The sequence below is a fragment of the Triticum urartu genome, chromosome 7A (assembly GCF_056163025.1).
Source record: "Triticum urartu cultivar PI428250 chromosome 7A, HENAU_Tu73, whole genome shotgun sequence".
Classification (NCBI taxonomy): domain Eukaryota; kingdom Viridiplantae; phylum Streptophyta; class Magnoliopsida; order Poales; family Poaceae; genus Triticum; species Triticum urartu.
The window spans coordinates 301,181,318-301,253,406 of NC_141879.1; positions in this window are offsets into that span (position 1 = coordinate 301,181,318).

Below are 72,089 nucleotides of genomic sequence, written 5' to 3' on the forward strand. Positions count from 1 at the left end.
CCCTTTTCCTGCATAAAGAAGGACAGCAGTGTGGTGCCCCGCGGGGGCGTGTATGGGTTATTACTGTTAATTATCGTTTTGCTTTCTTCATCATACCTTCCACTATGTGCCCACGCGTGGATGGTTCCCGGCCCCAGCCGTGGGGGCGACCGACCCAGGCCCTGTGTTTGTGTCACGGTGCCCGAGGGGCACGGACTGGAGGGGGTGCTCCTGCAAGGGGCCCAGGTCGCGAACCCTTTGAGTGACTAGGATAGGAACACTCGCGAGGGCGCTCGGCTCTCCCCTCGCGAGGCCTTGCACAAGAGAAATCGAGGCAGGAGCTGAAAAGCCGAAGAACCGTGAGCCAAAGACGGCAATAACTTCAATAAAACTTCAAATGGAGAAGAACCAGCCAACTGCAGAAAGCAAATGAAAAGCCGCGTCCGGCACCTAGTCTAGTCTTCGACGTCTTTTCACCAGCGCGGAGCTAAGTGCTGCCACTGGGCGTGGGAGGGAGCCCCAGGGCCTGAGGCCGGCGCTCCTGAGACTCTGGGGCGTGTACAGCCCCAACTCATTATTACGTGAGAGTGTCACGGGCGGCGAGCTTCACAGGCATTCGCCTTGCTTCACAGGCTCCGGGCCTTTTCCGAAACGCGATAGCTTCACAGGCATTCGCCTTGCTTCACAGGCTCCGGGCCTTTTCCAAAACGCGATAGCTTCACAGGCATTCGCCTTGCTTCACAGGCTCCGGGCCTTTTCCAAAGCGCGATAGCTTCACAGGCATTCGCCTTGCTTCACAGGCTCCGAGCCTTTTCCAAAGCGCGATAGCTTCACAGGCATTCGCCTTGCTTCACAGGCTCCGGGCCTTTCCAAAACGCGATAGCTTCACAGGCATTCGCCTTGCTTCACAGGCTCAGGGCCTTTCCAAAACGCGATAACTTCACAGGCATTCACCTTGCTTCACAGGCTCCGGGCCTTTTCCAAAGCGTGATAGCTTCACAGGCATTCGCCTTGCTTCACAGGCTCCGGGCCTTTTCCAAAGCGCGATAGCTTCACAGGCATTCGCCTTGCTTCACAGGCTCTGGGCCTTTTTAGGGGTAGAACCTCCGGAGGTGCTGGATGTTCCATGCGTTCTGGACCGGCACTCCCTCCTGAGTCTCCAAGCGCGCTGAGCCGGGCCTGGAAACATGAACAACCTTGAACGGGCCCTCCCACATGGGAGAGAGCTTGTGCAGCCCCTCCCTGGAGAGGACCCGCCTGAGCACGAGGTCTCCTACCTCGAGTGTCCAGGGGCGGATGTTGCGGCCGTGATATCGCCGCAGCGCTTGTTGGTACCTCGCCGCTCGTAGCGCGGCTTCTCGGCGACGTTCCTCCCCCAGCATGAGGTCCATCCCCCGCATGGCGTCCTGTTGCGCCTCGTTGAATGCCAGGACCCGCACGGAGCAACGTCTGACCTCGTGAGGGAGGACCGCTTCGGCTCCGTAGACCAGGAAGAATGGGGTCTCCTCAGTCGGCTTGGTCGCGGTTGTGCGGATGGACCACAACACGGACTGAAGCTCGTCGTACCAACCTCTTCCGCAGGCCTCCAGCTTCTTCTTGAATGTCCTGGTCTTGAGGCCCCTCAGGACCTCCGCATTGGCTCGCTCGGCCTGGCCGTTGCTTCGGGGGTGCGCCACTAAAGCGTAGCATATCTGCGTTCCAAGGTTAGTACAGTATGTTTTGAAGAGGTTACTGGTGAACTGCGAACCGTTGTCCGTGATGATGCGATTCGGCACCCCGAACCGGCTCACGATGCCCTTGATGAACTTGACCGCGGAACCCGCAGGAATGGTGCGGACAGCCTCCACTTCAGCCCACTTGGTGAACTTGTCTACAGCAACGTAAAGGTAGCGGTAGCCCCCTGGCGCCTGAGGAAACGGACCCAAGATGTCGAGCCCCGAGACTGCGAATGGCCACGAAAGGGGGATAGTCTGCAAGCCCCCTGCCGGCTGATGGATCTGCTTGGCGTGTAACTAGCAGGCCTCACAAGCTTTCACTAGTTCAACGGCGTCATTGAGCGCGGTGGGCCAATAAAACCCACTGCGGAATGCCTTGCTGACGAGGGTCCGTGACGATGAATGATGTCCGCAGTCCCATCGTGTATATCTTCCAGTAGTTCCTTCCCTTGCTCCCTGGAGATGCAGCGCAGGGATACATTGTTTGGTCGCTTCCGGTAGAGCTCTCCATCTCTGATGCAGTATGCCGTGGCCTGGCGTGCCACTCGCTCTACTTCCTCCTCCTTCTCCGGCAGGGTCCCTTGCGTCAAGTAGCTCCGGAGCTCCGTGATCCAACATCCCTCCTGAGGTTCCATCGTCAGGAGCAGGCGTGCTCCTGAGGCCGGGCCACAGGCCGGAGCTCCAGAGGCAGGTGGCTGGGGGAGCTCCTCCCGGGGCTGAGCCGTGTTTGATAGTGACGGCAAGGCTGAAGGCTTGAAGAGCCGTTCCTCGAAAACGCCAGGCTCCTGAGGTAACCGCCTGGACGCGCGTTTGGCGATGTCATCGGCCTCTTGATTGGTGCCACGGGGCACATGCTGCAACTCCAACCCCCAGAACTGCTTCTCCATCCTGCGGACCTCTACAAGGTAGGCCTCCATGTGCTCATCCTTCGGCTCGTACACCTTGTTGGAGAAATTGACAAGGAGCTGCGAATCGCCCTTGATGGTGAGGTGTTTCACCCCCAGGGCAGCTGCGGCCTTCAAGCCCGCTATTAAACCTTCATACTCCGCTATGTTGTTGGAGACCTTTTCGCCTTGCCGGAAACAAAGCTGCACGGCGTAATAGTGTTTGTCCTAGGTGGGCGATATAAGCACCGCCCCAGCCCCTGCGCCGTGTCTAGAGAACGCCCCATCGAAGTACATGACCCAGCCTTCTGGCGCCTCGCTTCCCGGGGACAAGGACCGATCCTCGTCGGCCTTGAGGCCTGGCGCCTCCGTCCATTCTGCCACAAAATCCGCTAACACTGCTCCCTTGATGACTCTGGTCGTGCTGAATTCAAGCTGAAACGCTTGTAGCTCTATGTTCCACTCAGCGACTCTCCCAGCTGAATTGGGGCTCCTGAGCACCCTCTCCAGGGGGTATGACGAGACGACCTTGATGGGGTGACCCTGAAAATAGTGCCGCAGCTTGCGCGAGGCCACCAGTAGCGCGAGGAGGAGTTTCTAGGGCATAGGGTACCGCGCCCTTGCATCCCGCAACACTGTGCTGACAAAGTACACTAGGTGCTCAACGAGGTGGAGTGCGTCAGTGCTGGCGGCTCCCTTTGGAGACCATGGCGCCTCTCGAGACAATGAGGCCTCCTGAGACTGGCCATCTGGGAAAGGGGCCTCTCCTGCCTCTGGTGCGCCCCTCTGCGGCGGCTGGTCCTCATCAGCTGCCGTGGCGGCTTCTGTGGGCCTTCCTCGTACCAGCTCCGCCTTGTCCCGGGCTGCTGCCGCGGTTTTGATTCGACGCTCCTCTCTGACTGCCACCAGGGCTGCGCTGGCGGAGTAGGGAGTGGCGGCGAGGTAAAGCACCAGGGGCTCTTGAGGGCGCGGAGCCACCATGACCGGTGGGCTGGTCAGGTATTTCTTGAGATCCTGGAATGCCTTGTCGGCCTCTTCAGTCCACTCGAAGGGCCCCTTTTTCTTCATTAGCTGGAAGAAGGGTAGCGCTCGCTCCCCCAACTTGGAGATGAAGCGCCCTAGCGCGGTCACGCGCCCCGTGAGCTTCTGCATTTCTCTGAGGGTCTTTGGCGGGCTCATGTCTTCCACTGCCTTGACCTTCTCCGGGTTAGCCTCGATGCCTCGGTGAGATACGAGGAAACCCAAGAGCTTGCCCGAGGGGACTCCGAACACACATTTCTCTGGGTTGAGCCGTAGGTTCACTGCGTTGAGGCTCGCGAAGGTTTCCTCCAGGTCTTGTATCAAGGTCCTGGCCTCCCGAGATTTTACCACGATGTCATCGACGTAAGCTTCAACATTCTTCCCGAGCTGCGGGCCCAAGGTGATATGCATAAGCCACTGAAAGGTCGCCCCTGCGTTACGCAGCCCGAATGGCATGCAGGTGTAGCAGTACACCCCACACAGGGTTAGGAAGGCTGTCTTCTCAACATCTTCAACCGCCATCTTGATCTGGTGATACCCAGAGAAGGCATCCAGGAAGCATAGCAGGTCGCATTCCGCAGTGGAGTCGACGATCTGGTCGATGCGGGGGAGCGGGAATGGATCTTGTGGGCACGCTTTGTTGAGGTTGGTGAAGTCGACACACATGCGTTCCTTCCCTCCCTTCTTTGGCACAACGACAGGGTTGGCCAACCAATCTGGGTATCGGACCTCGCGAATGACCCCAGCAGCCTCTAATTTGCGGGTCTCTTGGATGATGAAGGCCTGCTTTTCTGTGGACTGCCGCCTGGCCTTCTGCTTCACAGGGCGCACATTGGGGCATACGTTGAGGTGATGCTCGATTACACTCCTGGGGATCCCTACCAACTAGTCTGGCTCCCAAGCGAATACCTTCTTGTTTGCGCGCAGGAACCCGACCAGGGCCTCCTCCTGCTCGGGTTTGAGGTGGGCGCCTATGGTGAAAGTGGCGTTGGTGGATCTGTCCTCATCGACGGGTATCTGCTTGGTTTCTGCCTTGTCTTGGGTGAACAACTGTTTCTTCTTGGCGGGCGCAGCCCCCTTGGGCTCAGGGGCCTCCAAGGCGGCGGGTTGTGCCAATGCCGCTGTCTTGAAGACTAGCTTGAGCACCCGCAGAGCGTCCCCAGTGTCCCCGTGCACGGTGAGGACACCGCTGCTCCCGGGCATCTTCATGAGGTTGTATGCCGGGTGCGTCGCGGCCATGAACTGGGCCAGCGCCGGGTAGCCAAGGATGGCGTTGTAGGGAAGGCCGATGGGGGCGATGTCGAAGTCGACCAGCTCCGTGCGGAAGTTGTCGTAGGTGCCGAAGGTCACTGGGAGCCGGATCTGTTCCAAGGAGCTGGACGACCTGCCCCCAACGCCTGAGAAGGGCCGGCCGGGCTGCAGCCGTTCCAGGGGTATGCTGAGGAGGTTGAAGGCCTCGACTGAGAGCACGCTGAGGCCTGCCCCGCCATCGATGAGAGTTCTGGTGACGGCCACCTGGCAGATGGTGGGGGTGCACAGCATGGGGAGCGCGCCCAAGCAGGCCGAGTTGGAGGGGTGGTCCTCCGAGCTGAAGCTCAGGCCGGTCTCGGGTGCCGCCCGATCCAGGGGAGCCCCCTGCCGCGTGGAAGCGGCACTGACCCGACGGATGAACGGCTTGACGTGGTAACTTGTAGGTGGCGCCTGCGAGCCACCCAAGAGGGCCGCGACGACTAGGGGTGTCGGTGCAGCGCGATAGGCGGGGGAGAGGTTGCGAGGCCCCATGGGCGCGCGGAGCGCGTGGGACGAAGAACCGGCTGGGGCGAGCGAGGGAGTTGCGGTGCGGCCGTCTTGGCGCACAGATGGATGCTGAGGCGATGCTTGCTGCCCATCCCCCGCTGGGCCGGTGGCGGCGTTGACGGCAGGTGACGGGGAACGGCGAGGACGCCCGCCGACAGGGGCCGTCTGGGCGACGCGGGAAGCAAGGGCGGCCCGGCGCTCCGCGCGGGCCCGACGAGGTTCAGACATGAGCGCGATGGTCGGAGGAGAATGGGGTAACGGAAGACGAATTCCTGCGCACCCCTACCTGGTGCGCCAAATGTCGGATTTCGGGTTCCGGCAGACCCTTGAGGTTCGAACACTGGGGTGCGTGCGGAGATTTCGCCTCCTACCTACCTGCACCCCTCCGCCATGCTAGGATCTAAACTAAGGAAAGAACAACACAAGAGACACAGGGTTTATACTGGTTCGGGCCACCGTTGTGGTGTAATACCCTACTCTAGTGTGTGGTGTCGTGGATTGCCTCTTGGGCTGATGATGATGAACAATACAAGGGAGAACAGCCTCGCGAGGGTCTGTTCTTGGCTGAGGCGATGAACTGCTGGGAGGAGTTCAGCCACCTCTCTCTCTCTCTCTCTCTCTCTCTCTCTCTGCTCCCCTCCGACCGACCCACTTGCTGTGTGGGTGGCTGGTCCTATTTATAGAGGCCCTCGTCCTCTTCCCAAATATTGAGCGGGAAGGGAGCCAACAATGGCGGGCTAATTTGAAGGGGGACAGCAAGTATCAGCTATCCTGACAAAAGTAGTTTTCGCCTGCGCAAAGCTCTGGTGATGATGCCGTCTTGGGCTCCACGGTGACCTCCGTCTCGTTGTCCTCTTGGTCTTGTTCTCGTTGCACCAAAATGGCAACCTTTGCCTGATGCCTCGGTACTCCGCGGCTGCGCTTGCCCCCTTTGCACCAAAGAGGAAAGGAGGACGCTGCGCGGGCTGGCACCCACCTGGCGCCCTGAGTTGTCATGGCTTGTGTCATGGGCACCTCGTGAGGTACCCCGCCTTGATCTCTCCACCTCCTTGTGAGCCAGCCTGACGAGGCCGTGCCCGAGGAAGTTTCACGTCGTCCGCCCCGCGAGGCTTGGCCCCTCGCAAGGGTCTTGGGTTTGTGTTGGTGAAGATGGGCCGTGCTGGGCCCCCCTTTGAGCCACGCCGCAGGCAGGCAAGTCTGGGGACCCCTGTTCCCAAAACGCCGACAACCTCCATATAGGTGCGTCTCCCGATGCTCCACCATGTAGAGGCTGGCTCTTTCTTGAGAGCCCACTCCTGCACTTTTTCCTTGCGTCTTTCCCCCACATATGCAAAAAATGCCATGTAAAGCGGGCTTATAGCCCACTATTGTACTTGATCCTACATGTGCTAAGCCTGCCACATAGGCATAAAGTCTAATGTGGCAAGTTAATTAAGAAGAGAGAGACTAGTTTGGTGACCCCAAGAAGAAACGGTGATAAGCGCGTGTACCTAGATGAAGCAAACTTAGCAACAACAAACTAAGCACCTATGCATTGGGGACTTGAGTTGCTAAGCCATTTAATGCCCATAGCACCTCATCTAAGCACCATTTCATTGGAAGAGGTCACTCCTTGGCAAATGCAATAAATACTACGAAGAAAGAGATAGAGAGAACTAAACAAAAAATACTCTTATAGCCAACCTTATAGCTAACCTTGCTGTATGAGTGACTAAGTGATGACTATGTATGACATGCCAACATCAGATAGCCTAATGCACCGTGTTAAATCTCCAAGGGCGCGACCATGTGAGCAAGGCGACGGTCGTGGTAGGCGCGACCATGATACGGGCTGCTGGCGGCCCTTGGATCTGAGATCGAACGGTCGCATGCTAAGTTGCTGAAAATTTGCAGAATAACCCTCCAGGATAGGATATTCACCCATAGGTCTAGAATCTCGCCATGCAACCGTTCGACATTTTTACAATCGATAAACCACTCCTAGTCTTCTCGTCCTTTCACATTACGGCAGTTCCACTAATCCTAACCCTCCTCCGAAATCCATGGCGTCCCAAATCTCCATGATCGGCGGTGAGTACAAGGTTAGAACCATCACTGGTGATGAGTTCGACGTCATCTACACCCGTTCTTCCGTAAGGGTGAAAGAATGCCTTGCTCGCTTCAAACGCATGTTCGAAAACTCAAATGATGAGTGGGTCGCTGGGCTAGATGTTGAGTACACCATAGTCCTGGGAAGCGAGAAGAATCTAAAGGAGGCAGATAAGAAGAAGCCCACCGTGATCCAGGTTTGCGTGCATGACTTATGCTTGGTCTACCACATATGCCATGCCGACATTGAGTGCGAGGAATTTAAGAAGTTCCTCAAGGGCGGCCGAGTCAAATTCGTTACTATAGACTTTAGGAATGACAAGGAAATCCTGGGTCGGATAGGCCTTGTTGTAGGCGACCCCTTCGACCTCCAGAAGGAAGGGCTGGTGCCCTCCCTTGATCAGCCTTCAATGCTGACCCTGGCAGGAGCCATGGTTCATCCTTTGTACGGTGAACTGAAGAAACCTCCACGCACATTTCATCATGCATGGCAGTGGACTGTACTAGATATAGACCACATCCACTACGCTGCAATGGATGGCTACCTTTGTTTCAATATCTACAAGGGTTGGATGAAGAGCAAGAGCCAAGTGTGTGGTTCAAGCAAAGAAGTATCGCCCAAGAGGAAGAAGGACAAGGACGAAGTCGAGGACGTGGACGAGGACTCCGAGTAAGGTGGCAGTGTCGTTGCTCATGGTGGTTCTAATGCAGTGTCTACCGGATTAGTTGCTTAGTTTAATTTCTGGTGTGCTTAGTTTTATTTGAGGGGTGTGTTGTGCTGAGCCCCCAGCAGAACTATGTTATGTTTCTTCTCATTATATTTCGTACATTTTATCTTTTAGTTGGTATAGTACTACCACTCGTTTCTTCACATTATATACGTACAATATATATGGCCAACATCATATAGCCAGCAGTTTAGTTGTCAAAGAATTTCAGGGTGCTTAGTTTTGTCAAAGAATTCCAGGGTGCTTAGTTTTGTCAAAGAACTCCAGGGTGCTTAGTTTTATTTGAGGGGTGTGTTGTGCTGGACACCATTAACTTATCATTGTGAGAATCGGCTTATTTTTGTCATGTAACATGGTCAATGGGTTTGACGTGAAAATAACAATGTCTAATGGCATTTCTGAGCAAACATCTAACTTAACGATTGCATTTTTTAGATATCTAATTGCATTTTTGAGCAGGCATCTCATGGATTGATGGCATTTTTTGAGTAGTTGTAACTTCTAATGGCAAAACTGAGTAGTGATACACAACTAGTGGCATAAATAATGGGAACCCAAGAATTAAATAGGTATGCTAATTTCTTTATTTCTTTATACCTTTGTGTGCGAAACAATATACGCCACCTCCCCCAGATTTTCTTTACAGAGGCAACATAGAACTATATGAGTGCCATGTTAAATTTTGGAATTATTCCAGGTTCGTTTGGCTTTTTTATACATTAATTGAGTTTCTGGTCATTTAATGTGCATAATTCAAATTTGAACTACAAGCACATGCTCCCATGCACCAAAGTTGATTGAAAATTCACATGTGTGCCCTCGGGTGAATTTCTAGGTCCCATGCAATAAATGGGAATGAAATTCAAACATCTGGGCATCGTGGTTCGACCGAGAACATTGAGAAGCTTGGTTTTAAAATTCTTGTAAATCCAAAACACGCCTGAAAATCATGAAACTTGGCATGGTGTCATGTCATGGTACTACCATGTTGTGGTAAAAAAATTGTAGAATAGGAACAAGTTTTGGTATAAGTTTCTTGTAAACCGGAGCTTCTCTCAAGAAGGCTCATGGTTCTGAGAGGGAACGTGTCACCTTTGTGTGCATAATTCAAATTTTAAATACAAGCACATGCTCCTGTGCACCAAAGCTGGTTGAAAAATCACATGTGTGTCCTCGGGTAAATTTCTAGGTCCCATGCCAGAAATGGAAATGAAATTCAAACATCTGGGCGTCATGGCTCGGCTGGAAACATTGAGAAACTTGGTTTTTTAATTCCTGTAAATCCGAAACACGCATGAAAATTATGAAACTTGGCTTGGTGTCATGACATGGCACCAACATACTTTGGTAATTTTGCTGTCCGATTTGCGAAGGTGCACACATTAACAATCAACAAAGTCATTTTGGAACAAGTGTTGTCACGTTACAATCCGAAACACAAGTATTATTGAAACCGTGGGCGTTCTATTTACCATTTACGTGCCACCACACGTCCCCTTTTCTATTAGCTAGGAGGCGCCGTGCAGGGTAGCTATTTGAGTACGGGAGGCGTGCTAGCCATTTGACCTCCATCTGCCATCCACCTCTCTCCCAAGGTCTCCATTAATGGCGCCCGAGCCTCTGTTTAATGGCATGGCAATGTCTCACTCGACTGAGATTTAAGAGAGAAAAAATAAAATCTGAAAATAAAATTTTGCATGGATCTTGATGTAAGATCCGACGGACCTATATAGCATCTACTGCGACTTATAGCAAGACTGATGAATATATATAAGGACGACGAGAGTGGATAATAATTGTCTTACATAATTAGGAAGATAATTAAAAAAGGCACATGCGGCTATGCCCGAAATACACAAGGGCAAAAGAAGAAGGAAGATGCATACAACGATCTAGCTCGCTGATCTCTACTTTCTTTATGCGATGCAGGTCGCGGATACTAGTTCTCGCGGCGGGCGATGATCTCTTTCATCAGTTTCATGTCCTTAATATGCTGCTTGGCAGCATCCATGGATTCCTCCACCAGCCTATTGCGCTCGATGCGGAGCATGGCATTCTCGTCCATAAATTTCTTGATGATGACGTCCGTCCTCTGCAACAAGGCAGCGGTCTCCTCCTCCTGCTTTGCCCTTCCGGTGATCTTCACCCTCAGCAGGTTGCGCTCGCCCCGGAGCTTCGCATTGCCCTCCCCTAGTTGCCGGATGACGCTGGTAGCCTCGTCCTGCAACCTCGCCCAGCCGGAGATCTGATCCATCTGGCTATGGACCATTGCATGCATGCGCCTGTAAGAGTCCTCGCCTACCCGCGAGAAATTTTCCCAGGCCGCCGCGGCGCGGCGAGACCTCTGTGCTGCTTCTGCGGTGCGGCGACACATCTCTGCTGCTTCCGTGGCGTGGCCGGACCAGTCTGCTACATCGATGGTGCGGCGGGACCTCCGTGCTGCTTCGGCGGTGCGGCGGGACCTCTGTGCTGCTACTGCTACGCGGCTGGACATGTCGGTTGCTTTCGCGGCGAGGTGGGACATCTCTCGTGCTTCCTCTTCCATGCTCACCTCTCCCTAGTGGAAATCTCTCGACCTAGAACTCACGCTGGCTATGGTTTGATTGACTTGATTGTTTTTTGTGGATGAGGAGTTGAGGAGGAATGTGCAGTCATCTTAGCATAGTAGTATTTATAACCGAGTACTACTAATACGCTCCTAAGTGGGAAACCGTTTAGGTTGTGATCGGTGTGAACAATTTGCAATTAAATATAGCATGGTAGTAGTAGTAATTTGGAATGTGACAAGACGTGCTCAAAATTTATTGACGGTTCTAGTTTCGAAGTGCGGCACTATTCCCGGATGGCGTAACGTCAGCATGTTTTCTCGGCCATGGTATAGCACATGCCATGGTACTAGTTCTTTTTCTACTGCTGTGTACGTGCAAAAACTGGCACCGTCGGATACATATCTTACGCTTGGCGTTCGACAAGAATAGCCTCGTGGCGAGCTATAGACTAGTCTTTTTTCAGAAGCATTACACCTATCTATCGGGACTTCTCGCACGCACCATCACTGCTCCCCTAGGTCGATGCCACCCACATACACTTGTACTCTGAGAAGAGGTGCATGCACGCACTCATCCTCTCTCACACACGCATCTGTAGCTACGAATTGTAGTGTTCTCAACCATCCGATTGGCTCTATCATAGGTTTCATGTTGCTCCTTGGCCTTGAGATTGAGAAGTTTAAAACGCGGAGGCTAAGATGGAGGCGCGAGGTTTTGGTTAATGTGCGGGCCGCACACGGCACCAACACGACACGAGCTTCGTCTGCCTGGTGCGCATGTAGTCGGGTGAGTTGTCCAAGTATAGACACAACCAGGCCCTCGTTGGTATCCGCGCCTCGACTTTGGCTGGTCATAGTGGAGAGTAACATAGACTAGTTACTAGTCTATGTTACTAGTACCTTCATAGTGCGTAGTGTCATATAGTATATGCATAATTTGGCGACGAGCGCTCTCTATATGTACCACCTTTTTTATTTAATTTCATCTTGTTAGTTTTGCTCCATGGCGCAATCCATCGATACTACTACTGTACAAATGTATACACTTTTTAAAAGGCTAGAGGGCGGGGCAGTCTAACTTGGTCCTTTTCATGAGGGGCGAGGACCTTTGTGATTTGACGGCTCATTACTGCTTGAAGGCGGGGCCTTGTGATTTGACTACTCGTATAAATGTGCCGATGACCTGAGGAGGAGCAAAGAACCATGCGGTATACTCAAGTTTTCCACTGGAGTAGTACTACGATGGAGGAGCACGAAACACAGCAGCCCAGTGCCATATGGCGATAAAAATGATCTAATTTGATAGTCATCTCATTGTGCATTGTTCTATTCATGCCTCGCAGAGAACGTGACACGTGCGGCGAAACACCCGAAGCAAAAGAAGAAACACAGGAGTAAAAGAAGAAGGAAGATTATCACCCAAAATGATCTAATTCGCCATGGAGTCATAACTGCATCTTCATAGCCTCCACGACCTCCATCTCCTTGCACGTCTCCTCTGCCATCTTCTTCATTCTGTCCATGACGCGGGATTTATCGACGCGAGCCTTCATCATCTGTTCCACGGTCGCATTACGTACCTTGATAGCAGTCGGGTGCTCGATGCGGAGCTTCGCCAACTCCTCGTTCTGTTCCATGACAAGGGCATGCAACATCTTCATCGAGGAACTACTACTCTCATGCAGCTTCTTCCAGCTGGCATTCTTCTCCTTCAGCAGGTCGAGCTCGTGGCAGAGCTTCTCCTTGTCCTCCTGAAGTTGTAGGATTTCGCCGGTCGCCTTCTTCTTCAAGGCAATGCTCTTCTTCAGTAGCATCACCAACCCGGCAGTCAACTCCCCTTGCTTATTGAGCTCAGCGGGCATGTCGTCGAGGCTCTCCTTCAGTAGCTCCACCAAGCCGTGAATGAACTCCTTCTGCTTATTGAGGTGCTTATTGAGCTGATCGGGCATGCCGTCGAGGGATAATGACTCCAGCACCGCCAGCTTGGCATGTTCGCCTCCGCGGCTAGGGCGCTCCTAGGAGCCATCGCCAGCCCGTGAGAGATCTTTCGAGGTCTCTACGTGGCGGTGAGCCCTCTCTTTTTTCTGCAGCCTTGGTTGTCGCTCCCTTGTTACGATTAGTTCTCGACCTAGACCTCTGCGCACCGGACATGGCAAGGACGGACGAGAAGCACTTATGAGGAGGAAAGGTAGAATAATTATCGGTTAGGTAGTTCCCCTTTTTATAACCTAAGTACTAGCACTAGTACTAATACCTGCATAGTGGGAACACGTTCAGGTTTGGTACGTACTAGTAGGTGTGAGTAGGCTTGCACTTAACTGTAGCACTAGTACTTTCGAATGCGATGGGAACAAGGTAAATATAAATCGATGGGTTTTGGTTTCGAGGCCCGAAATGGCTCCCGATGAGTTTAGTGGAACATAAATTTCAAGTAGACTACACTACTCAGATGCGTAAATATTATGTTACTGTAAAAAATTGGCACGAAATATGAAGGAGACCAATGGAAGTACTACTATCAACCCATGATTTAACTACTCGCATGCGCGGCGTGGAGTAGTAATGTCTTTCTTCCGCCCTCACGTCCACTCAATTTGCATGCGCTGTATTAATTGACCATCCATGAAGTGAAGGACTTTACATGCGTCAAATTATCACATGGGGTGGGTCTTGGTACAAAATTGCGTCCACCCGTGTACCCATGTGTGCGTGCGTGGCGTGCGTGCACATCTTCGCTTCGTGCATGTACCGCCAGTGTGGCTCAGGGAGGACGAGTACATTCTTCTGGAAGCAGCAGCATGTCACTATGATCAATCCACACAAGATGTCGCGACAACGCCTCCACATGTGCCACGTGGCTTCATGAACTGTAAGAGAGACACTGTGTAGCGTGCCATTGTGTTTTGCACATACTCGAAGTACTAGTAAGGTACACGTGCATTGCACGTGTCAGATTTTGCAACCAAATTATGAATAAATACCACAGTATAGCATGTAAGCTCTGAGTCATATATGCCTAATGTAGACCTTCGGTTAATTCTTATAGTTCATCTCATTCAAAATCAATTAGTTTTTATAAAAAAACCTAGGGCCTCTTTGATTCGTAGGATTTCCAAAACGCGGGAATAGGAAGAACATGGGATTAGAGTGGAATGTCGTCTTGAATCCTATAGGATTGTACGAGTGTTCGATTGTGCATAGAAAAAACGCAGAATTCTTTCAAAGAGGTTTGAGTGGATGGGATGTTTCCTATGAAATCTAGTGCAAATGAATTGTATGAAAAAAATTCCTATGGTTTACAATCCTACGATTCAAACAACCAAGATAGGAAAAATTCCTAAGGATTAGAATCCTCCAAAATTCCTTTGAGAATCCTTTGAATCAAAGAAGGCCTTAATCTATTTTATGATTCATGGAATTGTGTGTTGTAAAGCATAAAGTAAAAACAAATAATGGCAATTCAACTAGAAAAAAAGTTTGGGCAGTTATGATACGGAAGATTCTAGAACAAATGAGAACCACTGTTGTTTTGAGATTTGTGCATTATGCTTAAGTTCAACCATGGAGTCTGCTAGATTGTACATGTGGCAAAATCCGGTGGGGGGCTAGAAGATGGTGCGAGGGGCCGAGTAGAGGGAGACTATGAAGGTGTGCACAACTGTGAGATCGATATTTAGAGAGAGGGGGCGAGAAGGTGCACTGTTGCGCGCAGTGGCGGAGCCATGAAAAATGTCCCATGAGCTAGGGGGACAAGCATTGCTAATCCTTTACGAGGAGGGCCAATTCATCAACTTAAACCATTTTTACCAGAAATTGTCTAATGATCACATTCATATTATCCTCGATATATAGTGATGTTAGGGGGGCAGGGCCCTTGCTGCCCCATGTCTTCGCCATTGTGCGCGCGCCTGAGAGATGAAGCGGAAGGCATGGATGATGAGAGGGGGCGTTGGATATATAATTAACGTGAGTGTATTAGCTATATATGTAATCCTATATAGAGAGGTATAGATTGATCGATGTGGACGTGGGAAAGAGGGTGAGACCTCACTAGATATATAGATTGATCAGTTTATGTGGAAAACTATGAAAGACCTAGCTATATACACACACACATAGAAGAACATCGATCATTGCACATGCATGTGAGAGATAAAGAATGCCCGATATGATGGAGAGGGGGATGTGTGTGTGCCTTCATGGGAGACCGACCTGAAGAAAAAGATTGCATGTGTGCGATGGATAATGCCGACTGGTAGTGTTTGTGCATGCATGCACGAGAGAAAGTTAGTGGTACAATTATAAAGAGAAGACCAATGTGTGGGTGTAAAAGACTAGGTGAGGTCATAATCAATGTAAAGTTGAATTCAAATATTTGAAGAAGATATCATGATGTTTGAAACCCATGCATGCATGAATATAACGGAGATCTGCGCTGTGTGGTTTGGAAACGAGCATGTTGTAATGTATACAGATTGAACAAGGTCAGGCTGGTTTTAATTTGAGATACCGATGGCATACATCATTTGGCCACATTGCATCCGTGCATGGACACACTATTCTAATTGGAGATGATGGGTGGCTTTCGCATCACATATCTATATCTATACCGCTATATATATTTTATATTTTTTATATAGTGTGCGGATAACTTTAACTTTGAAAGATGGTCGTTGGATGAGGCCAATCCGATGGTGCAGAGCTGGCAAATTTGAGCACTATTGGCTGTTGGATATCATCTAGATTCCACCATATTTTGCCATATCTACAATCTAGAAGACTCTATGGTTGAACTTAAGCATAATGCACAAACCTCAAAACACAAGCACTTCTTCTTTGTTCTAGAATTTTCCGTATCAGAATTGCCCAAATGTTTTTCTGCATGATTTGTTTTTACTTTATGCCTTACAACGCACAATTCCATGAATCTTAAAATAGATTAGCTTTCTTATAAAAACTAGATGGTTTTGAATGAAATGAACTATAAGAATTAAACGAACATCTACATCATGCATATATGACTCAAAGCTTATATGCTATAATGTGGTATTTATTCATAATTTGGTTACCAAATCTCATGCGTGCAATGCGTGTGTACCTTACTAGTCTAAATGGTGTTTGTGTGTGTGTTGTGCGTGTTAAACACATTGTACGTAGTATATCATACTAGTCTAAATTGTCTTTCTTTTGGGTACACGTTAAGCTTGTTCTCTTGAAATTTCAAGCTAGCTCCTCTGTCTATCGTGCTGCGAAACTCCCGCCTCCTCAACCCGCGCCTTGTTACCCTGAAATATTTAAGATAAATGTTTGTCTCGTTGTGCTCCGACAACTCCCTCCATCTCAACCCGCGCCTTGCTATTCCAAAATTACAACGTGCGTGAAAACTCCCACCTCCTGTGAAATCCCGACACGTGAAACGCCCGTGTTACCCCTGAACCGAAAGAACTGCCTCAAATCGGTGGGGGTACTTTCATAACTTACCCCACATTTCGGACAAGCGCGTCCCTAAGCCATGGTTCCCCACTACCATCCCATCCGCCCACCCATTCGTACACCAAGGCCGGGAAAACCCATGAAGCCCCACACCCTCCTCCGTCCGCCACCCAACCGGAGCCTCTTCCCCGATGACGTCGTCCACAGCAACACCTCGACGTCCCTCATCCACCGTACCGGATGAGGATCCGTCGTCGATCTGGTCATCCCGCCGGTTCAACCACCCCGTCCTCCACCTCCAAGGAGTTGCGCCAATGTTCCCGTCGTCTTTCGTGCCACCTCCATTCCCACATCGCCGTCTTCACCTGCACCACCGGAAGAGCATCATCATCACCATTTCCTCGGATGAAGTTGTGGCCTAATCGGCGCCACCAAAGAGGTTGTACACTAATCGCCGCATTTTCTTCTTGATTCGATCTCACGGTGCTGCCGGCGCTCGGTCCCGAGCCGACATGGCGCGGCTCCATCCACGGCGGCGTCGCTGGCCACTTCCTCCACGGCGTCGCTCCCTCGGCGGCGACGTCCACATCAGTAGGAGCTGTTGCTGCTTTAGCTCTTGCTCGCGCTGCTACTCTACTCTTGCTCTTGGTCCCCTGCCTTGTCTGCTCTTGCTCTTGCTCTTGCTTGCGCCGCTGCTCTCGCTCTTGCTCTTGCTTGCAATGCTGCTCCGATTTAGCTACACTTTAGTCGACTGAATCGACTTTTGGGTCAGTCGACTTTCAGGGGGTGGGGGGGCTCGCCGGAGTTAAGGAAGAACCAGCAACAACGGGGAAGGGGGCTCGCCGGAGTTAAGGAAGAACCAGCCACAGCGGGGAAGGGGGATCGCCGGAGAGGTACCCCACTATCTATCTTAGGGTTCAGGGTGGGGGCGGTGGTGGGGCGGTGCCGTGGGGATCACCGGAGAAAAAGCTCAGAATGAGGGGTGGCTAGAGGGATGGCCGGGGTGGCGGCGGACCGGCGACGGGGAGTGTTTTCGGGGCGGGCGGGGCGGCGCACCGCCGGTCGTGGGCGACTGTTTCGCCGGTGGTGGCTGGTGGCTCAGGGGGGTGGAGGTTGAAGATGAACTGCAGGCCCTTGATTTAGTATCCAACGGCTTCAAAATCTACTTACCAGAGATGAAAAAGTCAGTCGACTGACGTGTAGCCTCACCTCTAGTGCGTTTAGTTTCGACAGTAAAATTCAGTTTTGACAGCAAAATTCAGTTTCGACAGTCAAGTTCAGTTTCGACAGTTAAATTCAGTTTCGACAGTTAAGTTCAGAGATGAGCGGTTGATGTATTTTACATCTAGCACTTTTTGGTTATGTATTTTACGTCATCTATTGCAGATGCTATTAGAATTCTACTCAGGTTAACGTTGTCTCTCTTGTCCTACTTCAGCCTCGGCATCGTACAACTCACCGGAGCTGCTTGAACGACGAAACCCCCCATCACAGCAGAGCAGTACCTTGGGCTCCGTCTCCAGACGCCTAAGATCTTCTTCCCCTCCTCCGACAGCCAAGTCAGCAGGAGCATCCTCACCGGCCAACCCAATCACTCTGAGATCGACATGGCTTCTCCAAAGAGGTTGTACACTTGTTGCATATCTTTTTTACTCTACATGTTATATATATTGTCCACTGAGCACACAAAGTACCAGGAAATACGATTATTTTATCCTACTATATGACAAGCAGCGAGGTACCAGGCAACTTAGCTATCCATGATGGACTCTCTTGAATGCCATCATTATTTATCTCTGTGCGTTTGAGCTGTGCATTTGTCGATGGCCCTCGGAATTGAGCTAGTAGGGCAGTGGCCTGGGTCCAAAGTAATAGAAGTAGCACAAAAACATTTTTTAGTGTAGGCTTTTCCTTGCTCAAGCCTGCCTACTAGAATCGCTAGTGCTTGAAAGGAAAAGTGAATGAAAAAAATAGGAATTGGAAAGTTTCCTATGGTACTACTTTTCATGAATTTGGTGCAAAGGAATGGAGCAAAGGAAAACTGTAGGATTTGTTCCTTTAGTGTCTCCTTGAAAGAAAAACCGTAGGAATTTTAATTTCCACTTGTCCTCCTTTTCAAATTCCTATTCATGAAGCACAAGACTAAGATATAGTAGCATAATAGCATTATAATCGTACATTTTCTTGTGGTTTGACTTAATCTCACCATGCTTCTTTGCATCCTGTGATCTTCCAAATCTTGTGAACCAAACACCCAGATTGGCAGAAATCCTGTGTTTTTAAATTCTCTGTTTTGCACGTGCATTCCGATCCTATTCCTGGCTATTTCCTATCCCTGCATTGTTAGAATCCTCAAATTCGAACAAGCCCTTACACAATTACTTCTGTTATAGATATGTGCCAAAGAAAACCTTGTGTGGTTTTTCCTGCTCCTATGGTGATGTATTCCACCCCAGCTCAGCTGCTCCAACGACGGAAGGGTTCACCACAGCAGGAATCCGCTCTCCAGACTGTCTTTCGCCGCCTCAGATCTTCTTCCCCGCCGTTGGCAGCCACGACAATTGCATTACCATCATCAACTGAGCAGATGACCTTGAGGATTACACGGGTCCGCGAGAGAGGTCGCACTCTTCCGTGTCTGCTTACGTTATGCATCGCTTAATATGATGACATGCTACTTTATCGCCGTGTTCACCTATTAGACTCCGAGTCAGGTCCAAACTTATGCTGAAACTTGAGTTTTTAAATGGTTGTGGAGTACATATTGGGGCAGCAATCAGTACTATCTGTCTACTATCTGGTTAATCTCGAGTGTCTACTATGAGTTTCATGTTGGGTGCAAACAAACATTAAAGGAGCAATTATCTATATTTTTAACTAAAGCTATTATCTGCCTACTATCATTGGTTTTGAGTCTATCCACAGTTTGCTACCATCACTCTGGATTTGTGGATGCACTCCTTACATAACCTCACTATGTTTTATTCGTATGCATGTCAGTTATTGTACACAATGGAACTGAACATGTAGAACAAAAGAGATGAGCCTTGCGTGGCAATAAAATTTCATGAAGACGTCGCTCTATGGTGGGTGTAAAGGCAGCCCCGTCCACCCATTTCGGATCGTAATCAAGAGGAAGATAACTGTTCTGAGGGGGATTCAGAAGCAGAAGACCACTCCTATTTACCCCATGAGGTGTTCGCTCTAACTTGGCATGCTGATGTTGGTAATATCATGCATATGGTGCCTTGCATTGCTTACTGTATACATCAAAGATGTCATCTGTTTAGTTTAGACATGCTTTGTGTCAATGCCATCTGTTTAGTTTCTTTATCGTATATGTGAATCATGCAATGCCATCTTGTTTAGACAGGCATCATATATGTGAATTTTGCAATGCCACCCTGGTTAGCCAGTCATCTTATATGTGAATTATATCATGACATCATTTTTTATTACGTGTTAAATTTGTCAACAATTTTAGTACATTCAATTACTCTTCCTGTGCATCAGCCATTCGGCATGGTCATGGAAAAATCTAGAGTGGAAACAAGGTCTTCAGAGCAGACAATGCTATCTGACGAAGCACATGTCTTGCTGGTTACAGATAGCTCCTCGGAGGAGGATTCAGAGACAAATGACCAGTCCTATTCCCCCCCCCCAAGGTGCATGCTCTAACTTGGTAGGGTTATGTTGCTCATATCGTGCGTAAGGTATTTTGCATTGCTATGTCATTTGCTTAGTTTAGACATGCTTTGTGTGAATTCCACCTGTTTAGTGTCTAATTACCATATATGTGAATTATGCAATGCCATCTTGTTGCAAGACATTATATATGTGAATTATGCAATGCTATCTTGTTGCAAGGCATTATATATGTGAATTATGCAATGCCATGTTGTTTAGCCAAGCGCCATATATGTGAACTATATCATGCCGTCCCTTTTTTTGTATTTGTCATTGCTTTTGTCGACAATATTTCTATATTCAACTTCTCTTCATGTGCATTGGCCATTTGAATTGGTGATGGAGAAATCTGGAGTGAAAACAAGGTCTTCAGAGCAGACAATGTTACCTGCTGAAGGAGATATCTTGCTGGTTACAAATAGCTCTTTAGAGGAGGATTCAGAGGCAGATGACCAGTCCTATTATCCCCGTGAGGTGTATGCTCAAACTTGGCAGGGTTATATTACTCATATCATGCATATGTTGTATTGCAATGCTTAGTTTTTACATCATATATACGATATTGAATGCCATCTCCTTAGTTGACACATCATATATGCAATTGCCCTCTGCTCACTTCCTTAGTATATAAATCATATATTTGAATTATATCATGCCATGATGTTTAGACAACATGTATCTGAATTATGGCATGCCAACCCATTTTCTATAGACATAATATAGTTATATCATCTCATCCTGTTCACATAGTCATCATATTTTGAATTATGTCATTCTATCCGTGAATTATATCATGCCATCATGTTTCCATCGACAGCATGTTTGTGATTTATGGATGCCAACCACTTTAATAGACACATCGTATAGTTATATCATGACATCCTGTTTACATAATTATCATATTTTGAAGTATGTCATTCTATCCTGTTTAGTTAGCCATCATACATGTGAAATTGTGTCATGCTATCCTATTTAATTAGCCATCATCTATGTGAAATTATGTCCTGCTATTCTGTTTGGTTACACAACATAAATGTGAATTATTTCATGCCCTGTTTTCTTCCCTACTATCCATTGCACCTGTCTATCTTACAATGTCTGTACATTCAATTACTTTTCTTGTTTATCAGCCATTTCAATTGGAGGGGGTGATGGCAGTATCTATGGGAGTAAAAACACGGTCTTTAGAAAAGATCGTACTACCTGTCGATGGAGATAGAACCACGCTTGTACTTGCCCAATAACCAGTCCCACCACACATAACCTAGACTCACGCAGATTGTACCCCTACCTAGTTGGACAGAGAACCAGCTACACCCCTTCTAACCCCAACCCCAGCAGATAGTAACCCAGTTCCTGTTGACACAACACCGTCTCCACCACATAGCACCCAAACACGAGCAGTTAGTAAGGCATCTGCAGTGCCCAAAGCACGAGGACCACCACTCCGAACCCCAAGTCAACGCTTAAAGTAGAAGAAGAATTGTTCTCAGGTCAGGTTCTGTATCTATGGTTCATACTACTTTGCTCTTGCATCACTGTATTTACTCATAACAACTAATTTCAAATTTGAAGGATGCAATTGAAACTCCAATGGCGCAACAGGTATGTTTTAAACCTGTTTCTTTAACGTGTTTGCTGTTGTAACTTGCTCTATGTTGATTTTAGTTTCAATTGAATACACAGTTATGTTCTCATGCCATGCACATTACAAGTGTTGTTATTGCTGTGTAGTTTTCCACACTTATATTCTGTCTATGCTGCTTTGTCTTAAATAGATATGATTCTAATTGTATCTATCTTGATTTGGCAACATAAACTAGAATGGTATAGACCATACAGTGACCATACTACATAGATATATGTTTGTTTCATGTTGTTATCCTGTCCACCTTACTACTGAATTGGTTTACCAAAATGAGTTTCATATACTACATTGTAAACATGTGATGTGTTTGTTTGTTTCTCTTTTAGAACGCGGATAAAATATTGGAGAAGAGTACCCCGTTATGCGATGGTAAAGGAAGTAATGCAGATAAGGTTCAAGATAGTGAGACATCCCTGTTGGTCTCCAAGAAAGCTGATAAAAACTATATTGAAGACATTGAGACAACCCCAAAGTCCTGTCTTGATGTAGTGTTTGAGTTACTGGCTACTACTTCTGGCACCAGCTCTTCGAACTCGCTTCATGAATTAGTTAGGCTTCTCGAGTCTCAACTTCAAGTTGAAAGACATCGATCAGATGTTATTTGATAGGAAGCCGAAGGACTGAGGAAGTCCCTGCAGAATTCAGATGCATACTTTCTGGTGCAACAACAAGTGCTGGAGGATTTAAGCGCCAAACAAGAGAAAGTTAATAAGCTTGCTAAGCATCTTGCCAGCATTATGGGTACCCAGGATATTGTTTCTTGAGCTCTTCTGAAGTGGTTTCAGTTCTAGACTTGTTTTGCAGCGGCGTTTATATGCTGCTTTGTTCCCTATATTTGCACTGGTGGTGAACTTTGATGCCCAGTGGATGTAATATGTCTAATAGCCGTGATAGCCTAGCGTAAGTTGCTTGCTTATTTATTTCCTTATTGTCTTGTTTATTTGTTTTCTTGTAGTCAGTATAGTTCTTTTTCCGCGGTTTGCTAGTGGCCGCAATAACCTATTTTTTTAAAACTAGGCCACATTAACCATGGGCTACATATTTACTGTACTTAACATGGGCCTCCTACAGGCCGTAGAAACCATGGGCCTTCTAAGGGCCATAGAAACAATGGGCCTTCTACGGGGCATAGAAACAATGGGCCTTCTATGGGCCGTAACATCAATGGGCCTTCTACGGGCCGTATGATTGGTTGGCCAAACATGGGCCAATAACAGATCACATTATGGCCATGAATGGGCTAGAGTTGAAATCGTACGTTCATGGGCCAACCATAACGGGCCGTCGTTAATCGGTCGTATTTGATGACGCTATGAAAACGACCCAATGTATTAACAGGCCACAAATGGGCCGACTGTAACCACGGGATGAATTTGGCCCACGAGCAGAAAATGACAGTAACGGGCCAAAAGTAAACGAATGCTGGAAATGAGCCCAAGAATAAATGGGCTCTGAGAAGGCCGAAAGATAACATGGGCTGGAAACGGCCCAACGGAATAATGGGCTGTTAATGGGTATAAAATGATACACTGTTCATTACGGGCCAGTTTTACCACGGGTCGTTAATGGGCCGAGGGTTACTAAGGGCCTCATATGGGCCGAAAGACGTCATGGGCCATACATGGGACGGAACTTAAAACGGGCTGGAATTATATTGGACGGCCTAGATGATGCTACTAGGCCTAATTCGGGTAGGCCGTAAACGGGCCCTGTGTTAGCGGGCTGTAAATGGGCTATATGCGAACAGGCCGTTAACAGGCTTGCCGTGGGCTAGCCCGCCACCTTTTGACCAAGTCAAACGGGTCGGCCTTTTCACAGGAATGGGCCTCTGTTGGGTCATGCCATGGGTTGACGTATCATAGGCACTTTGGGTCTAATGAGTGGATGACATCTGTCCCAACAGTGAGCCGACACATGTTTCCTCCAGCCAATGATGATTTTACATGTGGAAAATCCCCGTTGGTCGGGGCTATTAACGGGTTATCGGATCCAAAACCGGACCCGATAGCTTAACGACGTTCCGTTACGGTGGATGCCATGTGTCGGTCACCCTTGACGAAAGCACTTCTGTGACGCGCGATTTATCGTCATGGAAGTGGACACTTCCGTGATGATAATTTTGGTAATGTCATGGAACACTTCTATGATAGAACAGGTATGACTATCTTGATTCTGTCATAAAATTGTCATGGATGTACATGCATGACAGAAAACATGACCTACTGTAACAAACACGTATCATCACGGAAGTGTATTTTTTTGTGGTGTAATCACCCCCGCCATGAAATCTAGTTTCCAAAACTAGTATTATCACTCTACATACACATTACTATTGCTTCACGTGCACGTCCAGGCAATATTTTTCCTTGACAGGAGTGCTTTGCTAAATTTCTCTAAAATATTTTTCTGGGGATTTCACTGTGTCGCTTTTCGCAGGAAATTTTCAAGCAGTTACGTGAGTGTACGACATTTGCAGTCTATCTGATCCCAACTGTATTGCAAGTTCAATCCGTCCTCTTTTCCCGTAGTCCGGCAGACACCGCTCCACACCTCGCGACATTGACATCATCAAGCAAGCTTGTCGGCCAAGCTATATTTCTAACTTTCTTCTCCGCTAAGTTTATTAAGTAGAAGAATTTTATTTTAATACATATAAATATATTATTCTTATTCCTGGCTATCACCACTTATATGTGCGCAGGAAGACTACTCTGCCTGGCATCGCTGTGCCGCTGTTTCTTCCGGGTCTTCTTTTTCTTCTAATTATTTACTTCACTTAAAAAATAATTAAGTGTAAGAGTTTTTTAATATATATTATTATTATTACTATTATTATTATTGGCTTGCACTATTTTATGTGTGCAGGGATGTGTGACCGATGATAGTTCGGCTCAATATGCATCTGAGACCGACGATAGTCCGGCTCAGCTCACAGGGAGATTTGATCTTCCTTTTTCCTTATTATTTAATTAAGTTTGGAGGACGTCTACACTTTTCATTAATGGTCTCTCTTCCATGTGCTTCCCTGATGCAATTAGCACTACTAGTTGTTGCACATCCATCAAGATCGGATTGATGCAACAAAGCTATCTTACGCATTCGACAGCCACCGCGCCGACCGACACCTCCGCGCAAAGAGTTCGAATGATGCCAGGCCGATGTATTCGCCCCACGCATGCCGACCTACATCAACATATCCGTGCTGCCACTCCGTCGAACCAACCTCGGCGCCCGGGCCAAGCTTACCTGATTATTCGCTTTGTATATATATTAATTATGCATTATATTTTCTTCCTTTCAATTATTGTTGTTTCTTGCTTGCACTATTTTGTTTGTGCAGGAAATCGATTTTGACTGCGATATATGGTCACCTTGGCATGCCGATGTTGTCATCCCACTTTTATCGCCAAATTGTGTCGTCACTTTGGTGCACTGCTCATGCCAACATTAAGCTGATGCTTGATACGCTGACCTGCTTCGTCGTGTTAGCGGCGCTGGGGGCTCCACCTCGCCACATCAACAACTTTGAGTTGCCACTTCGGAGCGCCGAGCTCTTCGCTCGTCCACCTTAGGGACAGCTCGGGGGCTTGGACCTAGTCTGGCCGCAGGCTCGACCACATCATCAACACCGAGCACATTAACCAGCTAAGTCGCTCTCATGCTAAAAAAACTTTTAGTTTTTACTTTTGTTTGGTTTGACCAAGCATTATACCTTTTTGGCAAAAAGTTGTTTCTGAAAAACTTCCCTGTCAAAACTTTGTTTGTGACACACAAATTCAAATACCCCGTTTACTTGGGGGCTTCCTTTATGAAGCATTTCCTCTTGCATATAATCATACTTGTATGGCTTCGTTCCTTGTTCGTGTATTACGCTACAATATGCACCATGTTGACTTAAGTGTTCCGCAAGCTGGGTTGCCTTGCTCCCGTGTTTACCCCTACGTTCCCGATTGTTCGGCTAGGGAGTAAAGGGAGCACCTCTGCGATTGTCACAATCGGGTCATCCGAGCTCGGACCTCAGACTGGGTGAAGCCGAAAGCTAGCGCTCTTATTGTTTTCAATCATGGTCGGCACACAACAGAAATCATGAGTACAAAAAATCTATTGCACAAGTCTCATAGTAACAATGAGCAACCGAAGAAAGGTATCGGTGGGCGTACTATTTTCTTCGAAGATGCTTCTTACACTTCGTTAGTAATACAACATAAGTTCCCTGACCGCGCTTTGTCTGTTACAGCCTTATGGCCTGATTGCCTGGTTATCGAAAGCACCGTTGATATTCTCGACAGGTGGAGTACGTAACACTTTTCGGCCCTTGACCGAAGAGGGAGAAGCCGACGGTCGGTTAAGACGCATTTAAAAGTTCGGGTGAACACAGATATGATATAAGTACTTCGGTACATACAATCATTATACATAAAATTCTTTTACCCAAGTCACTTGGGGGCTCTTAAATTTATGTGAGCTGTTTTATAATAAGTGTTCTTCTTCTTCTTAGTCGTAGCAAAGTCTTTTTCTATCACTCCTTTTTTCGACCCGAGTGTGTGGTCAATAGCCGGGGGGCCTAATTTCTCTCTCAAAGTTGCTAGAGTTTACTTTGCTAAACTGGCCTAAAGAGAAGTACTCCGCCTTTAGGATAGGAGGTTGAAGCCGTAAGATGGCCTGCTTGAAGTCTTGAGATAGGATGTGTCATGTTAAAGCATGACAGAAGAACTTCTTTTCTAAGACCAATTTTCGGATTGGCACCGACACTTGATCTAGTTCGGACGTCTAGTGTTTACTGAAGTTTTTTGGTTTTCCAAGCCTATGGCACTTTTAAACTATTTGTGTGTTTCCAGCATAAGTCTCGTAGTGCAACGCCGGATACCTTTAGAGATTCGGCAAAAACATTCTCGGATGTCGCTATATATGCATCGGTTTCGAATTGTGTGTTCGGTTAATAGTTGGGTTGCCAGGCTCCTGTGCTTGCCTCCTACGTTCCGCTTTGTCCAGCTAGGTGTGCAAAGGGAGAACCATTGCAATTGTGCTTCCAGATCGCATGGTTAAGCGCCTCAGTGGAGAAAGCCTTAAACTGACTGTCACAATCAGCGTAAACTGGTCAACAATCCGATAACTGTGTTAAACTATAAGATCGATGGAGGTCACCCCATGTTAAGCGGCGGGTGTCGGTGTCAAAACCGGCGGATCTCGGGTAGGGGGTCCCGAACTGTGCGTCTAGGATCGATGGTAACAGGAGACAGGGGACACAATGTTTACCTAGGTTTAGGCCCTCTCTATGGAGGTAATACCCTACATCCTGCTTGATTGATATTGATGAGTATGGGTGTTACAAGAGTTGATCTACCACGAGATCATAATGGCTAAAACCCTAGAAGCCTAGCCTATGAATATGGTAATGAGTATATCTGTTGTCCTTTCCGGACTATCCCCTTCGGTTTATATAGACACCGAGGGGATCTAGGGTTTACATGGAGTCGGTTACATGAGAAGGAATCTTCGGTCGCCAAGCTTCCCCTCCATGCCAAGTAGAGTCCAATCTGGACACGGTGCAGCCTTCGGCCTTCATGTCTTCACAGCCCATCAGCCCGGCCCGTGGATAATAGGCCGGACACCCGAGGACCCCTTAGTCCAGGACTCCCTCAGTAGCCCCTGAACCTGGCTTTAATGACGAGGACTCCGGCGCGCAGATTTGTCTTCGGCATTGCAAGGTGGGTTCCCTCCTTCCGAACTCCAGAATAGTCTTCAGACAAAGTAAGTATATCCGGACCTGCGTATACAATGGCAGAGGTTTCTATTTCCATGCGCCGGCTAGCGAGCCGCCCCGTGTCTCGGGGTGCGGTTTTACTGGCACGTCTCATCAAGGCAGAGATCGTGTCCCTTTATTTACGGGATTTTCATTAATGCAGGCGTGGGTAACCCAACCGTCCCCTGGGTACAACTCCTTGGTAATAGGTAAGTTTGGAAACCCCGGGGAAGACGCCCAATGTTCGGGGCCTTTATATAGAGACCTTGTCTTGTTTTCTTCCTTTGCGCTTGCTTCTTCCTCAACCCCAGCCACTCCAAGTTCCAACCCTCGGGTTCCAATCGCCACCAGCCCTAGTCATGTTCGGATCTAACCATCAGGGCCGATGGGTGGCTTCTTCTGTCACAGAGGAGGATATTGCGAAGCTCCGCGCAGCGAGGTATCTGACCTCGGAAATCTTTCATCGGCTTCCGGCACAAGGGCAAGTCACACCGTCCCCTAGATCTGGCGAGAGGGTAGTATTTGTATCCCACTTTCTTCATGGGCTTGGGTTCAAGCTTAACCCCTTCGTCCTGGGGCCCATATTCTACTATGGACTAGATTTTCATGATCTGGCCCCGGACTGTATTCTCCTCATCTCGACATTTATCGTCACGTGTGAGGCCTTACTCCGGACTCCTCCGCACTTCAGTTTGTGGCTCAAGACCTTTGACGTGAGGCCGCAGGTGGCACAGGAGGAGCAGGCAGAGTGCGGCAGCGTCATAATAGGCAAGCTGTCCGACGCGATTTGTGAGGGAGTCCTGGATTAGGGGGTCTCCGGACAGCCGAACTATATCCTTTGGCCGGACTGTTGGACTATGAAGATACATAATTGAAGACTTCCTCCTGTGTCCGGATGGGACTCTCCTTGGCGTGGAAGGCAAGCTAGGCAATACGGATATGTTGATCTCCTCCCTTGTAACCGACTCTGTGTAACCCTAGCCCCCTCCGGTGTCTGTATAAACCGGAGGGTTTAGTCCATAGGACAACATACAATCATACCATAGGCTAGCTTCTAGGGTTTAGCCTCTACGATCTCGTGGTAGATCAACTCTTTTAATACTCATATCATCAAGAACAATCAAGCAGGACGTAGTGTATTACCTCCATCAAGAGGGCCCGAACCTGGGTAAATATCGTGTCCCCTGCCTCCTGTTACCATCCGCCTTAGACGCATAGTTCGGGACCCCCTACCCAAGATCCGCCGGTTTTGACACCGACATTGGTGCTTTCATTGAGAGTTCCACTGTGTCGTCACCGTAAGGCTTGATGGCTCTTTCGATCATCGGTAGCGATGCGGTCCAGGGTGAGGTTTTCCTCCCCGGATAGATCTTTGTGTTCGGCGGCCTTGCACTGCAGGCCAATTCGCTTGGCCATCTGGAGAGAATCGAGATCTACGCCCCTGGCCATCAGGTTAGATTCGGAAACTTAAACTACACTGCCGACATCCGCGGAGACTTGATCTTCGACGGATTCGAGCCCGTGTCAGGTGTGCCACACAGTCACGACGAGCATGATGTAACTCTGCCATCGGACAGTGTTCGGGAGATCACATCTGCAACTACTCCGACTTTCAATCTGGAGCAAATCGTGCCATCCAAGGATGGAGGGATAGACCCCGCCATGGAGGCCGCACTCTCAGTGGCGATGGAGCCGGATACTGACTTCACCCCTTACAAGAGCCGTGTCGCCGAACCACGGGATTCGTCTCCGGCCACGGACTCCGAGCCGCCTACATCCGTGCCTATCGAATCCGACTGGGCGCCGATCATCGAGTTCACCTCCGCGGATATCTTTCATCACTCGCCTTTCGGCGATGTGCTAAATTCATTAAGGTCTCTCTCCTTGTCAGGAGAACCTTGGCCGAACTATGTCCGGCTAGAATGGGATGCGGACGACGAAGAAATTCGCTGCCCACCCACCACCCACTTTGTAGCCACTGTTGACGACTTAACCGACATTCTTAACTTCGACTCTGAAGACATCGACGGCATGGACTAAGATGCAGGAGACGAACAGGAACTAGTGCCCACAGGGCGCTGGACAACCACTTCATCACATGACATATACATGGTGGATACACCCAAAGAAGGCAATGTCGAAGAGACAACGGAGGATGGCCCCTCCAAGAAGCAAGCCAAGCGCCGACGTCAGCGGCGCTGCTCTAAGTCCCGCCATAGCAAAAACAGCAATAATAGCGCAAGAGAAAAACAACACTCCAGTTGACTCCAGAGGAAACGCGACCACATTGCCCCGGCGGCAGAGCACGATGAAGCTGCAAGCAGCGAACATAGTACGGATCCGACGTCCGAACACGGCGACGCCAAGGATAAACCTCATCAAACCCCCTCTGGGGAGGAAAACAGTACGGACGAAGATGCACACATCATCCCGGAAACGCACTTGGAGCAAGAGAACCTCCGCAGAAGGATTATTTCCATAGCGAGGAGTCTTAAGAAGCAGAAGCAAAGGCTTAAGGCTGCACAAAATACGCTCAATAGTAGGTGGAACAAAGTGCTCGACAACGAAGCACAGTATGGTGGAAGTTACCACACAAAGAGCTATCCAAAGCGCAAGCTATTACCTGAATTCGACGATGAGGCCTTAGAGCCCACACAGCCAAAAAATGAAACGGCCAACCGGCCGGATCCACCAGCTTGTGACCGCGATAGAGCGGCTAACAAAGTCGCACATAAGTCAACACACGATCTACGTGAGGACTTGCGCCAAAAATCCGGTACGACCAGATCCATCTATGGATCTAGGAAGCGTCCGAACGCCATGGCACATCCCAATACAGGGGTGCCGCACACCCCCTATGTTTCACCGATGAGGTGCTAGACCACGAATTCTCAGAAGGATTCAACCCAGGAACATAGAGGCGTACGACGGGACCACAGACCCTGGGGTCTGGATTGAGGACTTTATCCTCCATATCCATATGGTTCGCGGAGACGATCTCCATGCCATCAAATACTTGCCCCTCAAGCTTAAAGGACCAGCTCGGCACTGGCTGAAAAGCCTCCCCGAAAACTCAATTGGAAGTTGGGAGGAGCTCGAGGATGCTTTTCAGGCTAATTTTCAAGGGACCTATGTCCGACCTCCGGATGCAGATGATTTAAGCCATATAATTCAATAGCCCGGAGAGTCCGCCCGAAAGCTTTGGAACTGGTTTCTCACTAAGAAGAACCAAATCGTCGACTGTCCGGACGCCGAAGCCTTAGCAGCTTTCAAACACAGCGTCCGAGATGAATGGCTTGCCAGACACCTCGGCCAAGAAAAACCGAGAACAATGGCAGCCCTAACAAGCCTCATGACCCGCTTTTGCACGGGCGAAGATAGCTGGTTAGCCCGCAGTAGCACCAGCGACCCAAGCACATCCGAAGTCAGGGATGGCAATGGAAAACCACGATGCAATAAAAACAAGCATCGAAATAAAGAAGACAGCCCGGATAATATGGCGGTAAATGCCGGATTCAGGGGCTCTCGACCAGGTCAGCGGGAAAAACCTTTCAAAGGCAGGTGAGATGGACCGTCTGGCCTAAACAGGATACTTGACAAACTATGTCAGGTTCATGGCACCCCCGATAAACCTGCAAATCACACCCATAGAGAATGCTAGGTCTTCAAGCAAGCCGATAAGCTAAACGCCGAACACAAGGGGGGAGACACCAAGCGAAGACGAGGACGAACCTCGCCAACAAAGCACTGGAGGATAGAAAAAATTCCCACCAGAGGTTAAAACAGTAAACATGATCCATGTGACGAAGAGGAGAAGCAAACATGCACTCCGAGACACATGGGTCATAGAGCCCGTCACCCCTAGGTTCAACCCCTAGTTGGCCTGCCCGATCACTTTTGATCGCGGGGATCACGTGACAAGCATCCAGCACGAAGGATTGGCTGCTTTGGTGTTAGACCCAATAATAAACGGATACCATCTCACACGAGGTCTCATGGACAACGGCAGTGGTCTAAATCTGATATATCAGGACATAATCCGCAAAATGGGGATAGACCCGACACAAATAAGCCACAGTAATACTACCTTCAAGGGAGTAATACTAGGCCAAGAGGCCCGTTGTACGGTCTCTCTATTGCTAGAGGTTGTATTCGGTTCTCCCGATAATTTCCGAAGCGAAAGGTTAACTTTCTACATCGCTCCATTGCAAAGTGGCTATCAAGCACTACTCAGAAGAACGGCTTTCGCTCGTTTTAGTGCAATACCGCATTACGCTTCTCTCAAGCTTAAGATGCCCGGTCCACGTGGCACCATTTGCTGGGGAACGTAGTAATTTCAAAATTTTCCTACGCACACGCAAGATCATGATGATGCATAGCAACGAGAGGGGAGAGTGTTTTCTACGTACCCTCGTAGACCGAAAGCGGAAGCGTTAGCACAACGCGGTTGATGTACTCGTACGTCTTCACGGCCCAACCGATCAAGCACCGAAACTATGGCACCTCCGAGTTCTAGCACACGTTCAGCTCGATGACGATCCCCGGACTCCGATCCAGCAGAATGTCGAGGAAGAGTTCCGTGAGCACAACGGCGTGGTGACGATCTTGATGTTCTACCGTCGCAGGGCTTCGCCTAAGCACCGCTACAATATTATCGAGGATTATGGTGGAAGGGGGCACCGCACACGGCTAAGAGATCAATGATCAATTGTTGTGTCTTTGGGATGCCCCCTGCACCCGTATATAAAGGAGCAAGGGAGGAGGAGGCCGCCCTAGGAGGGGGCGCGCCAAGTGTGGAGTCCTACTAGGACTCCCTAGTCCTAGTAGGATTCCACCTCCCGTATGGAATAGGAAAAGAGGAAGGGAAAAGGAGAAGGAAGGAAGGGGGCACCACCCTTCCCTAGTCCAATTCGGACCAGACCAAGAGGAGGGGTGCGGCCACCCTTGAGGCCCTTTTCCTTCTTTCCCGTATGGCCCAATAAGGCCCAATACGTATTCCCGTAATTCTCCGGTACTCCGAAAAATACCCAAATCACTCGGAACCTTTCCGATGTCCGAATATAGTCGTCCAATATATCGATCTTTACGTCTCGACCATTTCGAGACTCCTCGTCATGTCCCCGATCTCATCCGGGACTCCGAACTCCTTCGGTACATCAAAACTCATAAACTCATAATATAACTGTCATCGAAACCTTAAGCGTGCGGACCCTACGGGTTCGAGAAGAATGTAGACATGACTGAGACACGTCTCCGGTCAATTACCAATAGCGGAACCTGGATGCTCATATTGGCTCCCACATATTCTACGAAGATCTTTATCGGTCAGACCGCATAACAACATACGTTGTTCCCTTTGTCATCGGTATGTTACTTGCCGAGATTCGATCATCGGTATCTCAATACCTAGTTCAATCTTATTACCGGCAAGTCTCTTTACTCGTTCCGTAATACATCATCCTGCAACTAACTCATTAGTTGCAATGCTTGCAAGGCTTAAGTGATGTGCATTACCGAGAGGGCCCAGAGATACCTCTCCGACAATCAGAGTGACGAATCCTAATCTCGAAATACGCCAACCCAACAAGTACCTTCGGAGACACCTGTAGAGCACCTTTATAATCACCCAGTTACGTTGTGACGTTTGGTGGCACACAAAGTGTTCCTCTGGTAAACGGGAGTTGCATAATCTCATAGTCATAGGAACATGTATAAGTCATGAAGAAAGCAATAGCAACAAACTAAACGATCAAGTGCTATGCTAACGGAATGGGTCAAGTCAATCACATCATTCTCCTAATGATGTGATCCCGTTAATCAAATGACAACTCATGTCTATGGTTAGGAAACATAACCATCTTTGATCAATGAGCTAGTCAAGTAGAGGCATACTAGTGACACTCTGTTTGTCTATGTATTCACACATGTATTATGTTTCCGGTTAATACAATTCTAGCATGAATAATAAACATTTATCATGATATAAGGAAATAAATAATAACTTTATTATTGCCTCTAGGGCATATTTCCTTCAGTCTCCCACTTGCACTAGAGTCAATAATCTAGTTCACATCGCCATGTGATTTGACATCAATAGTTCACATCACCATGTGATTAACACCCATAGTTCACATCGACATGTGACCAACACCCAAAGGGTTTACAAGAGTCAATAATCTAGTTCACATCCCTATGTGATTAACACCCAAAGAGTACTGAGGTGTGATCATGTTTTGCTTGTGAGAGAAGTTTAGTCAACGGGTCTGCCACATTCAGATCCGTAAGTATTTTGCAAATTTCTATGTCAACAATGCTCTGCATGGAGCTACTCTAGCTAATTGCTCCCACTTTCAATATGTATCTAGATTGAGACTTAGAGTCATCTGGGTCAGTGTCAAAACTTGCATTGACGTAACCCTTTACAATGAACCTTCTGTCACCTCCATAATCAAGAAACATATCCTTATTCCACTAAGGATAATTTTGACTAATGTCCAGTGATCTACTCCTAGATCACTATTGTACTCCCTTGCCAAACTCAGGGCATGGTATACAATAGGTCTGGTACACAGCATGGCATACTTTATAGAACCTATGGCTGAGGCATAGGGAATGACTTTCATTCTCTCTCTATCTTCTGCCGTGGTCGGGTTTTGAGTCTTACTCAACTTCACACCTTTGTAACACAGGCAAGAACTCCTTCTTTGACTGTTCCATTTTGAACTACTTCAAAATCTTGTCAAGGTATGTACTCATTGAAAAACTTATCAAGCGTCTTGATCTATCTCTATAGATCTTGATGCTCAATATGTAAGCAGCTTCACCGAGGTCTTTCTTTGAAAAACTCCTTTCAAACATTCCTTTATGCTTTGCAGAGTAATTCTACATTATCTCCGATCAACAATATGTCTTTCACATATACTTATCAGAAATGCTGTAGTGCTCCCACTCACTTTCTTGTAAATACAGGCTTCACCGCAAGTCTGTATAAAACTATATGCTTTGATCAACTTAGCAAAGCGTATATTCCAACTCCGAGATGCTTGCACTAGTCCATAGATGGATCGCTGGAGCTTGCATATTTTGTTAGTACCTTTAGGATTGACAAAACCTTCTGGTTGCATCATATACAACTCTTCTTTAATAAATCCATTAAGGAATGCAGTTTTGTTTATCCATTTGCCAGATTTCATAAAATGCGGCAATTGCTATCATGATTCGGACAGACTTAAGCATAGATACGAGTGAGAAACTCTCATCGTAGTCAACACCTTGAACTTGTTGAAAACCTTTTTGCGACAATTCTAGCTTTGTAGATAGTAACACTACTATCAGTGTTCGTCTTCCTCTTGAAGATCCATTTAATCTCAATGGCTCGCCGATCATTGGGCAAGTCAATCAAAGTCCATACTTTGTTCTCATACATGGATCTCATCTTAGATTTCATGGCCTCAAGCCATTTCGCGGAATCTGGGCTCATCATCGCTTCCTCATAGTTCGTAGGCTCGTCATGGTCAAGTAACATGACCTCCAGAACATGATTACCGTACCACTCTGGTGCGGATTGTTGGAAATATGCCCTAGAGGCAATAATAAATTAGTTATTATTATATTTCCTTGTTCATGATAATCGTTTATTATCCATGCTAGAATTGTATTGATAGGAAACTCAGATACATGTGTGGATACATAGACAACACCATGTCCCTAGTAAGCCTCTATTGACTAGCTCGTTGATCAATAGATGGTTATGGTTTCCTGACCATGGACATTGGATGTCATTGATAACGCCTAATTAGAGGACGCCTAACTTGTTTTTGCAGGGTATGCTATGTGATGTGATATGGCCAAAAGGATGTGATGAATGATATATGTGATGTATGAGATGATCATGTTCTTGTAATAGGAATCACGACTTGCATGTCGATGAGTATGACAACCGGCAGGAGCGATAGGAGTTGTCTTAATTTATTTATGACCCGCGTGTCAACATAAACGTCATGTAATTACTTTACTTTATTGCTAACCGTTAGCTGTAGTAGTAGAAGTAATAGTTGGCGAGACAACTTCATGAAGACACGATGATGGAGATCATGATGATGGAGATCATGGTGTCATGCCGGTGACGATGATGATCATGGAGCCCCGAAGATGGAGATCAAAAGGAGCAAAGTGATGATGGCCATATCATGTCACTATTTGATTGCATGTGATGTTTATCATGTTTATACATCTTATTTGCTTAGAACGACGGTAGTAAATAAGATGATCCCTCACTAAAATTTCAATAAGGTGTTCCCCCTAACTATGCACCGTTGCGAAAGTTCGTCGTTTCGAAGCACCACGTGATGATCGGGTGTGATAGATTCTTACGTTCGAATACAACGGGTGTTGACGAGCCTAGCATGTACAGACATGGCCTCGGAACACATGCAAAACACTTAGGTTCACTTGACGAGCCTAGCATGTACAGACATGGCCTCGGAACACAAGAGACCGAAAGGTCGAGCATGAGTCGTATGGTAGATACGATCAACATGAAGATGTTCACCGATGTTGACTAGTCCGTCTCACGTGATGATCGGACACGGCCTAGTTGAATCGGATCATGTAATCACTTAGATGACTAGAGGGATGTCTATCTGAGTGGGAGTTCATAAGATGAACTTAATTATCCTGAACATAGTCAAAAGGTCTTCACAAATTATGTCGTAGCTCGCGCTTCAGTTCTACTATTTAGATATGTTCCTAGAGAAAATTTAGTTGAAAGTTGATAGTAGTAATTATGCAGACTAGGTCCGTAAACTGAGGTTTGTCCTCATTGCTTCATAGAAGGCTTATGTCCTTAATGCACCGCTCAGTGTGCTGAACCTCAAACGTTGTCTATGGATGTTGCGAACATCTGACATACACATTTTGATAACTACGTGATAGTTCAGTTAAACGGCTTAGAGTTGAGGCACCGAAGACGTTTTGAAACGTCCCGAAACATATGAGGTGTTTCGAGGGCTGAAATTGGGATTTCAGGCTCATGCCCATGTCAAGAGGTATAAGACCTCCGACGATTTTCTTAGCCTGCAAACTAAGGGAGAAAAGCTCAATTGTTGAACTTGTGCTCAGATTGTCTGAGTACAACAATCGCTTGAATCGAGTGGGAGTTGATCTTCCAGATGAAATAGTGATGGTTCTCCGAAGTCATTACCACCAAGCTGCTTGAGCTTCGTGATGAACTATAATATATCAGGGACATATATGATGATCCTTGAGATATTCGCGATGTTTGACACCACAAAAGTAGAGATCAAGAAGGAGCATCAATTGTTGATGGTTGGTGAAACCACTAGTTTCAAGAAGGGCAAGGGAAAAAAGGGATGCTTCATGAAATGGCAAATCAGATGCTGCTCTAGTGAAGAAACCCAAGGGTGAACCCAAACCCGAGACTAAGTGCTTCTATAATAAAGGGAACAGCCAATGGAGCAGAATTACCCTAGATACTTGGTAGATAAGAAGGCTGGCAAGGTCGATAGAAGTATATTGGATGTATTATGTTAATGTGTACTTTACTAGTACTCCTAGTAGCACCAAGGTATTAGATACCGGTTCGGTTGCTAAGTGTTAGTAACTCGAAATAAAAGCTATGGAATAAACGGAGACTAGCTAAAGGTGAGCTGACGATATGTGTTTCCAATGTTGATATGATCAAGCATCGCACGCTCCCTCTACCATCGAGATTGGTGTTTGCGTTGAGCATAGACATGATTGGATTATGTCTATCGCAATACGGTTATTCATTTAAGGAGAATAACGGTTACTCTGTTTATTTGAATAATACCTTCAATGGTCTTGCACCTAAAATTAATGGTTCATTGAATCTCGATCATAGTGATACACATGTTCATGCCAAAAGATATAAGATAGTAATGATAGTACCACCTACTTGTGGCACTGCCACGTAAGTCATATCGGTATAAAACGCATGAAGAAGCTCCATGTTGATGGATCTTTGGGCTCACTTGTTTTGAAAGGTTTGAGACATGCGAACCATGTCTATTGGTGTATATGCATGAAGAAACTCCATGCAAATGGACCGTTTGGACTCACTTGATTTTGAATCACTTGAGACATGCAAATCATACCACATGGGCAAGATGACTGAAAGCCTCGTTTTCAGTAAAATGGAACTAGAAAGAAACTTGTTGGAAGAAATACATTTTGATGTGTGCAGTCCAATGAGTGCTGAGGCGTGTAGTGGATATCGTTATGTTCTTACTTCACAGATGATTTGAGTAGATGTTGAGTATATTTACTTGATGAATCACGAGTCTGAATTATTGAAAGGTTCAAGTAATTTCAGGGTGAAGTTGAAAGATCGTCGTGACAAGAGGATAAAATATCTATGATATGATCATAGAGATGAATATCTGAATTATGAGTTTGGCACAGAATTAAGACATTGTGGAAATTGTTTCACAACTAATACAACCTGGAACACCATAGTGTGATGGTGTGTCCAAACATCATAACTGCACCCTATTGGATATGATGCATACCATGATGTCTCCTATCGAATTACCATGATAGTTTATGGGTTAGGCATTAGAGAAAACCACATTCACTTTAAATAGGGCACCACGTAATTCCGATGAGATGACACCGTATGAACTATGGTTTAGGGAAACCTAAGCTGTCATTTCTTAAAAGCTTGGGGCTCCGACGCTTATGTGAAAAAGTTTCAGGCTGATAAGCTCGAACCCAAAGCGGATAAATGCATCTTCATAGGACACCCAAAACAGTTGGGTATACCTCCTGTCTCAGATCCGAAAGCAATAAGGGATTGTTTCTGGAATCGGGTCCTTTCTCGAGGAAAAGTTTCTCTCAAAAGAATTGAGTGGGAGGATGGTGGAGACTTGATGAGGTTTTTGAACCGTCTCTTCAACTAGTGTGTGGCAGGGCACAGGAGTTGTTCCTGTGGCACCTACACCAATTGAAGTGGAAGCTTATGATAGTGATCATGAAACTTCAGATCAAGTCACTACCAAACCTCGTGGGATGACAAGGATGCGTACTACTTCAGAGTGGTACGTAATGCTGTCTTGGGAGTCATGTTGCTAGACAACAATGAACCTACGAGCTATGGAGAAGCGATGGTGGGCCTGGATTCCAAAATGGCTCGAGGCCATATAATCCGAGAGAGGATCCATGTATGAAAACAAAGTGTAGACTTTGGAAGAGCTACTTGATGGTTGTAAGGCTGTTAGGTACATATGGATTTTAAAAGGAAGACAGACAATGATGGTAAGTGTCACCATTAAGAAAGCTCGACTTGTCGTTAAGAAGTTTCCGACAAGTTCAAGGAGTTGACTACGGTGAGACTTTCTCACTCGTAGCGATGCTAAGAATCTGTTGGAATTATATTAGCGATTACGGCATTATTTATGAAATCTTGCAGATAGGATGTCAAAACATTGTTTCCTCGACGATTTTCTTGAGGAAAGGTTGTATGTGATACAACCAGAAGGTTTTGTTAATCCTGAAAGATGCTAATAAGTATGCAAAGCTCCAGCAATCCTTCTAAGGACTGGAGTAAGCATCTCGGAGTTGGAATGTATGCTTTGATGAGATGATCAAAGATTTTGAGTGTATACAAAGTTTATGAGAAACTTGTATTTCCAAAGAAGTGAGTGGGAGCACTATAGAATTTCTGATGAATATATGTTGTTGACATATTGTTGATCAGAAATGACGTAGAATTTCTGGAAAGCATATAGGGTTATTTGGAAAGTGTTTTTCAATGGAAAGCCTGGATTAAGCTACCTGAACATTGAGCATCAAGATCTATAAGGATAGATCAAAACGCTTAATGGTACTTTCAAATGAGCACATACCTTGACATGGTCTTGAAGGTGTTCAAGATGGATCAGTCAAAGAAGGAGTTCTTGCCTGAGTTGTAAGGTATGAAGTTAAGACTTAAAGCTCGACCACGGCAGAATAGAGAGAAAGGACGAAGGTCGTCCCCTATGCTTAAGACATAGGCCCTATAGTATGCTATGCTGTGTACCGCACCTGAAATGTGCCTTGCCATGAGTCAGTCAAGGGGTACAAGAGTGATCCAAGAATGGATCACAGGACAGCGGTCAAAGTTATCCTTAGTAACTAGTGGACTAAGGAATTTTCTCGATTATGGAGGTGGTAAAAGAGTTCGTCATAAAGGGTTACACCGATGCAAACTTTGACACTAATCCAGATTATTCTGAGTAGTAAACTGGATTCATATAGTAGAACAGTTATTTGGAATAGCTCCAAATGTAGCGTAGTAGTTGCATCTACAAGATGACATAGAGATTTGCGAAGTACATACGGATCTGAAAGATTTAGACCCGTTGACTATAACATCTCTCACAAGCATAACATGACCAAACCCAGAACTCATCGAGTGTTAATCACATGGTAATGTGAACTAGATTATTGACTCTAGTAAACTCTTTGGGTGTTAGTCACATGGGGATGTGACCTTGAGTGTTAATCACATATCGATGTGAACTGGATTATTGACTCTAGTGCAAGTGGGAGACTGTTGGAAATATGCCCTAGACGCAATAATAAATTAGTTATTATTATATTTCCTTGTTCATGATAATCGTTTATTATCCATGCTAGAATTGTATTGATAGGAAACTCAGATACATGTGTGGATACATAGACAACACCATGTCCCTAGTAAGCCTCTATTGACTAGCTCGTTGATCAATAGATGGTTACGGTTTCCTGACCATGGACATTGGATGTCATTGATAATGGGACCACATCATTAGGAGAATGATGTGATGGACGAAGACCCAATCCTAAGCCTAGCACAAGATCATGTAGTTCGTATGCTAAAGCTTTTCTAATGTCAAGTATCATTTCCTTAGACCATGAGACTGTGCAACTCCTGGATACCGTAGGAATACTTTGGTTGTGCCAAACGTCACAACGTAACTGGGTGGCTATAAAGGTACACTACAGGTATCTCCGAAAGTGTCTGTTGGGTTGGCACGAATCGAGACTGGGATTTGTCACTCCGTGTAAACGGAGAGGTATCTCTGGGCCCACTCGGTAGGACATCATCATAATGTGCACAATGTGATCAAGGAGTTGATCACGGGATGATGTGTTACGAAACGAGTAAAGAGACTTGCCGGTAACGAGATTGAACAAGGTATCGGGATACCGACGATCGAATCTCGGGCAAGTATCATACCGCTAGACAAAGGGAATTGTATACGGGATTGATTAAGTCCTTGACATCGTGGTTCATCTGATGAGATCATCGTGGAACATGTGGGAGCCAACATGGGTATCCAGATCCCGCTGTTGGTTATTGACCGGAGAGTCATCTCGGTCATGTCTGCATGTCTCCCGAACCCGTAGGGTCTACACACTTAAGGTTCGGTGACGCTAGGGTTATAGAGATATTAGTATGCGGTAACCCGAAAGTTGTTCGGAGTCCTGGATGAGATCCCAGACGTCACGAGGAGTTCTGGAATGGTCCGGAGGTAAAGAATTATATATAGGAAGTGCTATTTCGGCCATCGGGACAAGTTTCGGGGTCACCGGTATTGTACCGGGACCACCGGAAGGGTCCCGGGGGTCCACCGGGTGGGGCCACCTGCCCCGGGGGGCCACATGGGCTGTAGGGGGTGCGCCTTGGCCTATATGGGCCAAGGGAACCAGCCCCAAGAGGCCCATGCACCAAGAGAAGAGGGAAAGGAAGAGTCCTAAAGGGGGAAGGCACCTCCGAGGTGCCTTGGGGAGGAGGGATTCCTCCCTTGGCCGCACCATTCCTTGGAGGAAGGACCAAGGCTGCGCCCCCCCTCTCCCTTGGCCCTATATATAGTGGGGGGAAGGGAGGGCAACCATACCTAAGCCCTGGCGCCTCCCTCTCCCTCCCATGACACATCTCCCTCCTCCCGCAGCGCTTGGCGAAGCCCTGTTGGAATCCCGCTACTTCCACCACCACGCCGTCGTGCTGCTGGATCTCCATCAACCTCTCCTTCCCCCTTGATGGATCAAGAAGGAGGAGACGTCGCTGCTCCGTATGTGTGTTGAACGCAGAGGTGCCGTCCGTTCGGCGCTAGGATCATCGGTGATTTGGATCACGACGAGTACGACTCCATCAACCCCGTTCTCTTGAACGCTTCCGCGCGCGATCTACAAGGGTATGTAGATCCACTCCTCCCTCGTTGCTAGATGACTCCATAGATATATCTTGGTGACACGTAGGAAAATTTTGAATTTATGCTACGTTCCCCAACACGGATCTCACTCTGGTTTACCTACGAGGTTAGGTAGTAACTTGATCTAAAGTTACATGATCATCATCATTAGCTTCCTCACTAATCGGTGTAGTCGTCACAGGAACAGATTTCTGTGATGAACTACTTTCCAATAAGGGAGCAGGTACAGTTACCTCATCAAGTTCTACTTTCCTCCCACTCACTTTTTTCGAGAGAAACTCCTTTTCTAGAAAGCATCCATTCAAAGCAACGAATATATTGCCTTCGGATCTGTGATAGAAGGTGTACCCAACATTTTCTTTTGGGTATCCTATGAAGACGCACTTCTCCGATTTGGGTTAGAGCTTATCAGGTTGAAACTTTTTCACATAAGCATTGCAACCTCAAACTTTAAGAAACGACAGCTTAGGTTTCTTGCCAAACCATAGTTCATACGGTGTCGTCTCAACGGATTTAGATGGTGCCCTATTTAACGTGAATGCAGCTGTCTCTAATGCATAACCCCAAAACGACAGTGGTAGATCGGTAAGAGACAACATAGATCGCACCATATCTAATAAAGTACGGTTATGACGTTCAGACACACCATTATGCTGGTGTTCCAGGTGGCGTGAGTAGTGAAACTATTTCACATTGTTTTTAACTGAAAGCCAAACTCGTAACTCAAATATTTTACTTCTGCGATCATATCGTAGAAACTTTCATTTTTGTTATGATGATTCTCCACTTCACTCTGAAATTCTTTGAACTTTTCAAATGTTTCAAACTTGTGTTTCATCAAGTAGATATACTCATATCTGCTCAAATCATCTGTGAAGATCAGAAAATAATGATACCTGCCACGAGCCTCAATATTCATCGGACCACATACATCAGTATGTATGATTTCCAACAAATCTGTTGCTCGCTCCTTTGTTCTGGAGAACGGAGTCTTAGTCATCTTGCACATGAGGCATGGTTCGCAAGCATCAACTGATTCATAATCAAGTGATTCCAAAAGCCCATCAGCATGGATTTTCTTCATGCGCTTTACACCAGTATGACCTAAATGGCAGTGCCACAAATAAATTGCACCATCATTATTAACTTTGCATCTTTTGGTTTCAATATTATGAATATGTGTATCACTACGATCAAGATCCAACGAACCATTTTCATTAGGTGTGTAACCATATAAGGTTTTATTCATGTAAATAGAACAACAATTTATTCTCTTACTTAAATGAATAACCGTATTGCAATAAACATGATCAAATCATATTCATGCTCAACGCAAACACCAAATAACACTTATTTAGGTTCAACACTAATCCCAAAAGAATAGGGAGTGTGCGATGATGATCATATCAATCTTGGAACCACTTCCAACACACATCGTCACTTCACCCTTAACTAGTCTATGTTCATTCTGCAACTCCCGTTTTGAGTTACTACTCTTAGCAACTGAACCAGTATCAAATACCGAGGGGTTGCTACGAACACAAGTAAAATACACATCAATAATCTGTATATCAAATATACCTTTGTTCACTTTGCCATCCTTCTTATCCGCCAAATACTTGGGGCATTTCCGCTTCCAGTGACCAGTCCCTTTGCAGTAGAAGCACTTAGTCTCGGGCTTAGGACTAGACTTGGGCTTCTTCACTTGAGCAGCAACTTGCTTGCCGTTCTTCTTGAAGTTCCCCTTCTTCCCTTTGCCCTTTTCTTGAAACTAGTGGTCTTGTCTACCATCAACACTTGATATTTTTCTTGATTTCTACCTTCGTCGATTTCAGCATTACGAAGAGCTTGGGAATCGTTTCCATTATCCCTTGCATATCATAGTTCATCACGAAGTTCTACTAACTTGGTGATGGTGACTAGAGAATTCTGTCAATCACTATTTTATCTGGAAGATTAACTCCCACTTGATTCAAGTGATTGTAGTACCCAGACAATCTGAGCACGTGCTCACTGCTTGAGCTATTCTCCTCCATCTTTTAGCTATAGAACTTGTTGGAGACTTCATATCTCTCAACTCGGGTATTTTCTTGAAATATTAACTTCAACTCCTGGAACATCTCATATGGTCCATGACGTTCAAAACGTCTTTGAAGTCCCGATTCTAAGCCGTTTAAGCATGGTGCACTAAACTATCAAGTAGTCATCATATTGAGCTAGCCAAATGTTCATAACATCTGATCTGCTCCTGCAATAGGTTTGTCACCTAGCGGTGCATCAAAGACATAATTCTTCTATGTAGCAATAAGGATAAACCTCAGATCACGGATCCAATCCGCATCATTGCTACTAACATCTTTCAACTTAGTTTTCTCTAGGAACATATCAAAAATAAAACAGGGGAGCTAAACGCGAGCTATTGATCTACAACATAGATATTCTAATACTACTAGGACTAAGTTCATGATAAATTAAAGTTCAATTAATCATATTACTTAAGAACTCCCACTTAGATAGACATCCCTCTAATCCTCTAAGTGATAACTTGATCCAAATCAACTAAACCATGTACGATCATCACGTGAGATGGAGTAGTTTCAATGGTGAACATCACTATGTTGATCATATCTACTATATGATTCACGCTCGACCTTTCAGTCTCCGTGTTTCGAGGCCATATCTGTTATATGCTAGGCTCATCAAGTTTAACCTGAGTATTCCACGTGTGCAACTCTTTTGCACCCGTTGTATTTGAACGTGGAGCCTATCACACCCGATCATCACGTGGTGTCTCAGCACGAAGAACTTTCGCAACGGTGCGTACTCAGGGAGAACACTTATACTTTGATAATTTAGTGAGGGATCATCTTATAATGCTACCGTCAATCAAAGCAAGATAAGATGCATAAAAGATAAACATCACATGCAATCAATATAAGTGATATGATATGGCCATCATCATCTTGTACTTGTGATCTCCATCTCTGAAGTACCGTCATGATCACCATCGTCACCGGCGCGACACCTTGATCTCCATCATAGCATCGTTGTTGTCTCTCCAATCTTATGCTTCCACGACTATCGCTACCGCTTAGTGATAAAGTAAAGCATTACAGCGTGATTGCATTGCATACAATAAAGCGACAACCATATGGCTCCTGCCAGTTGCCGATAACTCAGTTACAAAACATGATCATCTCATACAATAAGATTTAGCATCATGTCTTGACCATATCACAACACAACATGCCCTGCAAAAACAAGTAGACGTCCTCTACTTTGTTGTTGCAAGTTTTACGTGGCTGCTACGGGCTTAGCAAGAACTGTTCTTACCTACGCATCAAAACCACAACGATAGTTTGTCAAGTTGGTGCTGTTTTAACCTTCGCAAGGACCGAGCGTAGCCACACTTGGTTCAACTAAAGTTGGAGAAACTGACACCCGCCAGCCACCTCTGTGCAAAGCACGTCGGTAGAACCAGTCTCGCGTAAGCGTACGCGTAATATCGGTCCGGGCCGCTTCATCCAACAATACCGCCGAACCAAAGTATGACATGCTGGTAAGCAGTATGACTTATATCGCCCACAACTCACTTGTGTTCTACTCGTGCATAACATCAACGCATAAAACCTAGGCTCGGATGCCACTGTTGGGGAACGTAGTAATTTCAAAATTTTCCTACACACACGCAAGATCATGATGATGCATAGCAACGAGAGGGGAGAGTGTTGTCTACGTACCCTCGTAGACCGAAAGCAGAAGCGTTAGCACAACACAGTTGATGTAGTCGTACGTCTTCACGGCCCGACCGATCAAGCACCGAAACTACGGCACCTCCGAGTTCTAGCACACGTTCAGCTCGATGACGATCCCAGGACTCCGATCCAGCAGAATGTCGGGGAAGAGTTCCATGAGCACGACGGCGTGGTGACGATCTTGATGTTCTACCGTCGCAGGGCTTCGCCTAAGCACCGCTACAATATTATCGAGGATTATGGTGGAAGGGGGAACTGCACACGGCTAAGAGATCAATGATCAATTGTTGTGTCTTTGGGGTGCCCCCCTGCACCCGTATATAAAGGAGCAAGGGAGGAGGAGGCCGGCCCTAGGAGGGGGCGCGCCAAGTGTGGAGTCCTACTAGGACTCCCTAGTCCTAGTAGGATTCCACCTCCCATATGGAATAGGAAAAGAGGAAGGGAAAAAGGAGATGGAAGGAAGGGGGCGCCCCCCTTCCCTAGTCCAATTCGGACCAGACCAAGGGGAGGGGTGCAGCCACCCTTGAGGCCCTTTTCCTTCTTTCCAGTTTGGCCCAATAAGGCCCAATACGTATTCCAGTAACTCTCCGGTACTCCGAAAAATACTCGAATCACTCGAAACCTTTATGATGTCCGAATATAGTCGTCCAATGTATCGATCTTTACGTCTCGACCATTTCGAGACTCCTCGTCATGTCCCCGATTTCATCCGGGACTCGGAACTCCTTCGGTACATCAAAACTCATAAACTCATAATATAACTGTCATCGAAACCTTAAGCGTGTGGACCCTATGGGTTCAAGAACAATGTAGACATGACCGAGACACGTCTCCGGTCAATTACCAATAGCGGAACCTGGATGCTCATATTGGCTCCCACATATTCTACGAAGATCTTTATCGGTCAGACCGCATAACAACATACGTTGTTCCCTTTGTCATCGGTATGTTACTTGCCCGAGATTCGATCGTCGGTATCTCAATACCTAGTTCAATCTCGTTACCGGCAAGTCTCTTTACTCGTTCCGTAATACATCATCCTGCAACTAACTCATTAGTTGCAATGCTTGCAAGGCTTAAGTGATGTGCATTACCGAGAGTGCCCAGAGATACCTCTCCGACAATCAGAGTGACAAATCCTTATCTCGAAATACGCCGACCCAACAAGTACCTTCAGAGACACCTGTAGAGCACCTTTATAATCACCCAGTTATGTTGTGTCATTTGGTGGCACACAAAGTGTTCCTCCGGTAAACGGGAGTTGCATAATCTCATAGTCATAGGAACATGTATAAGTCATGAAGAGAGCAATAGCAACAAACTAAACGATCAAGTGCTATGCTAACGGAATGGGTCAAGTCAATCACACCATTCTCCTAATGATTTGATCCTTTTAATCAAATGACAACTCATGTCTATGGCTAGGAAACATAACCATCTTTGACAACGAGCTAGTCAAGTAGAGGCATACTAGTGACACTCTGTTTGTCTATGTATTCACACAGGTATTATGTTTCCGATTAATACAATTCTAGCATGAATAATAAACATTTATCATGATATAAGGAAATAAATAATAACTTTATTATTGCCTCTAGGGAATATTTCCTTCACCATCACAGTTAGTGGAAATACTAAGCGGTTTCTATGCGCGGAAGAGTGTGCGGCAGCTTTAACAGCCGAGCACTAGACGGCCTCACCAACCAGAAAAAATGACAGGTCGTCAAGACCACAGACACGGTTAGACGAGTCCGGTGCACCATTACATATACATTGGTTTGATGATCAAACCCTCCTAGACAGTACCAGGGGCTTCCCACGTGTAATCAGGGCTAGTCCGACTCAACTTGACTTATCTTGAATTTTAATGGTTTATTGATAATAACCAATTTTCTGGCATGGCAACTTTCACCTAAGTTCTTCTCTTTTACAGATGACAATCGTGCTACACCCGTCCAGGACACGGCACAACGGAGACACAGGAGTAGACGTGCAGCAGGGACCTTAGGGAGTGTTCGGCGTCGCGAGTTTGGCCTTATATGCATCAGCTCCGAATCATGTCTTTGGTCAAATATTGGGTTTGCCCAGCTCCCATGTTTTGGTACCTTATGTTCCGCTATATCGGCTAAGGTAGCACTGGGAGAACTACTGCGATTGTGCCCTAGTTCATCCGGATGAGCACCTCAGTAGAGAAAGCCGAAAACTGACTGTCATGATATAGCGCGAGACTGGTCAACCACTCGATGACCCAGCGGAATCTTCGGGATTCCTCTGTATTAACGAAGGGCCGTTTCCCAGTCATGTACGTACGCGCCCCGTATTCGGACGAGCGCAGAAGTACCAGGGGCTATATAGTAGCCCCACCGTCAAACTCCTATGGCTAAGTAAAAGTGTTAAAGCAATATAGTCCGATTGCCTCGTTCTCTGCGCTACCACCTCCTTAATGGACCAAGACGTTGGATCAAGGTGTAATACGCGTTTTTTGCAAACACCCCCGCATTATATGCATGGGGGCGGAAGCCGACGACTGCAAACTTTCAGGTTATATACATATATACATAAACGGCCGCACAGGAGGCATCATAATACTTTCAGGCAAAAGTATAAACACAGCCTTGATAACTCAATAAAACATTGTTTTTACAATGGGAGTACATGTCACTAGAACATAATATTCTTCGAGCACTAGGCCTCTATTGAACGAGCGCCTTCAAGGACTTCTTCAAAGTAGTGCTCGGCAGCCACTCGGCCCACAGCCGAACCCTGTGTTGCAACAGTGGTGGCCTCCATCTCTGCCCAGTATGTCTTGACACGGGCAAAGGCCACCCGCGCACCCTCTATGCACATCGACCTGTTCATAGCATCGATGTGCGACACAGCACCAAGGAATTGTTGCACTAAACTAAAGTAACTATTCAGCCTTGGCCCTCCCGGCCATAGATGATCCACAACAGACCTCATGGCAAGTCCGGACAATCTATGGAGCTCGGCCCGCTCGGCCATTCACTCATTCAACAGCAGCAGACGCACTGGAGCATGGAACTGTGACCAGAACAGCTTTTCCACTTCGCGATCTTTTTGATCCTTGAAGTACTCGGCCGCATCAGCAGCACTTGCCGCCAAATCCACATAGGCGTCCACAAAACTCCATAGTTGATCAAGAGGAGCATGCTTCGGATCTCCAAACTTAGTCCGCAACAAGAAGGGCTTCCCAGCCACTATATCTGCAGCTTGACGCAGCTCCTCCTTCGTCGCTCTGATTTTGGAGCGGGCTTCCTTGGCTGCTACCATGGCCTTATGCAGGTCCGTCGCCCTCGCTCGGCTTTCCTTTTCAAGAAGCTGGTAACAGTCAGCGGCATCTTTGAACTCAATGGCCATCTTGGCTATTCTTTCCTTGCTCTGGAATGTGCGGCCTGTTCGGCCCTCAACTCTTCAACCGCCTTTAGAGCGTCTGTGTCGCTATTCCTTGCTTGTTCCTTGGCTCGGGCAAGCTCCGCCTGAAGGGTCTCCATGGTGGCAGCTCCATCTGCAGTCACAACATATTAAAGATACTGGCATCATGCTCCTCTTACTATGTGTTGATCACCGGAAAAATCACTTACCCTGTGCCTCGTCAAGCCGCTTGTTGACAAGCACGATGTCGGCATCTGCCGCATCAAGTTGCCGCTTTAGCTCGGCAAACCCATCAGTCCGGCTAGCCACCGGAGCTTCAGCCACCTGCACATAAAGGCGGTATGGTTATTACCTGGGACTATGATCCTCTGTTTGCCGCCGTTTTCGACGACAACCAGAGTCTCAGGGGCTACTATCTGCATAGGGCACACCTAACGTGTGTGGTACTGTCAAAAACATACACTATTTCACGCACCTCAAAGCCTTTCAGCAGACGCATAAAAGCTTCATGCAATCCACTTTCTGCGGATGAAATCCTTTCAATTATTGTACCCATTAGCGTACGATGCGCTTCTGAGATGGCCGCTTGCTCCAGAAGATCCTTCAGTGCATCCGACCGCACACTGTACGGTTTCGGACTCTTTCTGTTGCTCTCTTTAGGAGCCGAATACTGAGGACTCCGGGTAGCCAAAGGATTACCCTCTGGCCTTGGCGGATTAGGAGAGACCCTCCGCGACGACACTTCAGGGTCGCCCGCCTCATGAGGCGGGGTGGCTGGGGGAGGCTTTTCGCTCTCCATCATATCCGGAAGAAGATCCCCTGAAGACGAACTCTGTTGAGAAGGGCTACGATCCGAACTACAAGATATAAGCTTCAGTTATTGTGTCCAGAAGTAAGGTAGGACACTTTCACTATTAAAATACCTTTTGATTACTTACGGCTCGGTAGAGGGCTGCCCCCATGCGGACATTATGCGGCACGAATACCCCCCAAGGCAGGACCCTCTGGTGAAGATTTCTTCTTCCGTTTGGAAACCTTGGTTTCCGGATCTTCAGAGGTGGTCCTCTTCCTTCCTCGAGGAGAGGGAATGTCAGATTCTTCTCCATGGTTATCCTCCCTCGCAGAGGCGCTCATTCCCCCCGTAGGGGCGAGTAGCGAGTGAGGCCCGCTTTCGGCCTCTTTGTTTCCCCCTTCATCTTCCTTTGAGGGCACCTGATGAGGCGCCGGCTCAAGCATTCTGTCCAGTACTGGATTGGCCAAGCCTTTGGGAAGGGGGGCCGAACACCTCACCATCTTCGCCTTTGTTATCCAGTCCTGGTCAAAGAGCGACTTTTCAGAATGATGTCATGATAAATAAAAGGACATCGTGTTCGGCCATGGGATTACTTACTTGGGTATCAGGGCGGTTGCAGCTCAGACCCGCATCCTTGGTGGTGTCTGGACACTCTATTTGGGGTCCAAAAGAACAATTTATACATCTCTTCGAGCGTCATGCCGAGGAAGTGCTGAATAGTTCGCGGTCCTTCCGGGTTGAATTCCCACATACGGAGGGGTCGACGTTTGCAAGGCTGGACTCGACGAACTAGCATAACTTCCATTACCATAACTAGGCTGAAATCTCTCTCAAAGAGATCTTGGATGAGACTCTGCAATATCGGCACATCATTTGCTGGACCCCAGCTCAGCCCCCTGCCAATCCATGACATCAGTTGTGGTGGGGGCCCGAGCGAAACGCAGGGGCGACTACCCACTTGGTACTTCGGGGAGCTGTGATGTAAAACCACTCCCGTTGCCACAAGCTGGACGCCTCTAGGAAGGAACCCTCTGGCCATGGAGCATCAGTGCTTTTGCTTATCATAGCACCTCCGCACTCTACGTGCCGCCCCTCGATCATCTTCGACTTCAAATTGAAGGTCTTGAGCCATAGGCCGAAGTGAGGGGTAATGCGGAGGAAGGCCTCACATACGGCGATGAACAACGAGATGTGAAGGAGGGAATCCGGGCCAGATCATGGAAATCCATCCCATAATAGAACATGAGCCCCCTAACAAAGGGATCCAGAGCGAGGACTAGTCCTCGGAGGAAGTGAGAGATGAACACAACACTCTCGTTGGGTTCGGGAGTGGGAATGACCTGTCCTCGGGCGGGCAGCCTGTGCGTAATTTCGTCGGTCAGATATCTGGCCTCTCTCAGCTTCTTGATGTCCTCCTCTGTGACAGAGGAAGGCATCCACCGACCTTGGAGGTTGGATCTGGACATGGTTGAAGGTCCGAGGCGCCTGACCTTAGCCTGGGGTGTTGGAACTCGAGGCGGGGGAAGGATTTGGTTGAGCACGAGAGGAAAAAAGGATAGGTCTTGGCCTCTTTAGAAAAAGGGTGAATGTCAAGCATCCTCCTCGCGGCTGTTTTGGACTCGCCTAAAATCAAGGACTTATACCAATGGGCACGAGTGGGTTACCCACATCTGTATTGATGAGAATCCCTTAATAAGGGGGACACAATCTCTGCTTTGACAAGACGTGTCAAGGAAACCGCCTCGCAATATGTGCAGTGCTGGTTGGGAAAACGGTTCGGATAATGACCGGGCCATGACATAATGTCGTGCTGTCAAAACACGTCGGCAGATTAGATTTGTGGAAATATTATTCTCTCTATGGTGGTATGTGGAAATTGTTTTCCAGAGCTGGACACTATCCCTGGGTTCAAAATCTTCCACGGAGTATTCGGAGGAGGAACCCGCCTTGCAATGCCGAAGACAATACTGCGCGCCGGACTCATCGTCATGGAAGCCTGGTTCAGGGGCTACTGACGGAGTCCTGGATTAGGGGGTCTCCGGACAGCCGGACTATATCCTTTGGCCGGACTGTTGGACTATGAAGATACAAGATTGAAGACTTCTTTCCGTGTCCGGATGGGACTCTCCTTGGCGTGGAAGGCAAGCTAGGCAATACAGATATGTAGATCTCTTCCCTTGTAACCGACTCTGTGTAACCCTAGCCCCCTTCGGTGTCTATATAAACCGGAGGGTTTAGTCCATAGGACAACATACAATCATACCATAGGCTAGCTTATAGGGTTTAGCCTCTACGATCTCGTGGTAAATCAACTCTTGTAATACTCATATCATCAAGAACAATCAAGCAGGACGTAGGGTATTACCTCCATCAAGAGGGCCCGAACCTGGGTAAATATCGTGTCCCCTGCCTCTTGTTACCATTCGCCTTAGACGCACAGTTCGGGACCCCCTACCCGAGATCCGCCGCTTTTGACACCGACAGTTTGGCCCGAAGGATCTTTCGCCAAATCTTCCGACCTACGGCAACAGGGGTGGTTTTATATCAACGAGCAGCGGGGCTCCAAGTGGGAGGCTACACCTGCGTTCCGACTAGGTCCTCCAACTCAGCTCGCTTCATGGGTCCATAAGGGATTGGACTGGGGATCTGTCAATGAAGTGCAGACTCCGCAAAGCCACATCCGATGCCTCACCGAGAAGGGCATCGATCTTGTGAGCGTCTTTCAAATAATGCTAGTTCGCCGAATCCTACCATGTCAGCGGTGGCCTCTTCGTATGTGGGAGTTTAACCCAGAAGGGCGGCGGACTTTACAACACTTCTTCGGCACTACGCATGAAGGAATGTGGAAATTATATTTCCGAGAACGAGAGCAATGGCCGGACACCACCGAAGATGTTGGCCTTGACTGCAATCATCCAGACACTTCGGTAAGTACTCGATATATGAACTCCTTTCCTTCAGGCATCTCTTAACAAGATATTGAACAATCCGTCCCTGTACAGGACTGGATAAAGAAAGCGGTGTTAATCTGGTGTCCGACGTCTCTTCCCGAAGGCCCTGCGACCGACCTGCTGACGAGAATGCTGATTCCAACACAGTACCAGGTGGCTGTGTCTGGGGAAACCAAAATCCTTTTACCCAAGGGCAAGAGTGCAGAGGGAGCCTTCCAGGGCAAGAAGAGGGTCGCCACCGAAGATCAAGAAGGGAAGCCTTCCAAGAGAGGAAAAACATCGTCGTCGAGCGGCTTGGGCCGGGCGAACGAGGCTGCCATAGAGTTTGATGACGAGGACGAACCTCAAGGCAGACCGTAAGCGAGGCTGGGGTACTTTAAACGCATCTCATTCTTTTCTTATTTAGTGAAGTGATCATCCGATATATGTTCGTCCACGCAGGTTAACACCTGGTGGTTCTCAATCGTCCTCCTCCTCGGGAGATCTTCTTCCAGAGATGATGGAGAGTGACACGCCTCCTCCGGCCCCGTCGCCCAACAGAGGAGATGATACCGAGGTATCACCCCGAAGGGCACCCGAAGGCGGTGCCTCCGTCACCCGAGGTTCCAGGATCGAGATTGGCATCCCCGAACCGTCCAATTTACAACCGGAGACGGTTCTGGAGGCAAGCAAGCGGGTTCCTTCACTGGAATGCCGTACTCTGGCGGTGGTTTCCGAGGACCTAGGAGCGCCGAAAATGCTGACGGACATGCTACAACGAGCGTCCATTTCAGAAGAGCACCGTTCCTTGATGGTTACGGTGGTCGAAAGGGTTCTATCTGCGAAGAGTGGATTGAATGAGGCCTTCACGAGCCTTCTAAGAGGTTTTGAGGTTTGTGATGTAACATTGTCAATTGAATTTTATTGACAGAATGCACCTGTTGTATATACAGTAGCCCCTGAGACTCGGATTGTCTTCCGAAGGGAGCAATCGGAGGATCAAAGAGATATGCTCAGGTATTAACCTTGGTTTAATTTGAAATACAGGCTGCTTCCCCTCCTGCGGCTGCCCCGAATATGGAAGTGGCTGAACTGCAGCCAAAGATTGATATTGCGGAGGATGACGTTGCGTTAATCAACAGGCGTCTTGATGACTCGCAAGGTATGTATTTCGAGCATTCTTTACACCAGTGTGCTTGACGCGGAAAAGAGCTTTATATGATCTATGCATAAAATGCAGATGGTGCTGCCGCCATGGAGGCTCTTCGGGCGGAGCTAATCCGGGCCAAGGAGCGGGCCCAGTTTAGTGATGCTGCTGCTGAAGGAGCATCAGTTGAACTGAAGGCCGAACAAGTTTCGCGATGCCAGGGCGAGGAGAAGATATCCACGATGGCACTCGCTTTGGAGGATGCGACTGGCCGCTGCGAATTTCTTGAGAAGGAGAATAAAGCCTTAACGGTTGAACTGGACAAGGCCCAACAGGAGGCAAGAGAAGCGCGATCAGAATCCAGAGCACTCCGTGAGGAGGTTCGGCAGGCGAAAGATATATTGGCTGGGAAGCCTTTTCTGCTATAGACTAAGTTCGGCGACCTGGACTGTGTTAAGCTGAACCAAGTGTGGAGTTCTCTGGACGAGTATTTGGACTTCTCGAAGAGTTCTTTCGATGCAGCGCGGTATTACCAAGCGCGAGCTGGATATGCAACGGGGAAGCTTTTTTGGTCACGGTTTGGTGTGTCAAGGCGCCCACTGCTGCTTAATGAATAGATGCCCCAATGGGACGAACTTCATAGGGTATCTGCCGCTGCCATGAAGGATGTCATAGTCAGGCTATGGCCGACCGAGCCTGTGTCGAATAGCTATTTCGGTTTGGTGTAGAAGCTTGTCGATGCAGTGCCGCGAATCGGTGCTGTGAAGCGATCGGCGTGCATTGAAGGTGCATGGATGTCCCTTGCCCGTCAAGACATTCTGGGGGAAGATGAAGGCCATCGATGTAGCAACGAAGGGTTCGCCCAAAGGCGAGGGCCGTCCGAAACCAGAGCATTATGTTGAAGACGTCTTGGAGGCCGCCCGCTCGATTGAGGGTCAATATTTGAAGAACATAATGTTCGAGTGAGGTGTATGATGATTGTAAAAGACAACTTTATAGTTAATCTATTTATTTTTTGCTCGAGAAGCTTGAATTCCTCCTGTGCGGTCGTTTTAACATAATATGAAAGTTTTCTAGTCATCGGCTTCAGCCCCCTCGTAGAAAGTACGGGGGTGTTCGGAAAAGCATTTAATCACTCTTTATCCAACGTCTTGGTCCATGAAGGAGGTCATAATGCGGCGAACCGGGAAATCGGACTATAAGGCGTTAACACTTTCACTTAACCATAGGAGTTTTATGGTGGGGCTATGACATAGCCCCTGGTGTGTATGCGGCGTGTGGTGCCTTACATATCTGATCTGAAAAAGATCCCTCGTATTACACGGAGAATCACTAAAGATTCCAATAAGTCATCAAGTGGTTGACCAGCTCTCGCCGCATCATAACAGTCAGTTTTCGGCTTTCTCTACTGAGGTGCTCGTTCGGTCTAGGCCAGGGCACAATCGCAGTAGTTCTCCCTTTACTACCCTAGCCGATAGAGCGGAACATAGGGTAGAAAACACAGGAGCCAGGCAACCCAACTATTGACCCAAGACAATGATTCGGAGCTGATGCATATAAGGCCAAACTTGTGATGCCGAAGTATGTTGTTCGGACTTTTATTGGCAACTCATTCATTCCCATGCCGAGCCCTTGGCAGGGTGTGTCGAGGTGCATCTGCAAAGCAGCCATTAAGGCCATACTTTATTGTTGAAAGGATACGAGAGATCAGTTCGGGTGAGGCTTACTGAGAACAGAGCGACGTGCCAATGATAAATTTATGTATATATATGTATACAAACAGAAACCACGGACCCGACTATCTGACATGCTCGTGGTCGGGATGAGAGGAAAAGGAGCATAGTACAGGCTCAGAATAAAGAGTGCGGTCTACAAAAAGTAATTTTGGACCTCCTGTCGCACGTCTGCGTAGCCCATCCTCGGGGAGGGGGATCCTTAACGGATGTCACCCCTTAGGTGAGTGCATGGATCCGAACTCCAATAGTGTCCGTTGTAGATGTTGTCCAGTTGGTCGCCTGTTCTTTAAAGATGATACAGAAAAAATGAGAAAAACATATAAAAACGTTACGGGAATTCTTGTAGGGTTGTCCGAATTGTGCTTCTGCCAATGCTCATGGTATCTTGAGTGCGCAGTGATGTGCGTGTGGTGCAGATTTTGCCAGTACGGTAGGTGGGTGGCGGAAGCTGAACTGCTATTTGCGCTCCGAGAGAGGTCGAACTTCGGAGGGGAACTTTTTCTGGCCCCTGGTGTTCTGCTGGCGAGCCGATCCGTCGTCTTTGTCACCCGGTGGCCTCCTCCCCATGTGATCAGCGTTAAGCTTGCCTGCCTGCTTGAAGACCCAACAGTTACGGTTGGTATGATTAGCTGGCCTATCAGGGTGATCGTGAATTTGACAAGGTCGGTCCAATATTCTGTCAAGGGTGGATGGTCCGTCCTGGTTTGCCTTTAGTGCCTTCTTTCGCTGACCGGGCTTCGGATTGTGAAATCTGGCATTCACCGTTGTGTCGCGTATGTTGTCGTGTTTGGTTCATCGTGGCTTGCCGTTGCCATCTCGGATTTCGGAAGTGCCTGGGCCGCTGGCGTTGTTGCTTTTACGATCAAGCCAGTTGTCTTCTCCTGCGCAGAAGTGGTTCATTAGAGCGGTGAGGGCTTTCATGGATTTGGGTCCTTCCTGGCCGAGGTGACGCGCGAGCCATTCATCCCGGGCGCTATGTTTGAAGGCCGCGAGGGCTTCTGTGTCCGGACAGTCGACAATTTGGTTCTTTTTGACTAAGAAACTGGTCTAGAGCTCCCTAGCTGACTCGCCGGGCTCCTGGACAATTTGACTTAAGTCATCGGCGCATAATGGTCGGGCAAATGTTCCCTGGAAGTTGTCTCGAAAGGCGTCTTCCAAATCCTCCCAGTTGCCAATAGAATTTTCTAGCAAACTATTTAGCCAGTACCGAGCTGGCCCTTTAAGCTTGAGAGGTAGATATTTAATGGCATGGAGGTTGTCTCCACGGGCCATGTGAATATGGAGGAGGTAATCCTCGATCCATACTGCAGGGTCTGTCGTCCCATCGTATGATTCGATGTTAATGGGTTTAAACCCGTCTGGAAATTCGTGTTCCATTACTTCGTCCGTGAAGAAGAGGGGGTGGGCGGCTCCTCTATGTTGGGCCACACTATGAAGTATCTCCGGCGGGCTCTGTTTACGGTGCTCGGACCAGGCGTGGTCGGCTCTGTAGTGTCCGGATGGGCGACCATCGTTGTCGGTCGGGGTATATCTTCGTGATCTGTACGTCGATCTTGTGCGTCCTACTCTACCCTTCGTGCCGGATGGGTTGGTATGGTGCTCTGCTTGGGCTGCTGCTTTGCCTGGACCGAATTGTGATCGGCGCGCCGCATTATTTGATGGTGGTATGGGCTCCATCGCCCTTCCATCGTATTGAGGGAGCCACCTACTCTTGGGGTGGCTTTTGTCAAGGCTGCGAAGGCCATATTCTTCGGCGGCCAAGACCTCGGTCCATCTATCATTGAGCAAGTCTTGGCTTGCTTGAAGCTGCAACAGCTTCTTTCTTAAGCTCCTTGTAGTGGCTATAAGCCGGCATGTAAAGCGCTCCTGCTCGAGAGGTTCCTTTGGCGTGGTAAAATCCTCGTTGCCGAGGATCTCCTCCTCCTCGAAGAGGGGGAGATAGTTGTTGTCCTCCGAGTCCCCGCATGTGGCCTGTTCATCAGGGCTATCTTGCCCGTCTTCCTGTTCCTCCTGCTTGGATTCTACCTCAACAGGGTCTTCATTGTCCGGAGTATCATCTTTTCTGGTGCTGGCAGTGTCTTCTCTAGGGCGATGAGGCGCAAAGCACCGGTGTCTGGGCTGTGTACCAGGCAGTTTATCCTCGACCGGATTCTCCTTCTCATAGTCGAGAGCGCCGTAAGGTGTGTCTATCATACACACATCATACCAGGAAGTGCATGTCCCGTGTCTAGCGGGTAGTAAGCTCTGGCCTTGCCCCTCATCGTCGTCCATACCGTTGATGTCTTCGGCGCGGGGATCGGGTGTGTTGGTCACATCTTTAACAGTGGCTATGAAGTGGGTGGCGGGTGGGAAGCAAAATTCTCCATTGTCCCCCGTAAGTTTGAACCGAACATAGTTCGGAGATGGGTCATCTGCTAGGGATAGGGTTTTTAGCGAGTTTAGCATATCGCCCATGGGCGAGTGTTGGAAGATACCTGCGGCGCTGAACTTGAAGATTGATAACTGATCGAGTTCGGTATATGCGGGCTCGCAGGGTTTGGAGTTCGGCGTCGGAGGCGAGTCCGAGGTTCCGTTGATGCGGATGCCGTATGAAGTGGAATCTGCGTGCGGCTCTAGTGCCGCTGAATTGGTAGCCCCCGTGATGGGTTCGAGCTTCCCATCTTCGGGTGACTTGATCTGCTCCGGATTTAAGGCCAGAGCTTCTACATGAGCTATCTCATGGATGCAGCCCGATGACAGGTTTAGGCCATGTTCGTCGAGGCAATGGGGAGCGGTTGCCGCGGTCTCGAATCCGTTGAAGATCAAATCTCCCCGGATGTCCGCGACGTAATTCAAGCTTCCGAATCTGACCTGATGGCCAGGGGCGTAGCTTTCGATTTGCTCTAGATGGCCAAACGAGTCGGCCCGCAGTACAAAGCCGCCGAATACGAAGATCTGTCCGGGGAGGTAGGTTTCTCCCTGGACAATGTCGTTAATGATGATCGAAGGGGCCATCGAGCCTTCTGTCGACGGCACAGTGGAACTCTCAATGAAAGCACCAATGTCGGTGTCAAAACCGGCGGATCTCAGGTAAGGGGTCCTGAACTGTGCATCTAGGATCGATGGTAACAGGAGACAGGGGACACAATGTTTACCCAGGTTCGGGCCCTCTCTATGGAGGTAATACCCTACATCCTGCTTGATTGATATTGATGAGTATGGGTGTTACAAGAGTTGATCTACCACGAGATCGTAATGTCTAAAACCCTAGAAGCCTAGCCTATGAATATGGTAATGAGAATATCTGTTGTCCTTTCCGGTGTATCCCCTTCGGTTTATATAGACACCGAGGGGATCTAGGGTTTACATGGAGTCGGTTACATGAGAAGGAATCTTCGGTCGCCAAGCTTCCCCTCCACGCCAAGTAGAGTCCAATCTGGACACGGTGCAGTCTTCGGCCTTCATGTCTTCATAGCCCATCAGCCCGGCCCGTGGATAACAGGCCGGACGCCCGAGGACCCCTTAGTCCAGGACTCCCTCAACGGGCCGTTCATAATATTGGTCGAAATATTAACGGCTTGACCTCGGCTGTCGCCAAACATTAACTGGGGGCTAATATTTGGCCTTCCAACTTTAAGCTCTTGTGACTAAGTGAAAGGTATAAAGCCCGCATATCTGATTGCCTTGTTTCCGCTAACACAACCGCCTTCAGGCACCAAGACGTAACTAAGGGTTGTTTGTTATCATGAAAACACCCTGCGTAGCATCTACAAGGGGGTGGAAGCCGATGATGGGCCACTTTCAACTGATAAATGGTCGCAATGGAGTCAAAATAAACATATCATCGACATTTGTATTTAATATACGAGGGCTGCCTTCTGTAATCATTGTTACAAAGCCATAAATATGCATCAATTTGACTTAAGATTTTGGCCAAGCTGGGTTGCCTGGCTCCTGTGCTTACCCCTACATTCCCGATTATTCGGCTAGGTGGTAAAGGGAGCACTTCTGTGATTGTTACTACCGGGTCATCTGAGTTAGTACCTCAGACTGGATGAAGCCAAAAGCTAGCGATCTTAAAGGATATAATTCGTCGGCAATGACGGAAGTGAAAATTTTGGTTCATTAATACCATAGAGTTCGGGAACTTTCCCCGAACTAAATCCTTAATATTTTCCTCCCACGTGGATTGGAGGTGAGGTTTCATGATCATGATCAACATGACAACCCAAAGAAAGGAACCGATAGCGGGATTATTTTCTTTGGAAGATGTTTCATATCTCTCTGCGTACCTTTGTTTATAAAACCGTATGGCCAGATTACCTTGTTTTCCATAAATCTTTACCCTTATAATGGCTTTATAAAGTAGGACAAACACTCCCTGGCTTCTGTCCAAGGAGGTTGAAGCCGATGGTCGGTCAACAAAGTTTTGTATAGTGCGGATCCGAGCATTAATGATGTAAAGTACTTGGATACATATAATCATTACACATAATTTGTGATTTTACTCTAAATATCGATCCTTAATTTGGCCACCCATGCCCGCATTAAGGCTCGTGGGCTACTGGGATTCGGGCTTATCATTCACCAATATTGTAACATCCCAAATTTTCAATTTGGAATGTTATACATTAGATCATCATGCATATCATATTTTCATGCATTTTGGTTGATCCTAGAAATTTCACGCAACTCAAGGACCCTCGGAGAGAGTTGGAGATTTCGTTATTTTCATATTTGAGAGTTTTCTCAAATTTTGAAAAGAGGATCATTTGATTTATTTATTTCATCTTCAATTATTTTCCAATATCAAAAATATATGAGAGAGGGAATAATATGACTTTCCCAAACTTAGGAAAAATGAAGATCTAATGAATAGATCAAATGTTGTTTGTCAGAGTTTTATTTGCATTTTATTTGGATGGGGAAAAATGCGCGTTTTCGAAAATTGCATTTTAGGTCCGGAGTAAAGTTCATTTTGTTCGACTTATTTTTAGGAGTCGGGGAAAATTTACTTTAGAAATTTTGGAGCCCGTTTAGATTTTCTTTTCTGTGTTTTTCTGCGCGCGACACCGTTTAAAAAAAAGGCCAGCGCCCGCCTGGGCCAAGGCCCAGCCAGCCGGCCAGCCCAGCCGCCAGCCCCTGCGCGCGCCAGGCGCCAGGCAGGCGAGGCCGCCGCCGCCTCTTCGCTCGATGGCCGAGTCCCAGCGGGACTTAGGTCGGTATCCCCCTCCCCTTTCCTTTGTTTCGTTTTCCTATTCCTATTCCTACTCTATTTCTTGTCCCCTACCCCAAGAAACCCCCTCCTCTCCCCAATATAAATACCCCAACACCCCCCACTAAACCCATCAAATCAAACCCCAAGCCCTCCACCGCACCCCACCCCGCGCCCTACACCGCCGCCGCCCCACCCCTCCACCGCGCCGCCGCCCTTGTGCCCAAGCGCCGCCGCCGCACCTTGCCTACACCGCCGCCGCACCTTGCCTACACCGCCGCCGCACCTTGCCCATGCCTCCGCCGCACCTTGCCCACGCCGCCGGAGCCCCTCGCCAGAGACCTCGTCGGAGGTTGCCCCGCGTCTCTTTTCCTCGGATCGTTTTCTTCTAATCGTTCCGATTCTTTTCTTCTCTTCCGGTTCGTTTTCTTTCCAGTTCTTCTCTAAACCGTTCCTGTTTTCTAGATCGGTTTTTCGTTCGGTTTTCTTTTCCCGAAACCCTAGATCGGATTCGTTTTCTTTTCCGATTTAGTTGTCTTTGGACTATTCGCCGGACCGTTCGTCCTAACGAACGTGATCACCGGATTCTTCTAGGTTAACGAACGACCGTTCGTTCAACCGTGCTTCTTTTCTTTCTGTCGGATTTATTCCGCGTCTTTTCCGCGATCGTGATCTCAGATCTGATCTTCGTTCTAGTTTATCTTCTCGCTCGTTTATCGGAATCAGGTGCTTCAAGCGCCTGGAGTTTCGTTTCGAAACCGCCGTTCCGTCTAATCAACTTAAACAAGTTTTTGCTATAGTAAAATTTGACCTAGTTTCAACTTGCTAGAACCGAGTTGTTTTCTTCCGCCGTTTGTTTTCCGTTTCTTTGTTCGGTTCGTTCATTCTTTGCAACCGGAGTTCTTAAGTTGAACTATCTGGTTCGTTCTCTTGTTCGAGTTTTACCTGTGCATTAGATGAGTACTTATTGTGTGCTTGTTGTTTGTCTATGATAGATCACCCGGATTGCGCCGCTTGTTACTTCAAAACCCGAGGTCTCGCGGATCATCAGCAAGGCAAGTAACACTTTGATCATACTTTTTCTACAACCCAGTTTTATTGCATTAGATCAATCCTCACACATTGCATGATTAGGATCTAATTAAATTTTTGGATGGGAAGTAGATGAGGTAGTACCTATCACCTGTATTATTATGAAACCTTTGGGAGTTACTTCTACGTTTGCTTATTATGCCATGCTATGCTAGTAGACGTGGATTGGGTGAGTGATATCCATGACAGATGTGAGTTGATAATTTTAATGGTTTATCTAAGGTGGCAACTTACATCTGGGTGGATTGAGGCACCTGATGTCTATCAGGACTTGCCTGTTTTTTTTGGACCGCCCCCCAGGCTCAAAGGGATCATAAGATAATTCATGCTAGAAACTTCCGTGTGCAGCCACATGCTACTATGGGCTCTGGCATAGTTGACTAAGTTGTGCGAACTCTTACGGGGTGGACTAGCAGATGTAGGGGATGTAGGTGTACCGGTCTACCCCACATGTAAGGTGCTAGTGCTTCTGAAAGACTATGTCTCGGTCATCCGTTTCTCAAACACCATGTAGTGCGAGAAAACAAACGGAGGCGATCGAGTCATGTGGGGAAAAGTGCGCAAACCTCTGCAGAGTGTACAAACTAATCATGATTAGCCGTGTCCTCGGTTATGGACATCTTGAGTATCTAGTACTTGAATATCATGTGAATCTCAACATGTTACTTCTAATTAATGTTGTTGGGTTTTTAATTACTTTTAATTGGGATTGAGAATGCTGTCAACCATTCTCGATGTTTCACAACCACCATGATAGTTAAATAAATTTATTCCTTTGCAGTAGGGAAAAACTGGCTTTACGCAAAACTGTAACCATAGAGCTTTCCACCAGCAATATATGCATATAGTATAGCTGTTGCATTCCATTACTCTCTATGTGTTACATTGCCAGCATATTCCATGTGCTGACCCGTTTTCGGGCTGCAACTTCTCATGTTGCAGACTTTTCAGACGACGAGTAAGGTGCCTTTTAGGTCGTGGTTCTATACTCAGTGATGCCGCTGGAGTTGATGGACCCATTTATCTTCCAAGTCTTCCGCTGTTATCGACACTAGATGGCCTTAACCCATATTTATTGTAATAAGTTCTCTTTGAGACAACGATGTAATAAGTGTGTGATTGCCACTCTGCTATAAATCCTTCGATGTACTGTGTGGTGTCAGCATTACTGATCCAGGGATGACACCTGAGCACAGAGTGCTTGATCCATTCGGGTCGGGTCGCGACAGAGATGGTATCAGAGCACACGCTGACTGTAGGACACGACCACTAAGTTAAAGCCATAGATCACCATTCTCTTCTCATTTTCTAACTCCTCATCTTTTCTACTCTTTAGGATGACGCACGCGAAGATTAAGTACGCTCAACCGGATGAAGGCACACCATTTGGATTTCACCTGAAGGAAGTCACCAAGTACCTGAACATCGGATTACCAAGCTTCACGGGAACCTTCAACGCCACTCTGCCTGAAGAGGAGCGCTGGAAGATTCAAGCTCACGTTCCGGGAAGGACATTTGCGCCAATCACGAAGCCCATAGATAGTGTTTTCAATGCACCAACCTGGAGTCTGGGAAGGAGCATGGCAGCTCATATCACCATAGGACGCATTGGAGAAGTTTACCAAGAAGACCTCAAGGACACTATCTACCAGATTTGCGGACGCCGAGATGAACAATGGGAGTTAGTCAGCACCAAGAAGGATAGATCCATTGCATCTTTCATCCAGGAGTTAAACCAGCACATTCGACGCCACGAGAACCAGATGTGCAATGATATGATAGAGTTGAAGAATGCAAAGGCAAGGATCATCGAGTTAGAAGGAGAACTGAAGTCTACACGCAAGGGCTACATGGACGAGATCGTAGCTCTAGAGAGACACAATGGCGATCTTAAGCAGGAGATTGAAGAACTCAAGAGGAAGTTAGCAACCAAGGAGGGGGACGAGTACGTCGCATGTCCGGACAACTACATCATCATCGACGACACTGATCCGGATCCAAGTGAACCCGACTTTGAAGACGAAGCTGGAGCAGATATCATGGATTCTTCCATCGGTTCAAATTTCTAGATGACCACCATATAGTAGTAGTATCCCCCCATGTAAACATTATAGTCGATCACTTTTGCGATAGTTTTAGACCGTTTGTAAGCCCTTGTTTGATTGAATGAAGTGATTTTGTGTGCATTTGCTCATGTGCATTGGGGTAGTGTTTTCCCTTTAGACCTCACTCTATTCTTAATTCTCGTCTTTTCTAAACCCTCCGATGCCTCCGAGACGTGACAATGGATTCCCACCGGAGCTCACTCAGTTGATCCAGCAGCAGAATCAATTGATGCAGATGTTAGTCCAGAACCAGCAGAACAACAACAACAACCCACCACCACCACCTGTTGACCACTTAGCCCGTTTCCTTAGGCTGAACCCGCCGGTGTTTTCCAGTAGCACCGAGCCAATAGTAGCAGACGATTGGCTCCACAAGATAGGAAGGGAGTTGACCACTGCAGGATGCACGGATGGTGAGAAAGTGAAGTTTGCCGCACACCAGCTTGACGGACCCGCGGCAGCATGGTGGGAGAATTTCACAGCCACTTACCCAGTTGACACTGTCACATGGGATCAGTTTCAGCAAGCTTTCCGCACTGCCCATGTTTCAGCAGGAGCCATGGCCATAAAGAAGCGTGAGTTTCGCAACTTACGCCAAGGAGGAAGGACAGTTGGGCAGTACGTTGACGACTTCAGCAAGTTAGCACGTTATGCCCCAGATGACGTTGCTACGGATGCTGCTAAGCAGGAGAAGTTTCTGGAAGGACTGAACGATGAACTAAGCATGAAGTTGATGGTAGCGAGTTTCAACAACTACAATGGAGTTGGTAGATCGTGCCATCATGATTGAAGGGAAGCAACAGCAGATTGAGAACCGCAAGAGGAAATATGGACAGGGGAAGTATAACTCTGGAGCCCAGCAGAAGCCCCGTTTTGCCCCTAAACTGGGATTTCAATTTCAGCATACCCATGGAGGAGGTAGTTCACACAACCATAATGGCCACAAGAATGGTAATGGGAATGGAGGAAGCAACGGCCATAACCGGACCACCCCATCGACCCCAACCAAGAGAGACCTGAGTCAAGTCACCTGTTTCAAGTGTTCCAAGACCGGACATTATGCCAATGAATGTCCCGAAGGCCAGAATGGAAATGGCAATGGAAGCTCTGGGAAGAAGCCGAACCCTTTCAATAGGGGACAGGTGAACCACGTTAATGTGGAGGAGGTTGAAGATCAGCCTGATGCAGTAATCGGTAAGTTTTTGGTTAAGTCATTTACCGCACTCGTTCTTTTTGATACTGGTGCATCGCATTCATACATATCAAGGGGATTTGTGGAAAAGTATAGCCTGCCCACTAGGATTCTTAAAACACCTATGCTAGTAAGCTCGCCAGGAGCAGAATACATGGCCAGACAAGGATGTTTACAAGTACCATTAAGTATAGGAAGGCATGTATTCCCAACGGATTTAATTATTCTGGAGTCCCAAGGTCTGGATGTGATTCTTGGTATGGATTGGCTATCGATGTATGGAGGAAACATCGATTGCGCTAGTAAGTCAATTTTGCTTACCACACCAGAAGGAAGAAGGATCAAGTATGTATCCCGGCATGTGCCAAACAGGACACAAGTAAACTGCCTAACAGGAGTTGTGCAAGAGGAAGTACCAGTGGTGAAGGATTTTCCTGATGTATTTCCTGAGGAATTGCCAGGCATGCCACCGGATAGAGACATTGAGTTTTTGATTGAGTTATTGCCAGGTACAGGCCCAATATCAAAGCGACCGTACCGGATGCCAGCAAAGGATTTGGTAGAAATTAAGAATCAGATTAAGGAGTTATTGGATAAAGGTTACATTCGCCCAAGTTCTTCGCCTTGGGGATCACCCGTACTTCTAGTGGAAAACAAGGATGGATCATTAAGGATGGTTGTAGATTATCGGGGATTGAATGAAATAACCATCAAGAACAAGTACCCACTGCCAATGATCAACGATCTGTTTGATCGGTTGCAAGGAGCTAAGGTGTTTTCCAAGATCGATTTGCGATCAGGGTACCATCAGTTGAAGATTCGGGAGCAGGACATACCTAAGACAACATTCACCACGAGATATGGACTGTATGAGTATACCGTTATGTCATTTGGATTGACTAACGCACCTGCCTATTTTATGAACCTGATGAACAAAGTGTTTATGGAGTTTTTGGATAAGTTCGTCGTAGTGTTCATTGATGACATCCTGGTTTATTCAAAGAATGAAGAGGAGCATAAGGAACATTTGCGTTTGGTTTTGGAGAAACTAAGGGAACATCAGTTATACGCCAAATTCAGCAAATGTGAGTTTTGGTTGAAGGAAGTTGGATTCCTCGGACACGTTATATCCGGTGAAGGTATAGCAGTTGACCCCACTAAGGTTGAGACCGTAACCGAATGGGAAGCACCAACGACAGTTGGAGTGATTTGGAGTTTTCTTGGACCCGCAGGATACTACTAGAGATTCATTGAGAATTTCTCAAGTATTGCGAAGCCTATGACGGAGTTGTTGAAGAAGGATACTAAGTTCAAATGGACTGAGGAGTGTGAGGCTAGTTTCCAGGAGTTGAAGAAACGCTTGGTTACCTCACCAGTATTGATTTTGCCAGATCAGACCAAGGATTATGAGGTATATTGCGACGCTTCACGTCGAGGACTTGGAGCAGTGCTTATGCAGGAAGGGAGAGTTGTTTCATAAGCTTCACGACAACTGAAGCCTCATGAGTTGAATTATGCCACGCATGATTTGGAGTTAGCAGCCGTAGTGCATGCATTGAAGACGTGGAGACATTTCCTCATTGGAAATCATTGTGAGGTGTACAAGGATCACAAGAGTTTGAAGTACATTTTCACGCAGAAGGAGTTGAACCTCCGACAACAGAGATGGTTGGAACTCATCAAGGATTATGACATGAGATTGCATTACCATCCCGGAAAAGCTAATGTAGTAGATGACGCATTGAGCCGTAAGAGCCATGTCAACACCCTAGTGACGGGGAAAGTACCAAAGGAGTTAGCAGAAAACCTTCGTGAGCTATGTTTGGAAATAGTTCCGAGAGGCTATGTAGCAGCATTGGAGATTCAGTCAACATTGATGGATAAGATCAGAGAAGCCCAGAAGTCTGACAAGGAGATTGCTGCTATAAAAGAGAAATTGAGCGAAGGAAAAGCAAAGGGATTTCGTGAGGATGAGCACGATACCCTATGGTTTGAGGACCGTGTTTATGTGCCAAATGACCCGGAGATCAGGAAGTTGATTTTGCAAGAGGCACATGATTCACCGTATTCGATTCACCCAGGGAATACTAAGATGTATTTGGATTTGAAGGAAACATTCTGGTGGACCGGAATGAAGAAGGATATTGCAGAACATGTAGCAGTTTGTGACGTATGTCAGAGAGTAAAGGCAGAGCATCAGAAGCCAGCAGGATTGCTACAACCATTGCCGATACCTGAATGGAAGTGGGATAAGATAGGCATGGATTTTATCACTGGACAACCCAGGACGAAAGCAGGTTATGACTCGATATGGGTAGTAGTTGATCGTTTGACCAAGGTAGCACATTTTATTCCAGTTAAGACCACTTACACCAGTGCTAAGTTGGCAAAGATATACATGACTAGGATCATTTGTTTGCATGGAGTTCCGAGGAGTATCGTATCAGATAGAGGAACCCAATTTACCTCAAAGTTTTGGAATCAGTTGCATGAAACTTTAGGAACGAGACTAGAGTTCAGCACAGCTTTTCACCCACAGACAGATGGACAGACCGAGAGAGTCAATCAGATTTTGGAAGATATGCTGAGAGCTTGTGCACTAGATTATGGATCTAGTTGGGACGATAACTTGCCATATGCGGAGTTTTCTTATAACAACAGCTATCAGACCAGTTTGAAGATGGCACCTTTCGAAGCTTTATACGGAAGGAGGTGCAGGACACCGTTGTCATGGGACGAAGTTGGAGACCGTCAATTCTTTGGACCAGATTTGATTAAGGAGTCTGAACGGAAAGTTAAGTTGATTCGCGATAGGATCAAGATAGCCCAGTCCAGGCAGAAGAGCTACGCAGATTCTAAACGCAAGGAGACAATCTACGAAACCGGAGACAGAGTTTATCTCCGAGTATCCCCACTTCGAGGAGTTAAGCGCTTTGGAGTTAAGGGAAAGTTAGCACCGCATTTCGTTGGACCGTACAAGATCTTGCAACGTATGGGAGAAGTCGCTTATAAGTTGGAATTACCAGAGGGACTGTCAGGAGTTCATGATGTATTCCATGTTTCTCAGCTGAAGAAATGTCATGCCGAGATGGCGGAGGTACCGCTAAGAGATACAGTACCGCTTGAAGCGATTCAGTTAAAGGATGACCTAACATATGAGGAGAAGCCAGTCAAGATTCTCGATTATGCCAGCAGAGTTACTCGCAGCAAGGTTATCAAGTTTTGCAAAGTTCAGTGGAACCACCACTCAGAGGATGAAGCCACCTGGGAAAGAGAAGAAGATTTGCTCAAGGACCACCCTCACCTATTTTCCAGCCAGCCCGAATCTCGAGGGCGAGATTCATCTTAAGGGGGGTAGGTTTGTAACATCCCAAATTTTCAATTTGGAATGTTATACATTAGATCATCATGCATATCATATTTTCATGCATTTTGGTTGATCCTAGAAATTTCACGCAACTCAAGGACCCTCGGAGAGAGTTGGAGATTTCGTTATTTTCATATTTGAGAGTTTTCTCAAATTTTGAAAAGAGGATCATTTGATTTATTTATTTCATCTTCAATTATTTTCCAATATCAAAAATATATGAGAGAGGGAATAATATGACTTTCCCAAACTTAGGAAAAATGAAGATCTAATGAATAGATCAAATGTTGTTTGTCGGAGTTTTATTTGCATTTTATTTGGATAGGGAAAAATGCGCGTTTTCGAAAATTGCATTTTAGATCCGGAGTAAAGTTCATTTTGTTCGACTTATTTTTAGGAGTCGGGGAAAATTTACTTTAGAAATTTTGGAGCCCGTTTAGATTTTCTTTTCTGTGTTTTTCTGCGCACGACACCGTTTAAAAAAAAAGGCCAGCGCCCGCCTGGGCCAAGGCCCAGCCGGCCGGCCAGGCCAGCCGCCAGCCCCTGCGCGCGCCAGGCGCCAGGCAGGCGAGGCCGCCGCCGCCTCTTCGCTCGATGGCCGAGTCCCAGCGGGACTTAGGTCGGTAGGCCCCTCCCCTTTCCTTTGTTTCGTTTTCCTATTCCTATTCCTACTCTATTTCTTGTCCCCTACCCCAAGAAACCCCCTCCTCTCCCCAATATAAATACCCCAACACCCCCCCCCTCTAAACCCATCAAATCAAACCCCAAGCCCTCCACCGCACCCCACGCCGCGCCCTACACCGCCACCGCGCCACCCCTCCACCGTGCCGCCGCCCTTGTGCCCTAGCGCCGCCGCCGCACCTTGCCTACACCGCCGCCGCACCTTGCCTACACCGCTGCCGCACCTTGCCCACGCCTCTGCCGCACCTTGCCCACGCCGCCGGAGCCCCTCGCCAGAGACCTCGTCGGAGGTTGCCCCGCGTCTCTTTTCCTCGGATCGTTTTCTTCTAATCGTTCCGATTCTTTTCTTCTCTTCCGATTCGTTTTCTTTCCGGTTCTTCTCTAAACCATTCCTGTTTTCTAGATCGGTTTTTCGTTCGGTTTTCTTTTCCCGAAACCCTAGATCGGATTCGTTTTCTTTTCCGATTTAGTTGTCTTTGGACTGTTCGCCGGACCGTTCGTCCTAACCAACGTGATCACCGGATTCTTCTAGGTTAACGAACGACCGTTCGTTCAACCATGCTTATTTTCTTTCTGTCGGATTTATTCCGCGTCTTTTCCGCGATCGTGATCTCAGATCTGATCTTCGTTCTAGTTTATCTTCTCGCTCGTTTATCGGAATCAGGTGTTTCAAGCGCCTGGAGTTTCGTTTCGAAACCGCCGTTCCGTCTAATCAACTTAAACAAGTTTTTGCTACAGTAAAATTTGACCTAGTTTCAACTTGCTAGAACCGAGTTGTTTTCTTCCGCCGTTTGTTTTCCGTTTCTTTGTTCAGTTCGTTCTTTCTTTGCAACCAGAGTTCTTAAGATGAACTATCTGGTTCGTTCTCTTGTTCGAGTTTTACCTGTGCATTAGATGAGTACTTATTGTGTGCTTGTTGTTTGTCCGCGATAGATCACCCGGATTGCGCCGCTTGTTACTTCGAAACCCTAGGTCTCGCGGATCATCAGCAAGGCAAGTAACACTTTGATCATACTTTTTCTACAACCCAGTTTTATTGCATTAGATCAATCCTCACACATTGCATGATTAGGATCTAATTAAATTGTGGGATGGGAAGTAGATGAGGTAGTACCTATCACCTGTATTATTATGAAACCTTTGGGAGTTACTTCTACGTTTGCTTATTATGCCATGCTATGCTAGTAGACGTGGATTGGGTGAGTGATATCCATGACAGATGTGAGTTGATAATTTTAATGGTTTATCTAAGGTGGCAACTTAAACACACATCTGGGTGGATTGAGGCACCTGATGTCTATCAGGACTTGCCTGTTTTTTTTTGACCGCCACCCAGGCTCAAAGGGATCATAAGATAATTCATGCTAGAAACTTCCGTGTGCAGCCACATGCTACTATGGGCTCTGGCATAGTTGACTAAGTTGTGCGAACTCTTACGGGGTGGACTAGCAGATGTAGGGGATGTAGGTGTACCGGTCTACCCCACATGTAAGGTGCTAGTGCTTCTGAAAGACTATGTCTCGGTCATCCGTTTCTCAAACACCATGTAGTGTGAGAAAACAAACGGAGGCGATCGAGTCATGTGGGGAAAAGTGCACAAACCTCTGCAGAGTGTACAAACTAATCATGATTAGCCGTGTTCTCGGTTATGGACATCTTGAGTATCTAGTACTTGAATATCATGTGAATCTCAACATGTTACTTCTAATTAATGTTGTTGGGTTTTTAATTACTTTTAATTGGGATTGAGAATGCTGTCAACCATTCTCGATGTTTCACAACCACCATGATAGTTAAATAAATTTATTCCTTTGCAGTAGGGAAAAACTGGCTTTACGCAAAACTGTAACCATAGAGCTTTCCACCAGCAATATATGCATATAGTATAGCTGTTGCATTCCATTACTCTCTATGTGTTACATTGCCAGCATATTCCATGTGCTGACCCGTTTTCGGGCTGCAACTTCTCATGTTGCAGACTTTTCAGACGACGAGTAAGGTGCCTTTTAGGTCATGGTTCTATACTCAGTGATGCCGCTGGAGTTGATGGACCCATTTATCTTCCAAGTCTTCCGCTGTTATCGACACTAGATGGCCTTAACCCATATTTATTGTAATAAGTTCTCTTTGAGACAACGATGTAATAAGTGTGTGATTGCCACTCTGCTATAAATCCTTCGATGTACTGTGTGGTGTCAGCATTACTGATCCAGGGATGACACCTGAGCACAGAGCGCTTGATCCATTCGGGTCGGGTCGCGACAAATATTAAAGGGGCACATCGATCCCCTGATTTGGTGTTGCCACCTGACCAGTGTCTCGGGGGCTACTGCATTGCCTATTCAATGCAGAAAGTTCAAAGTGCTCAGTGTTCAGCTGGACTGAACTATGGGCAAACGTGTCTTCGGACAACAATAGGTACCATCTATACCTATCCGGCATCAAACTAATATATTACGGCTACTTCTCAAGACCGTCTCTCAAGGGCCCATTCGTTGATCACTATTTCCTCTAATATATTACACCGAGTTTCTATTCCTAAGTATGTTGCTGAGCTGGGAACTGATCCTCTGGCTGATTTTATGAATCGACCTGAGTCTCAGGGGATACTGGGGTCAGTGGTTTGATTTTTTTTCTCCTTCAGGTGCATCCCGAATATTAGGCCAACACGCACCTTGAGGGCTACTGGCTATACATCTTGGCAGAGATTACATTGCACAATTCGGAATTAAATTCATAAAAATCAGCCCATGGCCGAGGTGCCGCACCACCTCGGATATGGTCCGGCGTTGGAGCTCGGAAGCGGTCCAGCGTTGGTGCTCAACTACAAAAGATACCCCGGAAGTAGTCCGGCATAAAAGCTCGGTTGCAAGTGGCTGGCTCCATAGAGGGCCTCTCCGGCATTAAGCTCGTTTGAACCTTTTTTAACTTTTTCAAGACCGAGTTAATCTATGACACCTCGGATATAGTCCGGCGTTGGAGCTCGGATACATTCTGGTGTTGGAGCTTGGAAGCGGTCCGGCGTTGGTGCTCGGCTGCAAAAGATACCTCGAATGCAGTCCGACAATGGAGCTCGGACACGAGAGTACACCGCCGCACGGGAAACGCTTCACACCCGAGGTGGGCGTAAAAATAACAAGGCATTGATAAAGGTCGATAACTTAAAAGGGGCTCCTCAGATACCCGATGTATAAAATCTTCGGGTCCACTTCGGAAAT